We start from the raw sequence: 72,089 nt of genomic DNA, 5'->3' as shown, positions 1-72,089 counted from the left end.
GAAAGAGCCGGTTGTTTGACCCAGCCACTTTTTATACGAATATTTTATGTACATTTCATGATGGCACACTTTCAATAACCGTCGCTCTCTGACGTATTGCCAACACTTTTATATTTAACGTATACGTAATTTACAGAAATGTACATTGCCAACATTATTTTATTGGCGACTGGGTTTGTATTAAAGACGGTGACCATTTTAAAAACGTTAGCATATGGTGTTAACGTGTCATTGCAGGAAATCAAGGCATGAACAGCTGCTGGGACTTGGGACGTGATAGTGAGAACATAATGATGTATTTTTGGAAGATACTTTGATTTGTGTGACTCAGACTCCTGGACACACATATACACTTTACTTGTTTTTGTAAGTATTCTTAATCAAAACAAGTATGGTGGGTGTCGTCACTTTAAAAAGGGCTCTCTTAATGGCTAGTGTGAACACGAGGAATGATTGCATCAAGAAAACTATGTTTCAATGTAAAATATTGTTTTAAAACTGACTTGAATACTGTATGTGTGAACCATCCTTTGAATCTAACTCGTCATATAGCCCCGGAAAGAGTTCAGATTGCATTCCTAATTTTTTTAGAATATGCAAGGAGACAAAATTGCTTCAGGTGGGTTTGAGGACTTCAGATACCAGACACTGCATCGTGGTTTAAAATACTGCGAGTAAGACTCCAACTATACAGTCTGCTCACAGTCCTCTGCTGCTACCATTGGAGCAGCTTCTTTCCCAATTCTTATTCTGGCTGTTATGTCTGCTCGAAAAAACATTGACCGGCTTTGGAAGAGACACGGAATGCCAAGAAATACTCAAAGCTCCCTCTTCTCGACAAACGGACAGCGAGGTGCCAACGCGAGGCTTTCGCAGTCTGTTTTCTTCTCACACTTGTGTGTTCAAAGTAAACTGTTTAGCAGGAACTCCAGAAAGGCTCTCGGTGGTGCCTAGCTCCGAAGGAAATCAACAGAGGGGAGATGCTGCTGCTGGTCGAAGCAAACGCAGGTGGAGGCTGGCTGCCACCCAGTGGCTTCACCACGGCACCACGTTCCCCTCGGCCATCTGTTCCGATGCATCTCAAACACACACACTCAACATCCTGAGCAGTTGATAGCCTCCCACCTTGAATTCATCTACTTCAGTTCTTGTGACACACGGTGTCCATTCCAGAGGCCGCAGACCCTGTTTTAAAGAAATCTTGATGGCGAAACTGTTGTTTTACTACTTTTCCTCAATAATTATGTTTCCTTTACCAACCTGCAATCCGTAGTGAGCTTTAGAGGTGCTGGTAAGTGGATTGTAATACCTATGGACAGAGACTAACTGTTTCCCAAAGTGTTCAGGCTTCCAAGCTCATCGGCTGCTGGATCATTTCTTACCGTATCGACCGACATCAGATCGGTATCGATCTTCTCATCTCTCTCTCTGCAAGAAATCAGTAAAACCTATTTCCCTAATTGACAAATGATGTCGTTAACGGAAAAGCTATGATGTGCTTGCTAGAACACTTTGCCTCTTGTTGTTTCTCGAGATCTCTCCCCAGAGCAGCAAGTAATTACCAAACAAATCATTTTCTGAAAGGTATCATTTTAAAATCAAGTTTGGAACTGAAACAAAGTAGAATAAATAAATAAAAACACAATAAACACAGCCTGCCTTTGGTGAGTAGCCCGCAGTAAATCCATAGATCAATCACTTGAGTTATTGCCCGTCCCAGCTTGAATTAGCTCTGTCAACTCCTCTTCCAAGGGAAGCATGGTGTGTGTAATTTGTATTGCTGATAAACTCACTGGCCACCAGTTGACCTCCACCAAGGACCGGTCCAACAGTGGAGCTCATCACTGCTGACCCTGCATCCGCAGATAAACGGCACTATTTCATTCAAGTGGCCCTGTGGCACTGCCTGTCAAAACTCTGAACTATTACTGGCTTTGTTTGGATTTCGATTTTAACTCCGACGAAACACATTGTGTGGACATAGCCGCTGGCTACATCATTAAAGAGAACATTAAAGTTTTAAATAGTTTCCAAGGCTATTGAAGGTCAATTTAAAATTGCTTGCGGAGCAACAATCCAATACCTGCATATGGTTCAGCCTCCTTTAGCAGTTTAGATGAACATTCGAAAGTTTGTGTGCGCATATAGTGGAATAAACATCTAGAAGTGTAAATCCAGCCAAATATAACAAACATAAGAAAGATGCATCGTGAAGGGACAATGGTAACATTATCTGTGATGAACCAGGAGTCGTTTACAGGGGGATGGGCTCTGAAAAAGGCCGGCAGGAAAATAGGAACCCGACGCTTTAGATTGTTTGTTTGTTACTCTTAATCATCTGAGAAGCATTCAAACTGTTTGGAAAAGAGCAAGCACTTTAAAAAAGAAACATTTGGATGAACCACATGTCAAACAAAGTCTGAAAAAGCTGTTGCCTCTCCGTGTTGCTGCCAGTAGCCCAAGGATGCAGAGTTTTTACCAAGGTCTGCACTGAGGGGGACGCAAGGCAGCTGACAAACAGTAACTTCAACTTTACTTGAAATAAAACTTATGGAAAAATGGAGATGAATATTTACAGAATGTCATGAAGACATTCAGCACAGTTCAGAGGCTGTGGACCAGATACCTAGTCTTAGTAAAATAGTCGATAGTTAAAAAGAAATGTCTCACTGCCTGAATAACGTAAAGCACGTCAGATCATAAGGACGATATGATATTGAATTATCATTAAGGTATGATTTTGTTCTCATATTATACCGTGGTCTTGATTCTGATTGGCCGCAGGGTGCCCACAACTGAGACCTACTAAATAGTTTGGTCTGTTCACCGTTCTAAATGAATGCGCTGGCAAACAGCCAGAAATGCTAACGTATATAAAACGGAGACTACGACATGTTTGCCGCCACTCTTTCCCACAACACCTTTATTGTTGGCCTCAACAAAACAATCTCATGTACCTCCAGAGCCTGCGGCAGAATGCCTCCTCTTTCCCCATTGTATCGCTGATTTATTGTGTCATTTGTTTGTCTCTATGGTCTTTAATAAATAGTCGTTTGTTCAACCTGTTAGCCTGTCTTCCCTCGAGGTGAAGTGAAAGGCGCGGCACGCACCGCGACCACATTGGCACAAACATTCTGAAACCACTTTATTATGTCAGTTTCTTCACTACAACGCGTATTAACTAAGCTTTAAAATGTGCCTTGAAACTTACTGACACATTGTCGCTCACAACATGTTCGCTATTTGATTTGCTACTTCAGGCTGGGGCCAACAATAGACCTCTCATATATATATATATATATATATATATATATATTGATTTGGGGACAATAACATGGCTGGATAGCTAGCTCATCTTGTTAAATTATATTTACTGTTTTGTCTCGCAAAGTTATAGACTTCTATGATCTAAGAGGACCATACATTTCTCCCGTTGCATAAATATATATATATCCACTACCGTTCAAAAGTTTGGGATCACCCAGACAATTTTGTGTCTTCCATGAAAAATCACACTTTTATTTATCAAATGAATATAAAATATAGACAAGGTTAGAAATAATGATTAATATTTGAAATATTAATTTTGTTCTTCAAACTTCAAGCTCAAAGGAAGGCCAGTTGTATAGCTTATATCACCAGCATAACTGTTTTCAGCTGTGCTAACATAATTGCACGGGTTTTCTAATCAGACATTAGTCTTCTAAGGCGATTAGCAAACACAATGTACCATTAGAACACTGGAGTGATAGTTGCTGTAAATGGGCCTCTATACACCTATGGAGATATTTCATTAGAAACCAGACACTTCCACCTAGAATAGTCATTTACCACATTAACAATGTATCGAGTGTATTTCTGATTAATTTAATGTTATCTTTATTGAAAAAACAGTGCTTTTCTTTGAAAAATAAAGTCATTTCTAAGTGATCCCAAACTTTTGAACGGTAGTGTATATATATATATATATATATATATATAAAAGGCATATTTAAGGTCCATCCTATTTTCTGGAGCAGTGAGCACCATGTCCATTTAATAAGAACCGTCTGAGGTATTCATAATTGTTCAACGTAGTAGCATATACTCATGGTTACCATGGAAACTGTATGGAATGGATGGATCATTGTGAATAGATTTTCAAAATGCATAAAAACCAAAATAAAAAAAATGTCTTTGTTTTTTCTTTCTTTTTGAAAGCGACCATGTTATACGCAGAATAATAACCTTGAGAAGCATCTATCAGGGAGTAATGGACTTTGCTGAATTAAACGATACACATTAATTCCTGGTAATGGGTAACCCATCGGGCATATCACTTTTTTACGACTTCTCATAGAACAGATATGGCGGACATGTGCAGAAAGTTTTTAACATGAGTAGAAATGTTGCTGAAACACTTGTGAATAAAATCCAGGGGATGGATTAATGATGATGAAATAATGGGTTATTGATGTGAATGGGGCCACATTTCAAAGACATTCAAGACTCATAATAGGAAGGACGAGTAAATCATTTCCACGAATGTGTTGACACACTAGAGATAACATTAAATAAGAAAACATTAACTCCAGAAGAATACATATTTGAAGGCAACATTTAATTTGTAACAGTCAGCGTGGGCCTACATTTTGTGTTCTCCTGTCCATGAATGAATACAATTGATGTATAAATATTCACCAGAATGCAGGAAACAAACAGTTTGGGGCTCCATATTTCCCGGGGGAGGATCACCCCTGAGCTTAATGTGTGTCCGCCCCCAAAACGAAAGCTACACTCTCGCTTTGAGTTAAGACACAATAAGTTAGCCATTTGTGTGGGTGTGCGTGTGTTAGTAATACTAATGAGTTTAATAGATGCTGACCAAACGCGATGGAATAATCCAACACATAGAGGGATTTAAATAAGCGTGTTAATACATAATCATGAATTAAACGGAGTGGTAGTAGCTGTTGTGTTAGAGCCGGTGCAAACAGGATTAAAGCGAGTGTGATATTCTGAGGGGCCATAAATAAGATAGTTTAAAGTCATAAAATAAATCATTGCGGTGTTTGAGAGCGGACGCTACAGATTGATGGACACGACTGATTTCTATCTATTACTTTTATCCCCAAGGATGAAACATGTGTTAGTCACACATGGCCTCACATGAGTTAAATGGCTTCTCAAATTAAAACTAATTACAGCTATCAATGAGTGGGCCGTAATCCCTAAACACAAGTCATACTACTGCCAATCTATCTCACATTTAATCATCAGCTCCTCATATTTCGTGCGGTTTCCTACAAAAGCCAACTAGGCCATGGCCCTGTTGATGCTCTTCCCACTCCTCCTCTCTACCTCCATCTGCCTGATGGACCATGGAGGTCTGGATCGTGGTCCATGCCTACTACCAACTTTTCATACACTCTGTCATACTCATTGAATGTGTTGTAACTCTGTAATAATTCCTTCTGTACACATGGCATCTATTGCACCTGTCCATCCTGGAGAGGGATCCTCCTCTGTTGCTCTCCTGAAGGTTTCTTCCCTTTTTCCCTGTGAAAGTTTTGTTGGGGAGTTTTTCCTGATCCGATGTGAGGTCCTGGGCAGATTGTAAAGCCCTCTGAGGCAAATTTGTAATTTGTGAGAATGGGCTAAACAAAATAAACTGAATTGAATTGAAATGAAAAGCCAGCAACCCATGTTCATTTTCGCTCGTTACACACGGATATGCCTTTTCAAAATAAACATTTCATCTTCACAATAAACTCAGTCAAATGTAGGCAGCAAAGCTACTTTGTAAGGTTGAGGAATAGATTGTGTTTTGGGCTTGCATAATTGAAGTGCGCAAGTCACAAATACATCAACTTTGACTTTGTTTCGCGCGGGGGAAATGGTTTCTGTTTGTTGTTTTCGTGTTGGCGGACTGGTTATATAAATGGGAGGAGAGGCGTGGCAGGTGGCGTGGCGATGTCGATGAAGCGGCACACTGTAATCTCGGGTGTCAAGAAGTGCGTCTGCACACAGCCGGTTGACAGCTCCTTTTTATTTGGTGAAAACACTCCCACACACGCATCTCTCTGGAATCACAAAAGCCCTGTTATCGATGTTGTTCTTTATGCTTTCCATTTTTTATTCTACGTTTCTTTCCACCGGCTGACACGTGATCACACAGACAAAACATTTTTTACATTTTGATTATGGTATTAGGAACGTTTTGATGAACAAATATATCGTGGGACATCACATGTCCAATAAGAGGAAGACGGATCAAGCAATCACACCGTAGCCGCAGTGCCATTCCAATAATGCATAGCCCTTTGAAGATATGATTGCCTCTCTGGATGTTTCATTAGTGAGTGTGCTGTGGCTGGAGTGTCCACGCTGAATATTAATTATCACCTCTTCACATACGCCTGACATTAAAAGGCCAAGTCCATTATCCCTTTTAATTGCTAATGTCTGAGGTCTCTCTTGCAGCCAGTGCAAAATTCCAAGTCCCATACATATTGGGACTATAATCTAGGGGACTCCAGGAGAGATCCAACGCCGACAGTCACTTCAGTAATCATTTATTTCCATAGTAAGCATTAGGAATACATCAGCTGCTGCTCTGTATTTCAATCGTGTTTCTGGCGAGCAAGATACACACCTTTGTATTCGTGGGTTCGGGGCCTTTCATTATTAATGGGAAATGGATTCTAACAGGATGTCTTTTAAACTGTTTACCAAGATCCAGCGGGGACATGTTCTTACTTTATTGGCTGCAGAAAAGCTCCGGGAAGCTACTCTACCCGGCACGTTGGCAGTGGATTTTGAAGTGAGTCGTTATCCTTGGAGTCTTACCTCTTGTAACATCATTACTGACTTCTTTGTTGTTCTTTGGTTTTTTGATTCTAGAAAACACAAGACCTCTTCGGTTTTACTTTTCAGGGTCATTCTTTTTATTTCTTTATTTCGCATTATAGAAGAAAAACAGTACAAATGTAACATTATTAAAAAACACAGAAATGAGTCCAGGTGAGAAAAGAAACCCAAAGGGCTTATACAAGGTTCTCACCTAAAGTAATAAACAAGAATAAAGTTAAACGGGGTAAATCATACATGAGACACGATAAATAAGTACCTTGTCCTATGGTCCTGTGGTTTCAAACATCAACATATATATCGATAACAAAAGAAGTAATAAACAAATACAAAACACTGTGTACATGATGGCTCAGTCTTGATTCACCAGGCTGGCCCTTAATCTATGTTTGAAGTTACTGAGTGAAGATGAGGAGTTAGCAATAAGAATGTGAGTGTTCCAGAGTAAAGAACCTGTGTTTAATGGAGAACTGGCGAGTGGTACGACTGAAGGGACGATGGAGATTATGAGAGGATGGAGATTATCAGATTGTCTAGTGTTGTAATCATGAACTTGTGAGTTGGTCATACAATATTTTTTGAAAGGTGTAGGGAGCATATTAAAAAGGTAAGTGCATTTATAGATGAAAGAACAGGGATGGACTGTGTTAATGTTATAGATAGAAAATACATTTAAATTATTCAACAGATCTTTTGTCATTCTTGGTTTCAGGGTCATCACAAGAAAGATGACAGTTGCCCTTCCTGCCATGGTTTGACAACCATAGTTCAATAATAGAACCAGATTGTTCTGACCCGGTTGAGGGGCATATCAAAATCAACATCCTTTCAGGCCCTTCTGCTTCGGCTTCACTCAGCAGAACCGAAGGTTTCCGCCTGCTTTTGACTCTTTGCATTGCTGGTTTTGAATCTGAGGTTGGTCATTCCATAAAATTTGGTTAATACCGGCCCAAACAACAACAACGCTGTTCTCCTCCCCTGCCCTGGTGGACAGGACAATGGCATAAAACACTGACACGGTCTCATTCAGAACATCTGTGGTGTAGTTTTCATCTTCCATTTCATTATCCAGTTGTTAGCTCCTCGTGCCAACTCTTTTCTTTTTAATTTAAAAGTAAAGTAATTGAGATTATTATATTTTACTTGACCCTGTGATGTTTTCCACAGAGGTCAATGAAAAGCCGTTCGGGTTAAGGGTAATCGACTCGGTAATCGAATTAAAGAAATGTTGAGGTCACTCATTTTGTCAACCTGTTGCAATAAATTGAAAACGGATGATTTGAACTCGTCCCACGTGTCATGGTTGCTCATTTCAAATACAGTTTCTCTTCAACGGCTTAGTCTGTACACATTTCTAGGAATTAATGTCTGAGTGAGTACAATCAGAGCCAATCAGAATTGAGTACTCACTCAGACCACAGTATAATACACTACTATTTGGTAATACGGTTTATCGTGTAAAAGTAGCCATTTAGAGTCCAAACTCATTTCATTCATTTTTTGGAAACGTGTGGTCAGTTTTAAAATTTGCTGCAACTATTTTGGAGGAGGTTGAGATTTCCTTGAAATGGGCCCAACCGTCGCTTTAGAATGCTGCAGTGTGTGTCCGCTGGTAAAAATCACACACAGATTCATCATGCGGTGCTCAGTAAGTGAGAAGAAGAAGTGTCTTCGGTTTCTCAAGGAAAAAGGCTGACCAGTTATTTTGCCAAATCTGTGTTGTTTAACTGTAAAAAATATCAGGTTTAGAAATGCTGGAGCAATAAACCTCCCTGAACATTTGTACACTGAAACTGTCTTTACTGTCGCTGGACTGAACAGCTCTTGTAAAAGTAAACACTGTCCTCTGCTGGACACCTGGGGGTCATACATAAGGCCTCCTGTTTTACATTCTATTAGAAAGACACCAGCTGCGGTGGAATAGTCAAAGAATTACCCTTAACCCAAACCACTTTTCCTTGACCTCTGTGTAAAACGTCACAGGGTCGAGGAAAGATGGGAAGGAGACATCATGAGGAGTTAGGAAAAGACCACAGCGGTGTTTAGAGAATATGATGCGACGGCAGGCGGATGTTAGTGACGGGGGTCTGCAGCGGTGAAACTACCATGTTCAGAAGATACCTCGTCCTTGGGTTCTTCCAGTGTTGTGTCGTGAAGACAACGTGAACATGCAAAGGTTGGAATATGAACCTGAGACCAAGGGATGGTCCCATTGAGTAGAAAGCTACTAAACGTTGCTCAGTTTCAATCATGCTGAACTAAATTTGATTCTTAGAATGTCTCATCTCATATCCCTTTTTTATTATGGTTTATATGCAGATTATACGGTGATCATAAGAATATGCAGACAATAGTTAATGAATCACCACACAACTGAGTTTGACCTAGAAATGTTGTATTTTATCAAAGCTTCTGTAACTGAGGTCACATAAAAGAAAGAGGGCTCGGTTTACGCTCGTTTTCAGCAACAGGAAATGTAACGTTTCATAGCTTGCCAGCAGGTTTCATAGATTATTGACAAGTTCACAACATGTAAACATTTCCAAGTCATAGCAACGGTGTCTTGTATGATCTGCGTACGTCGCTCATGATTGTTTGTGCTCGTGAACGGCCGAACAGTGCGCCACGAAAATGTTGCCGCCTCACGGAATTATGTTGCGGAATCAACTACTTTCCTTTCGTAAAGGAACATCCGGGTGTTTTCCTTTGCTAAAGAAGCTAATTAAAGAAACATTATTGCCTTATCACTTTGGCCACTTCCTTTTTTCTTAGTGTCTCACCCAGTCCCCAGTTGGTCCTTCAGAAAAAAGCCCCCTGAAGTGGTGTGAACAAAATAATCAGTTGCCTCAAAACACACAAGGTAAATAATTTTAAATACAAAATAATAATTTTACAGGATAATTTAAATACAAAAAACATCATCTACTGCCATCAAAAAGTTATTTCAGGTCCACATGTGGACATCTATTAGCTGTGGTCACTTAATTCACGTCCCGTCCTTGGGAGAAATATTTATTACAGAGCAGTGACACAAGAGTCAATATATCCCAACAGAAGATTACAACTTGTGACTTACTGGTTGTGACGCTCTTGTGGCTCTGTTGCTTTCGTTGGATTCTTCTGTTGTTTGTGTTGATTGCTTTTGATTCTTTATTTATTTATTTTTTTTTCTTTTTTTCTTTTTTTTCGAATTCTTTTTTATCTCAATTTCATATAGGGGACAACAGGTGAAAAGTTTATCCTTTGTCAGAAGAACAATTTATCTGCTGCAGTTTCTGACCATAAATTGCTGACCAATAAGCGGAGATTATCTACATGTCAACACACATTAAACAACAAAGTACATTTGGTCATTTTTGATTCCTTCAGTTTTGGAACCTTGATTTTTTTGGGATCTTCAAAGTTAGAAAGGTCCTTTTAAACTACTACAGTTGGGAGTTAGGGGAAAATGACGAGTGAGTGAGAATAGCGACCAGTCAGGTAGTGTGTTCATTACATCCATGTCTGTCATTGATTTTCGTTAGACATGATTTGAGTAATTAACATTATTAAAAGTGACATTGACAATGGTGATCAACACAAACAATATTAATATACAATATGAACTGATTTTCCGCAATACTTCATAAATCATGTCACACCCACAGCAATTATAACAGCTTGTTGCTGTCAAATTGGTGTCGCATCAGTGTATTGATGAATCTAGCAGAGATGTGATGAGATGAGGATGGTGTGCAGGAAATGAGGGTACAGACCCTCAGGTCCTGTATCCCGACTGAAGTGGTTTTAATCATGTTCTTCAGATGTTAATGCGAAAGCAGCAACCGTGCCTACAGCAGTGAGACGGATACAACCCAGAACCCAATGGGACAAAAGATGGATTGCTCAAGTCTTTGAGCTTTGTTCTGTTTTCAGTTTTTTATTTGTTAACTTTTGATGTTCAAGGACTGTCCGAAAGATGAAAATGACATTTTTTTACGGCTTGTTTGTATTTGTGTTGTTGTTTTTTAAAATGTGTATGAGTGCATGGGTGCTTCGTGTAAATAGATACATAAATGTATAATTTGAAATATTTTTTTATGCTGTACGATCATGTACAATACTTATCATCTTAGAGTTATTTTGGTGATCCTTCTGCTGAGCATCAATGTTAACTAACTCAAACTCTCCCACACACAAATGCAGCAGCTGCACATCCTTGAACCCAGTGGAGAGCGGCCCACGAGACATCCAGAGAACTCTCCTTCACTGGACAGTAGTAATTAGCATCAGCTAGCCTAATTAACGTCAAAGGAGGTAGAGCCCTGAGCAAACCACAGTCTGTTACTCCAGCATCGTCTGGAACACACTCTTGAGCCGAGGAAGCTGGAGTTATTAAATGTTCTGCTGTAACAAAAGAACATGTGTAAAAAAAAAAAAAAAGAAGAGGTACAAATTACTATCAACACCATTCCTGAAGAATTATTACATAACAGCTACCTTTAGCCAGCTTGTGTTTGCAGTGAGAAAGAAAAAAAACTATCTGTTAAGTCTCAAATACAAGGTGTGTCTGATGTTTCTCTATAACGCAGAGGGTCTGACTGATGTAAAGATGAAAAACCTAGTCGCCAATAGGCTCAGAGTAAAGGAGTAAAGGAGAGATTAAGAAAATGAGAGGGTAATGGCAACATTTGTGGATCATTTGACAGACAGAGCTGAACGGGGCTTCCGTGTATCGAGTACCCCCATGTAGAGCAGGTCTGTGCAATCTCCAGCACTGCAGAGAAGTATTGTCTGTGCTTGTGAGTGTGTCTGTGCGGGGCCAAAGATAATGATCTGTTTTTGAGGTGCTTTCTTGACAGTCAGAAGGGAACATTTCTATATTAAACTCACTAGCAACTGTAATTACAGAAGTTGCACTGAGAGAGAAAAGTCCTGTGATTGGTCCTCACCCTGTATCCCCGCGGCCATTCTGGTTGACGACTGTACGGGGGACTCTTCTACGCGTCGACCCATTCTCCCTCCCAACTCATCAAGAACAGACACTAGGTCAGCGGCTCCTGACTGACTCGACAGGCTTTCAACTACCTCCAAAGTAAATCCATCTGTGGTCATTATTGGACACTGAGATAGTCAGCTTTGGTCGGGGTGGATGGTTGGGTCAAACTGAAGCAGAGTTTGGCAAAGCAAGTGTACTTATTTGTACCCAAACCCCACCATCTTTGTAGTCGCAACCTACAAAGTAAATCGCAAAGGGGGCTCGGTACTTTTAGTCCATTAGGTAGCTCGCCATCCAATATCAGTCTGCGTGATCCACGTGATCCCTCGGCTCCGAACGGTATCTAGAATCTAGTGAAAGGCACTCACCTTTACACTGCTGTCCGGTACGGCAATCAAAACAGGAAGGGACCTGCCTTAACCCGGATATTTATTTAAGACGCTGGTCCTGGATTGGCCAATGATGTGTTTTGCTTCAACAAGCCAATATATCAGCGGGTTACACAATGCAACGAGTTAAAACTTACACACCGTGAAACAAATAACTGAGTCATTGTCTGTTTTCCTGGGCCGCCTCATCCCATTATCTCAATCACTGTGTTTACTCGGAGATATTTCATCAATAAACCTGAGCAAAAAACTGCAGGATACCAAGAAAACTATGCTGGAAATCAAGGAATAACATACATATCACACACCGGAAAAATACATCTGGTCATCATTCACTATGTTCTTACAAATATGACCCCACCTATCTTATTGATGAATTAATTAATCTAATCTTTATATTTGTATTTTCCTTTGTATTCTGTTTCTTTGATTTGAAAAAAGGCTCAGACACACACACCCGCCTCCCCCCCCACACACCATTCTTCAATACTCTGACTATATGATGTTTTCTCCACTGTTTTGTCATCACCACTGTTTTGTCGTCCTCTAGATGTTATGTCGATGTATTGTCTTTTGTCTTATGATGATTTTTTATTTTTTTTTAAATAAAAAAGAAACGTACTCTCCAGAACTGCCGCTAGAGGGGAACCTAAAGCGTAAATGTTTGAAGCGTTGGAGCAACACAAATCTATTTAAATTACCACGATCTGTTGACAGGGATTTACGTGTTGGCGGCATGTAATGTGTGAAAAGTTCCGCCACGCAGTCAAATGCCCATGAGAAGACAATAAGAAACTACTAAGGTGGTGGACACACCTACGAGGATGTTAACAGTGAGCAAAACAACGTTGGACAGAGGAGGAGAAGGAATCAAACAAAAGCAAGACTTTCAATCAGAAGACCGATGTTCGTGTCTCAAAGTTTTCTTGAGTTATTGTGAAATTTGTGACTTTTTTCCTCAACCTTATGTTTGTTTTGTTACCTATACTTAACAATGCATTGTTTCTGTGCTGCCGAAATCTCATTTTAACACCAACGCGTTATACGCTGTTCAGAAGTCGCCATCAATTTCTTGTATTACGGATCAAATTGAAACGGCCACTGAGCGAGCATCGGTATTTGACAAGTTGGGTGTGAGAAGGTGTTAGCTGTCTTTCCGGCTGAATTCCCACCTTCTAACCATTTCTCCCCTCTTCATGGAGTGGTCGGATTAAACTCCTTAAATGGAATTTGTTATTTCGTTCTATTTATTTTTCCATTTAGCTTCATTTCGTCTGGTGTGGGGACCACGCTTCAAGAATTCATCAAACTAGGCCTACAAGCAAAACTAGTGGGTGAAGTATATGAATGAATGCCGTGCTGTGTGGCAGTCTTGCCTCCATCTAACCATCTGTCTGTCCGTCTGGAATTCACTGAGGCAGACATTGACGTATGAAAACAGTGTTCAGCAGTGAAAACAAACTACTTCTTTTAGCTAGTTATTCACCACTCTTTTTTCCATCTCTCTTCACAGCCATCTGCCTGAGCCCCAACACTCACGTCTTCTTTCATCTCTGTGTCTTCAAAGCCCAGACTGCATTATTCATTCTGAAAATGTACTTGATATCAACGATGTGGGCTTTCACGCACACACATACGCAAACGGGCCCAATTAGAGAGTGATTAGAAATCCTTTGTTGAAGGAACGAGAGCAACATTTGAAAAAATAATGAGGACGGTGACATTTCGGCCGTACGGGATAATACAGAATCTTGTGTTGATTGAACTGTACGATGACACTGATTACAGCAAAGTGACTAGCAAATACGCACGGTAAATTAACAGCATAAATAACCAATACAAGTCGTCATGTTGGAAAAAAAATTCCATGTTAAAGTATCAGAGAGAAGCATTAACTACTTGCCTTTTCCCTCCCTGAACATCAATTTTCTGATCATAGCAACTGTAACTAGGCACAGATGGCCCGTCGGGCTTTGGGTTTCTCTTCATGCTGACGTTAGTGAGAGTGACTGCATACGCAAACGAACAAGACAAGAGCAAAGTGTAAGAAATGTATTCAAAATTGTATTTGTCCAGCTTGAATGTTTGCCATTAACTTAGGCGTGTACGGCTTTGGCTACAGCAGTATTTCTCACACTGTGGGGCACAACCCTCTAGTGGGGCGCAGTGGTATTACAGGTGGGACGCAGGGGGAAATGCAGAATTATTTCATTTAAAGAACTTTATTGAGAACTGTGTTTCAGTTGTGGCATCTGGTGAATACTATTACTTTAATAGAAATCAAAGTTGATGGCTCAAACATATCTGCACTAATTTTGTTTATTACTCTTTATTGCTAACAATTTGAACTTATTATTAACAATATTTTTTAAATTATTATTCAGTGTAAAAAAGGTTCATTGCAGCCCCAATAATACTTGCCAACTATTAGTTCTTTTTTGCACAGATAGAACTTTATTTACGTTGTTCTAACAAAGTGATTGGACATTTTATTTGTTTTTGTCTGACAGAGCAATCTGCTATTTGAAAGTGATTGCAATTTTCTTTCTTCTATTATTTATAAAAGTACAGTCGGAATCACAACATGTTTGGTATTTCAAAACAAATTCAGCACGGACCATTTTGTCGAGGATTTACAAACTGGGCAATGAGAACCCCTCAGGAGGGTTGTCAGTTTTCAACTTCCAACATTCTTATAAGCCTCGCCTATACCTACATAACATATTGTTCTTTATGTTAATAGCTAACTTATAAATATATTAATAAATATTCACTTTTGTGAGCCAGAGCATAACAATTGCTAGAGCGATCACAAATCAGCCAGTGACATTTGTGGCTTCAGCCAGGAACATGAGGTCCGTGAGGTCAGCCTTGTATACTCTGATTAACGTAACCTTTCCTTTATTCTATCGCATTCTACGAAAGGTCTGCTAATTGGGGCATGTCAAAAAACCTGTTGGCATCCAAGTCTTAGGCAAGAAGCCGCTTGAGACGAATATTCTGAAGTCGCTGTACACATGTCCAAATAAATACAACCTGAATAATATCAACATATCCCACATATCCGAAAATGCTACATTCAGAATAAAGCCGTGTTCGGGAACATCTGATTGGAATATGCTCCAATGACCATTTCAAATTCTAAGTATTATGGATTATAGTGGACTATCAGTCTGCAGGTAAGCATATAGTCATGGTGCCGTGTTGCTCTGATTAATGGCAGCCAAGCAAACGTGCCATGTGATGGATCAATCAATAATTTCCCCCTGCTTAGCTGAATTGTTATCAGTTTAGTTCCTAGAGCATTACACAACGGCAACACTTACTAAACAGGTGGCCCTTTGCTGCTTGATGTAGCGCCACTGATTTCGTTTTCCGTGTAGCTAAATGTTGGTTCTTAAGAATACCGATGTTTTGGACTGAGGTTACGTACAAAACAAAATCTGGATGTATTCACAATTGAAAAGATCCAAGTCCATGTGATGTGGACTGTTGAAAGTCAACCAAACTCGTGCAGACGATTTTATTGCAACTTTCACACCGGTTACACGGGGTGTTTTGGACCGGCAGCAGTGACAACAGGAGATGAATACGCAGCGGGTCAACGGGTAACCCACACATGTGCCACTTTAGTTCATCAGATATCTCGAGCCACACCAAATGCCGGAGACGCATGAAAGAGAGCCGCTGCTACCGATCATATCCCCGCTGGTCTGTATCGGAGGTGGTGCAGCTGTCGAGAGAGTCAAAAGGTCTCAGCAGTGCGGGAGGAGGTGAATGTATCCCTCCTGCTGAGAGGTGAGCTATTCTGCGGCGCCCCACCTCTCGCTGTGCCGCTCGATCCGGAGGGGGGTGGGGAGGGGACTGCACCCCCGTCTGTCTCGCCGCCGGGCAAATCTCATTTGGCTCATCGAGACGGCCTCGGTGATCCAGCGGGCTCCTGTGCGATGGCAGTGGGTGTGTTGTGTGTGCGTGTGCGTGAGTGAGTGTGTGTGAGTGTTTGCTCTCTCCGCAGTCTCACGGAGACGGCTGTGGAAAAAACCCATGAGGGGCACATACTGTGCCCATACAGTCGCCACAGTGTGCTGTTAATTATTGAAAGACATTCTGACAGCTGCTACATTTCTAGTATGTGTGTGTGTGTGTGTGTGTGTTTGTTTGTTTGGTGTCATTAGCAGCTGCCAGTCTTTAAAGGTTAAGGCATAATCCATTTGTTATTGTCAACAGATCCCATTAAAAGACCAAAATCAATGAAAAAAAATAATAATTTGAATCTATAAAGTATTGTCTATGTAACCAAAGTTTGATATAGATTTATTGACCGTCATCGTTTTCAAAAACTATCGTTACACATGAAGCGCCTTGTTCGCCGACTGGTTAAAGCAAATAAAAATAAACTCAAGACATAATTGATCGAAATAAACAAAGCGACGCATAGCTTCACATCCCCGAAACATGGGTGCACGCCCTGGGGGAACTATTTTCTTTCTTAGTAACATGGACTTGGCATTCTTTAATATCTTTCAATTTCTATTGGAGCCATTTGTCTGTTGAGGGGCGATGACCACCTCACCTGCTTATTAGAGACGGAGATTCCATTGATAAGGGCTTTATTCAGAGGTTGAACCTCAGCTCGTCCTAATTAAATGCCAACACCCATATGCGTGCTGCACTTACACAACGTCTTTAATAATATATATATATATATATATATATATATACACACATACTATATATATATATATATACATATATACTGTATACATACACACACACAATAGTGTGTTTTCTTATTTCATATGAATTTCAAATATAAAAAAAAATGTTTGCCTCCCCACCAACATAATTAGGTAAATATCAAGCACAACAGTTACTGCCTGTATAAAATAACTATCGCCTTATGTTAAACCTGAGGCAAATGATTCTTCAATATTAGGATGTTAGTTACTTGCTGTTTCTCGGTGAAAATGTGTAATTTTTAAACACTAATTAGTTGGATCTGTTTAGAGCAGAACAATATTCTGGGCAGTTATGATCAACAGTTTCTGCATTCTGTAAACAATTCCCTGTGATTTCATTTTTTCCGTGTGTGACTGACTCTTTCATTTATCTATAAAGAGACATTGCCATGCATTGAATTTGTTTAGCGTGTGTTCTGTGCAGATGTCTTCGGTCAAAATTGGCATGTATGGTGTAATGTTTGTTCATCGTGTACCTGGAACTATGAGGGTTTATCCAGCTTTGGACAAAAGGAAAACGAATGAGAGAGGTAGAGAGAGGTAGAGAGAGAGAGAGAGTCTAATCACACTGAAGAATGCTCTTAGCCAGGCTGTGCCCTGTTCATGGTTGTGTTGTGTATTAAGTGGTGTTTGTGTGTGTGAATTACTCATTTTTTCGGGTCATAAATCTGTTTAGACTTGGTTTCCAGGGTTTATTCCCCCTTGTTACCGATTTGTAGTTACCTTTATGTTTTTCCTCAATTAGTATTCTTATTAAACTTTATTTTTGTGAGTTCCGTGAGATCATCATGACCACCAGAGTGGAAAATAACTCTTCATGTGTAGTGTTGTGCAGCATGGCTTTATTAGCCCCCCGGTGCGTGTGTGCAGAAAGATGCAATATGACGGGTTTCCCAACATGTCTTCCTCCTGTTACCTTAGAGTCAATTTGACCCCATTCAATGTTTAATGTCGGTGTTCTTTCGGGTCAATTTGACCCCAGGCTGTTTTTCAAATATATAAGAAATATCAACTTTTTTATATATTTAAAGGGCTATTTAGGTAGTCAACAAACAAACATAAAGTACCTGACACTTAAACTTGGAAAACAATATTAATTCTAATAATATTCTGGAGGTTTTAATTGCTGGGGTCAAATTGACCCCAAGGGTAAAATATGTCAGTAAATGTAAAGGTAACAGGAGGGTTAACCATTGAATGGGGTCGAATTGACCCTAAGGCAACAATAGGGTTAAATGTGAGCCTGTGTGACTTCTTGTTTACAAATCGTGACTAGTTTAGTGTCAACAATAGCTAGTTCAACCCCCCCGACCTCCTTACCGCTCGCCTCGAGCCTTGTGTGTCATGGTGACGGCCTTAACATTCTCACCTTGTTAGCTCTCGGTTGCCAGTTCGCCCGGCAATCATCTCCCCGGTATTCAAAGTATTCGTTCCTTTCACAGATCGCCAGCTCTCAACATCCACTTGCACACCTGCTCCCGTTACCCTCATTAACTCTGCCTGCTGTGTTTTTAGTGTGTCGACCCAAGCGGAAACCTCCAGTTCCAGCATGATGTTCATTTAGTAAATGATGGTCCTTTTAGATTCCAGTAGACCATAAAGCGGTGTATGCTTTAGGGCAGAAATGGGCAAACTCAAGGCTTCATAACCATCATATTTGTCTTGGTTGCCTCTGCCGTCTTGTTCTTTCACCAAATAATGTTTGCTTTTCTTTGTTTCGCCTTTAAGTGGAGCACAGTGTGCAGAGCAAAATGGCCGACTAAATGACGGATATTGTATATTACCTCTTCTGAAAAGTGAAAATGTGGAAGTGTCTTAAAACTTGCATTCTCTCTACTGACCAACAGGGGGCGACTCCTTTGGTTGCAAAAAAGAGTCTGTAAGAAACTGACTCTACATCTCCCTTGATTTTTTCCCTAATTAAATATTTTAAACATGAGTTTGATGATCTCAATCTCCTGTTTCCGCTATAATACAGCATGATGTTCATTTAGTAAATTATGGTTATAGAGTAGACCATAAAGCAGAGTACGCTTGAGTGCGTGGCTATTTTGTGATTGACATCAACAGCGCTATCACTCCACAGTCCAAATACAGTCCGTTTACAAGATATCAACAGGCTGAATCTAAGGTGGTGATGGACATGATGAAAAACTCCAGACTAGTCCACAACAACTATTAGTGATGTCACAACGACTATTTCCACTCTTTATATACAGTCTATGGTATATTGCTATCTGGCCATTTAAATATGATATTTTTTACTGGCATTTCCAGCAAAGGGTTAGCATACTGACATGTCGGTCATAAAGAACCATACGCGCCACTATGGAGCCTTGACAATGGCACACTGATTGATTCACACACTTACAGACAAATCAGTGTTAAATTATGGCGCATTGTTGTTTATGTTTTTATATTTGTAATTATGAGTGATTACAAAAAATCATAAACATGTATGTGAGTGCTGACATTTTTTTTTATATTACAATTTTGGTTCTGTTGGAAACCGGACCAATGAATGTTTTACAGATGTTTTTCGGGACTCGGGACTCTCACACTGATTACAGGCTGACAAGTGTAATGATTTATGGTAACAGCAGCTCTGCTGGTGTCACAGCAACACACATCTATCCTTGAGTGAAAAAGACAGTCTCATCTTATTTAGTATCTTACTACAGGCATTTGACAAACAGATCTAAAGGACTAACTAGAAATGTTGTTATTTATTTTTAATGAGTTTGTTTCCTTGTTTGTTTTCTTGTTTGCATTATGAACATGAATTTACAGCACATACTGTATGCACACACCCTCATAAGAAATTTGGATGACCATGAAAACTGCATTACCATAATTTCATGTTGACATAGAAGAAGAGGCGGGAGAAGTGAAACAAGCGTGGGCCGCAGCAAAGAGCGCCAAAGGGATTTCTCTTAATTCTGTGGAACGCCAACTAATCTGTTTAATCTTTATTTCCCCCTTCCTGTTCTCATTCCAGTGTGTATGCATGTGTGTGTGTGTGTGTGTGTGTGTGTGCCCTACAAAACCACAAGAGGGCCTGCCTCCCTGTTTCTGCCCAATAGGTCATATCCTCATGTTTGTACTGCCAGTAATCATCACTTTACTGAACACATGTTCAGCGGCCCGCCACAAATACTCTTCATGGAACCCAATCTATTAGAAATGGACCGTGATATATGTTGACTCACATGCTGCGAGAGGCACTTGAAGATGTTTCCTCTTCCTCTTAACTGCGAGTTGAATCAGTGCAGCCACGATCAACAGAAAACATCTTTGTTATTATTTTTGCAGAAAAATCTCTCCGACAAATTACTAAATAGCGCCGGGCTATATGGTCTCTTCTTTCTGAAAATCTTTGTTCAAAAGAAAAAGGGGTAGTCGTTATCAAATTGTTAAGGACCAAGGTATAAGCAGAAAAACTCCTGACCAATTTTTTTATTGTAGCTATAGGTACAATTTATTATCCCGTCATCAAGGGTGCCTTTTTTTGATTTTCAAGTATGTTTTTTTTTTTTTTTTTTTTTTTTAAACACACTTCCTGACAATAAATCAATATAATACTGAGGTAAGCATAAGATAACTGATAGCTCCCGCTTTATGAAACACCTCGTTTGTTCCATTTGTTTATGGCGACAATCCATCCATTGCAAGTCACTTTTCACGTCTTGGCTCAAAGTGCAGATCCCTCTCTGTCACCTCACGCCAATAAAAGAAAAGAACGGCTCAAATGTGTCAAATTGCAGTGCAAAAAAAATTTCCCTCTTGCTGCAAGGTGGGAATCACACAGTACGTCTGTACCTCCAACAGGGGTGTGACTCACAGGTACAGGATGTAACACTCGGGCCTCAAAACACACATGATAAAAAAAGTGCAGTTGTTGACTTCAACTTATCTGTGTGTATTTCACGCTATCGGCAGCTGCTCTCTTTTGCCTTCTAGCCGTCACACTGTTGTTCCCTCGCTGCTCGTGCTAATGGCATGACCAACAGAGATAAAAAAAAGAAAAAAAAGCTGTTTTGCTGATAAGCAAAAAAACGAAACACAAACTTAACACGTACGCTGGTGTTTTCACACATGCAAGCACAGAAATGGTTCACACATTCATGCACAAAGGAACACACACACACACACATATGTGCATACTTACGCATATACAGTTTACATGGGTTCAGACTACACACACTCACATTAACACTTTTGTAGACATGCTTTCACATACACACGGTTTCGTTGTTCTGGTGCTGCGTGTGTGAGCATCCTTTCAACAGTGGAGGAGGAGAAGGAGGCGGAGGAGGCTTGTGCCATGCCGAGTGGTGATTGGCCGTTGCCATACCAACGAGGGCGGGCCCGGTAGTGGGGAGGAACCGGGGGCTGATTATAAAACACTAGTGAGCAGCAGTTTCTCCTCTTCTGAGCCGTCTCCACTGTACGCCTCTCTCTCTCTCTGTGTGTTTAGTCTCGCCCGTCATCTGGCCGCTGAGGCAGCTCGCGGTGCGTCTGCTGTCGAGGACGGAGGAGGGTGAGCCGTCGCAGGCCGGTGCACTCTTCTGAGCCGTCTGTCCATCACGGTGACAAGAGAGCTGTCTGCAAATCTTGTGGATTTTTACCTCAAACGTGAGTGACACCTGGGAAGGAGAGGGGAAACCTGAGTGGAGAGGCCCCCAGTGCGCACCCTCTCCCCTCCTCCCCGTCCCTCCTGGATGACCTGTGCTCCTCGGTAAGTAGCTCTGCTGCAGCCACATCCACTCACACGTCGTCACGAAGGCCTTCATGGCATGGGATCAGGGGTCAGCAGGACAAGGGGGTTCATTGTGCTAAACTTTATTCATTTTGTTCTCCGTCAATATTTGTCTTTAGCTCAGTGGACATCTCGGGGGGGGGGGAGGTGGGGTGGGGTGGGGTGTGTTATTGCGCTCCATCGGTTATTTTACCCTCTTTTCTTTGGCCTGCAGCGCTACTTTTTTTAAATAAATGGCTTTCGGCAAAATATCAAACAGGTGTAAATTGTATCGCACTATTGACCGATAATGGGAGAAAGCTCATTATTCCAAACCGAACGTTTGGCCACATTTGTTCCATGAATGATGGGAATCACCAATATGAAGGCATGCTGTTACTTAGGATCATGATGTGATAAATTATAAAAATATACAAGTGTCTCATTTCTGTCTTGATTTGAATATGCATATTGCTTCTGTGTCCTCCACTGCTGCCATAAGAACATCTTAGGATATGTGAAAGCAACGCACCCACCGCCCACAGCCCACTCACTCGACCGCCTCTTCCCTCTCAGAGCCTCGTGCATTAGTACTAATGCAGGAAGGGCCACTCGAATACACAGGTCTGTCCATAGCCACTGTGCACACAACACTGTTTACCGATGAGGGCCTGCGGGTGCAGATTTGTATTTCGTGTGTTTGCACGCGCAAAACCGGTTTCCATATTATTGTCGTGCGTTGTTGAATCATGCAGCGTTCAGACTGAAGCCATCACCAAAATAAACCGCATGCCAGTGAGAAGTTGCTCCTGTGTTGAAAAGTATTGCATGTTGAACACGCTAAGAACGATGAAATAACGTGTTAAGTAACAATGCTAACAACGTTAGCCTCGGCATGTATTTTAAAAAAGTCGGTAAAAACAAAGTAAAGATGAATAAGTTCTCGAGCTAGAGTTGATTTCAAACGACCAGCGACAGTGGTCGGCTCGCAAAATGTATGAAACAATTAGTTTTTGTTTCCTCAGTTTATAAAAAGTCGAACATTTTCAGTTTTTTTTACAGGTGTAGTGATAGTGACTGGATATCTTGCTTAAATGTATTAAATGTGGGAAAGTATAATTTGTTGGTAATTCAAATGAAATTAGACGGCCATCATTTTGGAGTGTCAAAAATGAAAGTGGGGGCAGCAGTGTCTGGTATATTTTAAATGATGTACGTCACAAATGAAATACAGAGCTCTGGATTTACTCCCCAACTGCACTCACTTCAGGATTACCACATAATTATCGTAATGCCAAACGTAGCCATCATTTCAATGAACACGCCATTATTTCCGTCCCATTAAGTCTTCCGTCTTTGCCAGCTGTCAGTCTTTATTGTGTTTTTCAAATTAGTCTCATGAATTTTAATTCCATTTATCCTTATGCCATGAGCAGAGCCCGTGTAAACCGGTCTCGCGTGACAACAGCACAATTACCTTTTCTGAACAGCGCTCTGTCTCTGAGATTGTCCGTCGCCCTCACTTTGAGTCCAAAGTCTCAATCTGTTGACTTGACACATTGAAGCACAATAGCAATGTTTACATAAATACAGCCCTGGGCTCACTGGGTCATGATAACGCCAAGATGGATCCCACCGTATTTAACAATGGCCCCTGGCACCAGCGCTGAGCCCTCTCACAGATGAACAAACACTTGCAAACATTTAGTCAAACACAGCAAATGGAAGATTTAGATTGTGCCCGGTCTACCGGCTACTGTGATGAAACCGTGGAAGGTTAAATGCCTCAGTGGGCAAGTGTCTTCTGTGAAAATTATACCATCATTTCACAACCTGAGACTCACTGCATGTCTAAACTGGAACGGGCACTCGGTAGAGCGCATACCTTCGCATATCACAAGATTGGGCATTGAATTATGAACATGTTGGCATTAGTTGCATGCCAATTGGATAGAAATTGACCGTGCATGGTAAAAAATGTTGACCTTTTCATCCCTTGACCTTGACCTTGGACCCGATTGATCCCAAAATCTAATCAAATTGTTCCCGGATAATAACCAATCATCCCACCAAATTTCATGCGATTCAAGAAGATTTTGACCTTTTCATGACCTTGACCTTGACCTTTGATCGATCCCAAAATCTAATCAAATGGTCCCTGGATAATAACCAATCATCTCCAAATTTCAAATTTTTAATTTTTTGAGTTCTACAGTAACACGCATACAAATGAATAAATACGGCGAAAAAAATAAAATCATATTCCGATGAAGGTTCATACAAACACGAGATATCATCAGTGTTTGTGAATCTGCATGACTTTATTGCTCTGATAGACAACAACAGTGGAGCCAACAGACTGAGAGTTCAAGCTGCCCAGCATCCTTCTTCCAGTCTCAAGATGGATGATTATTCCAACGGGACATGACGGAAACATGGCATGCCCAACCGAGTCCTTCGCAGACAGAACGGAAGAGTCTGGTAAATCTAAGGGTGGAGGGTTTGCTATGACAAACAACATGTGGTGTGACCCCAAGAACATTAAGACTCTTTCGTTCCTGCTCGCCGAACCTGGAACATCTGACGATCTCATGCCGTCCATTCTACCTTCCCCGGGAGTTCAGCTCGGTCACCACCACAGCCGTCTACATTCCACCACAAGCGGACACCGACGTAGCACTATCGGACCTACATGATGTGTTATGTCGGCATCAGAACAAGTATCGCTGTGGTGGTGGCTGGGGACTTTAACAAGGCAAACCTAAAAAGTCATGCCGAACTTTCACCAGCACATTACGTGTGCTACCAGAGGAAAGAATGTTGGACCACTGCTATACGCCATTCAAGAGAGGCTACAAGGCTGTCTCTCTCCTCCGTTAGGGAAATCAGACCATGCCGCCATTTTTCTGCTTCCGGAGTATAAACAAAGGATCGTAGTGACGAGGAACGGAAGCGGTGGTCTGACCAATCAGAGGCTGAGCTGGGACATGATCCAATCCAGTTCCAGTAAGTAGCAATGAGCCTCATAGCAACGCTTAACGGACACCATCGCCCCACGGTAAAAGTTAGGGTCTTTCCTAACCAAAAGCCGTGGGTTGATAGATCCATCCGTGAAGCTGTGAACGCGCTGCCTATAACTCCGGTCTTGTATCCGCAACATGGACGAGTACAAGGCAGCGGTCTATGGACTGAGGAGGGCGGTGAAGGACGCCAAAAGGAGGTACCGAGACAGAGTGGAATCACAGATGGAGCAGCGCGACACCAGGCGCCTATGGCAGGGGCTACGGACTATCACAAACTACCAGAGCAGACCCCGCAATGGTGAGTGCCGACGCATCCCTAGCGGACGACCTGAACTCATTTTATGCACGGTTTGAGGCTAGCAACAACAGCGCTAGCTCGCCGCTAACAACAACAGAGGTGAGTTCATGAACACACTCTCTGTGACCGAGCACAGTGTGAGGAGGGCTCTGTTGAGGGTGAACACCAGGAAAGCTGCAGGTCCAGATGGCATATCTGGGCGAGTACTGAAGACCTGTGCTAACCAGCTAGCTCCAGTGTTCACCACAATATTCAACCTCTCCCTGGCTGAGACCGTGGTCCCCGCCTGCTTCAAGAGATCCACTATTGTCCCTGTGCCCAAGAATGCTTCTCCAGCATGTATGAATGACTACCGACCGGTGGCCCTCACCTCGGTGGTCATGAAATGCTTTGAGAGGCTGATAAAGGACTACATCTGCGCCTTCCTCCCTTCCTCCATGGACCCGCTGCAGTTTGCTTATCGCCCAAACAGATCCACGGATGATGCTGTCTCCCAGGTACTGCACACCACACTCTCTCATCTGGACAGCCAGAGGGGGCGCTATGTGAGACTGCTGTTCATTGATTATAGTTCAGCTTTCAACACCATAGTCCCATCCAGACTGGCCGGCAAGCTGATTGAGCTGGGACTGAACACCCCTGTGTGCTTGGATCCTGGACTTCCTGACCGCCAGGCCACAGGTGGTCAGGGTGGGCAGACACACCTCCAAATCCCTCACCCTGAACACAGGATCCCCCCAGGGTTGCGTCCTCAGCCCACTACTGTACTCCCTGTACACACATGACTGTGTGGCCAGGTTCAGCTCCAACACCATCATCAAGTTTGCGGATGACACAGTGGTGGTGGGCCTGATCTCCGACAACGACGAGAAGGCCTACCTGGAGGAAGTTGCTGATCTGTCACTCTGGTGCCAGGACAACAGCCTCATCATGAATGTCACCAAAACTAAGGAGCTGATTGTGGACTTTAGGAGGGTACAACAACAGAGGACGTACTCACCACTGGGGATTAACGGGACTACTGTGGAGAGGGTGTATAAATACCTGGGAGTCCACATCACCGAGGATCTGACATGGTCAACAAACACAGACACTCTGGTGAGAAAGGCAAGGCAGCGCCTACCACCTCAGGCAGCTGAGGAAATTTAAAGTTTCCCAGAGGATCCTTCAGTCCTTCTACTCTGGAGCTGTAGAGAGCGTCCTGACAGGAAGCATCACAGCCTGGTTTGGCAACTGCTCCGCTCAGGACAGGAAGGCTCTGCAGAGAGTAGTGCGTTCGGCTGAGCGCACTATTGGAACTACACTCCCACCCTGCAGGACTTGTACACCAGGAGGTGCAGAACCAGAGCCGCAGGATCATGAAGGATCCTCACCACCCCAACAACAGACTGTTTCAGCTGCTGCGGTCAGGCAGGCGCAGTCACGCTGCAAGAACAGAGAGACTGAGACGGAGTTTCTTTCCTCAGGCCATCAGGATTGTGAACTCCGACCTCACCAGGACCCCCACATAGACCCACACAACTGCCCCTCTTAGGCACACACACACACACACACACACACTTACTGTAAATATTGTGTTGTTTTTTATTTGTAAATAGTGTGTACTTGTTGCCCTTGCACATTCCTGCTGAGCATTGCCACTTTCATTTCACTGCACACCCTGTGTGTGTATGTGACAAATAAAACATCTTGAATCTTGAATCTTGGTGAACAGTTGAATAAACTGGAAAAAATGTGTTTTATATTCGTTGTTCCTCTTTTGGCAGGAGGAACAGCTCATGACTTGTTGGCGAAGAAAAGTTAAGTTGTTGTATATCCAGCATCCGTAAGCAAAAAGTGAACCTTAGTCAAAGTTCTTTTATAGCAGCAATACATCCGCCAAGTGTAAAGAAGATCGGATGAACAGTTCTTGAGATATGTAACGAAAACAAACAGAGATTCCTTGCTGTACAGTTGGATACATATATTTACTAGCTTGCAATCTATAGCTGTCTTTCTTGGCATATTCCTGTACTTATTCGCATATTACAACAACCAATTGTTGATCAGCTAAATAGCATGAGGATCAGACCCAATAACACATGATCACAAGAACTCAACATCGGTACATTTATTATATTGTTCCTACGTTTCAGCTCCCTCCTCCGTAACATGATTGAATGCTGTCTTTGAGCTCCCGGAGTCGCATTGAAGTACTAAAAAAAGATCCAAAGGACCCAAGTGTTGCTGAGCATGCCTTCCAATGCGCTTGAAAAGCTCTTCACAGGTGGGCGGGTGGCGCATTCACAGCCAAGATATCTAGCTCATTTAAAAATGTCCACCCTCTCCAAGGCTGCCAACACTTTAGAAATAACTATGTTGTGTTCAGGGTACACCGGACAAATACAAATCTTGTGCTTAAGCCCTGTCTGCTAGAGAGACGCTGTGCGACGAGTGGTCGGAGGGTAGAGCCAGTGTGTTCTTTGCATAATTGCAAGCTACTCTCTCCCAAGTTGCTAGTGTCGTGCTGCAGCTGAGATGGCTTATTAGAGGTTGTCTCGCACACTGACAGAGCACCTTGGGAAAAAAATAATGTGGTTCGAGTGTCTGTGTGTGTGTGTGTGTGTGTGTGTGAGTGGTGTGAGGTAAGCTGTGAGTCATGGAGCTGCTCCTGTCAGAAGTAAGACCATAAGCCAGAACCCGAGGGAAACATCGCGACAGCCAACAAACAAATCAGAATCATCATATCCACATAATGTGACAAAGCCATCTGACAGGAAAAGGTCTACAACTCTGATGCATGCTTTTGACATTATATTGAAATTTATAATTTTTTTAATCTAAAGTGACATGCAATTTATTAAATGTCTAAAGTAAATACTTAATAATCCCAAATGAATTTAGCAAATACAGATACACAGTCTCTGCTGTCAGCGTTGCCCTCATTACATGCATATGGTGTCTTTTCAAAAAAGACTTTCAACTGCTTCAAATGGGACTTGAACACTGGTCTTCTAAATTTAAATGTATGTCCATTTGGCCGAACCACCAATCTCAACATCATTCCAGGATAGACGTTCTTGTTCTTTATACTCCTTTAAATGCTCTTGTACTTCTAAAAAAAATTGACACGGATGATCCAGGTTAATTGATTAGTTAGTTACAGTGAGTGTCAATATGCATCTCATCAGTGAAATACACATGAATGTCAATGCAGCAATACATACCAGGGAGAGAAGGGAGTCAGTAGAGAGTGATATTACCAAGAGTTGCTAATCCCTTAGTTATGTCTATAAACACAGAAGTCAGTGTTGAATAAGTTGTGGACAAGTCGGGATTCAGAAATCTCCGGCTGAGCTTTAATATTTCTTCCTGTCAGCAGGAAGTTTGCCAAACATAATTTTCCAGTTCGCCCTGCTGACCACGCTGAAGTAATTGCACGCTTTGGGTCACAACAGACGCCTCTTAGACTGAGCCCGTCGGGGGATCATAACTGTTTGCTGTTCCGTTATCTCGTCTTTATCTTTCAATCTCCCTACTCTTCCATTCTTTTTCTTTTTTCTCCTTTAGCCCAGGACCTTTTCCCCTCTCTGTAGTCTTCACCCCCACGGGCATAATTATTTTGTTTTATTTGGTCGCTAAATCATCCGTGGAGACATTTTCCTTTAATTTGAGACGCATCGGGCGGCAGCACATCTCACCGTCTGTATTTCCATCTCGCCTCCTGATGTCAGTGCGACATCGGCAATCTGTGTCCATGTGCAAGTTTTGGAAGGGGTTGGGTTCAGGTGTCGGCAGCACACGGAGGGAGAAGAGACGTTGTCGGAATGAGTGAACCAAAGCCTCGTCAAACAGTTCCAACGCACTGCATGTTCTTTCTCTGTGATGTGGGACTGCGTGAACCCTTGGTACTTGGATCCGCTTTGCCATCATGAAGCTTTGTCCTTCTGCAGGTGCTTTTCTACAAAAATGCTTGAACTGTCACCTGTGCTTTTTTTCCTCATCAAAATGTATATTTAGTGCGATCATGGCTGTGAGTTTCTTACTGCTATTGATGTTGCTTTGTCCGATCATCTTTGTATCTTCTTTGAAATGTCCATTATTCCTGACATTCATAGTAGATCGGAAATTGTTAAAAAACGATATATCAATGAGAATACTTGCGCACTGTTCATGGAAACTATCTCTCTGTCACCAGCTTTCACCTCAACCTCTGTTAATGGTTTTCTAGATAATTTCAATGCTAAGATTGTGAATGTTATAGATACCATTGCACCTGCTAAGGTTAAATTAATTTCTGGTAAGCAAAAAGCACCGTGGAGAAATGCTGCATCTGTAAAAATCCAGAAAAAAGAGTGCCGGAAAGCTGAGCGAAAATGGCGAAAAACTAAACTCCAGATTCACCATGACATCTTAAAAGAGAGACTTAATCTTTACAATCTAGAACTGAGAAGTGCTAGACAATCCTTTTTCTCTGACATCATTAACAAAAACATTAATAATGCACGCACTTTATTTGCCACTGTTGATAGGCTGACTAAACCCCCGGCACCAATAGCCCCTGAACTCCTATCCACTGATAAATGCAATGAGTTCGCTTTCTTTTTTAGGGATACAATTCTAAACATCAGACAAGCCATAAATATTTCCATGTTAAACAAAAAAATGATATCACCACTACAGTCACACAAAAGTAGTTTAATAAACATGACACAGTTTAACGCAATTGACTACAAAACTCTGGAGGAAACTGTGCAACTTCTTAAGCTATCTACCTGTTGTCTTGATCCTTTGCCCACAAGCTTTTTAAAAGGTTTTACCTGCTTAGCAACAGACTTACTGCAAATAGTTAACAGCTCTCTCCAATCTGGCATTTTTCCAAAGGCTTTGAAAACAGCAGTTATTAAGCCTCTACTAAAGAAATGTAACCTAGACGCTACTGTACTTAGCAACTACAGACCTATATCAAATCTACCCTTTATAAGTAAAATAATAGAAAAGGTCGTCTATCAGCAACTTAGCAACTTTTAACCTCAAATGGTATCTTAGACAAATACCAATCCGGATTTCGACCCCATCACAGCACTGAAACTGCTCTCACTAAGGTTCTAAATGATATTCGCATAAACACTGATTCTGGCAAAATTTCTATCCTAGTGTTATTGGATCTTAGCGCTGCATTTGATACTGTCGACCATTCAATACTTCTAGACAGACTAGAAATCTGGGTTGGACTCTCTGGTACGGTCCTAGACTGGTTCAAGTCCTACCTACAAGACAGGGACTATTTTGTCTCCATTGGCAACTATGTATCTGAGCGGACTAATATGACGTGTGGAGTTCCACAAGGTTCAATCCTTGGGCCTCTTCTATTCAACCTCTACATGCTCCCCTTAGGCAGAATTATGCAAAATAACAAAATCGCTACCATAATTATGCGGACGACACTCAACTATACATAGCTCTCTCACCAAGTGACTATGCTCCCATAGACTTACTGCGTCAGTGCACAGACCAAATCAATGATTGGATGTGCCAACATTTCCTCCAACTAAATGAAAATAAAACCGAGATAATTGTGTTTGGTGCTAAAGAAGAAAGGCTGAAAGTTTGTGCTCATCTGGACTCCCTTTCTTTAAAGTCGAAAAATCAAGTCAAAATGTAGGTGTTATAATTGATTCGGATCTGAATTTTAATACCCACATCAAATCAATAACAAAATCAGCCTATTACCATCTAAAAAATATAGCAAGAATTAGAGGATTTATGTCCAAACAAGATTTAGAAAAACTAATTCACGCCTTCATCTCCAGTAGGTTAGACTATTGTAATAGTCTTTTTTCAGGTCTCCCCAAAAGCACTTCGACAGCTACAACTTATTCAGAATGCCGCTGCCAGAGTCCTAACAAAGACTAAGAAAGTTGAACACATTACACCCATTCTCAGGTCTCTGCATTGGCTACCAGTACATTAGAGAATCGACTTCAAAATACTGCTGCTCGTTTATAAATCTCTAAATGGTGTAGGTCCAAAATATATCTCTGACTTGCTTCCACCTTATGAACCCTCTAAGCCTCTTAGGTCATCTGGGGCCGGTCTGCTAACTGTTCCCAGGGTTAAAACAAAACATGGTGAAGCAGCATTCAGTTATTATGCCACACACAGTTGGAACAAACTTCCGGAAGAGCTTAGATCTGCACCAACTCTTACTACTTTCAAAAACAGGCTAAAAACGTTTATGTTCTCCATTGCCTTAAATTGAATCTTGTATTAATCCTGAAATAATAAGACAACGACAGAAGGAATGATTCTTTGCACTTAGATTTTTATCTTTATTTTTTCTTTTATTAATCTTCTTTTATGCTTTTATGCCTTTTTAAATTGTTTCTTTGATGCACTTTGTATTCCTCTTTTTTTTATTTCTTATTCTTGATCTATTTTTTGTAAAGCACTTTGAATTGCATTCATGTATGAAATGTGCTATATAAATAAACTTGCCTTGCCTTGCCTTGCCTTGAGTGTGTGTGTGTGTGTGTGGCTTATTCAGAGACCTGTTTGATTCTTGCTATGCTTCATTCAAGTACTTACGCAAGCTGTTCAAACTCTGCGTAGGAGGATAAATGTGGTCGTACAAACACATGACTTTCGCCCAGGAGACTGCTGTTTGACCGTGTAGAACCAAAAGTGGTATATACTAAAAGCCACGCATGTAAACCTAACAGCGGGGGTTTGGAGAATGACCATTCTGTCGCTGGCCCATTATTCAGAAACAGCGGTAGTAACAATAGAAATGTCCCCAAAAAAAGCCCATTTGCCCTGCAGTACGTCATCCCGAAAAACAATCACCCATGGCTAATCATGATGCTTATTATGATTTGTTACGTATCAAATGTTACAGTCTGACTTTTTATGAAGACTGGACTGCATTGCACCATCTTTTTGGCGTAATATCAGTCATCTGGGTCTTGGGTTTATTCATATTTCGTGTTTTATTTTCATACCCGCCTTCTTTTTTGATGGCGTCTACTTCACTTTCTGCCTTTGTGTGTCTGCCCCGGGCGCTCATTAATTTCCTTCGCATTGAAAATGCGGAAGGTAATGTTTTGATCGCCGTGTATTTATTTATTTATTTGTATGCGTGTTATTCGCATAAGTAAAAAAGTATTAAACCGGATCGCATGAAATTTGGTGGGATGATTGGTTATTATCCGGGGACCATTTGATTAGATTTTGGGATCGATTGGGTCAAGGTCAAGATCATGAAAAGGTCCAAATCTTCTTGAATCGCATGAAATTTGGTGGGATGATTAGTTATTATCCGGGAACCATTTGATTAGATTTTGGGATCGATCGGGTCAAAGGTCATGGTCAAGGTCATGAAAAGGTCAACATCTTTTTACCATAGCGCGGTCAATTTATATCCAATTGGCATGCAAATAATGCCAAAATGTTCATAATTCAATGCCCAATCTTGTGATATGCGAAGGTATGCGCTCTACCGAGTGCCCATTCTAGTTTTACATGTCTTGCTTTGGCTCTGCTGTCACCTGTCTCTTGTTATTACCCTTCTCTCCTTGTGTATTTAGTCGTTATGCTGCTTGTGCTACTTCGTCATTCTCCTTTTCCCCCCCTAGTGTTTAGTACTTCCCAGCGTTTCACGTTCCATGGTTGTTGTTGTTTTTTCTTTTGATTTGCTGCTTGATTTCCTGCGAGTCATCTCCTCAAATGATTGAACCTTCCCACTGCCTCCATCAATCCATCTGTGTTTTTGATCCAACTTTTAGTCACTGTCACACACCGATACCCGTGAATCTGCAGACAAAAGAAACCACCGCGCCACATGTGTCGCCTGCTCTGCAAACCACTCTGGTAGCCTGTGACACAATAGCCCAGTCTGATGTTGACCCCTTAGCACTGTTGTTGTCCACTCTCAGCCACTGGACACAGCGGGCCAATTGTTCACATGGGGAGAGAGAGAGTGGTTGACATGTAGACAGACACGGAGAGGACAAAAGAGGGTGTACTTGTTGTCATTTTCATTTTCTGCTAGCGACCGCTTTATTATGAGCAGCTCTGCACAAGAATGCTGAGCATTAAGCTTGATGAGGATCCAAGGACGGGGAGAGATAAACAAGTGAAGGAAAACGATAACTGTGTCAAGCTGAGAAATGGAGAATTTGTTGTGCGGCTATATAACAGAGCAAATAAGGCTGCGATTGTTGTCTTGTGAGGCACCACTCCACGAAAAGATGGGATGGAAGGAAACAAAAGGTCATCTTTATGACATCTACAGCACCGACACAAAGAACAAGAGGAGAATATGACGTAATTGACCTTGTGATTTACTTGATGTTCATAAAGGTGTCACGAGTATATGCCGAATGTTTCATAATCGAAAAGAAAAATATGGGCTCCTGGTCTAGGCTTAACAGTTTTCTCCACAACACGACACAGAAGGTTTGATTATCACTGTGGGACGAGACGGGAAGAAACCTGTGGGTTTTTCTTCAATCTCTTAAAGCATCACCCTTGTCGCAGACAGGATTAGAGCCAAATATCTGTAACGTGCCAATTTAAGAATAGCGTTTAGGTTGAAAATGGCCTTCACTGCAATCTGTTGGAAGTGAAGGGGAGGAGTGCCAAATGGCTGTAGTCCATCCCAACTTCAGATTGAGTCAGACAGTGTTGTTTAAGGTAATGATCACACTGTTTGGAGTTCATGACAATATAATCTGATGGTGATCTGATCCGGCTACACCAAACTCTTTTTATATGGACCCTACCTCGGCTAAGGCTCAGGCTTTTTTAAGTTTATATGACCTTCTGCACCAAAATTCTGTCCAAGATACCCGCTACTAGTCCCAGCTGTGGAGACACTGGTACAGCTGTTTATTTATAAAGCATGTGTAGTTCTTTGTTTTTTAATTGAGGTTTTGTATGTATTTTAATGTTTTGTACTCTCTGGACTTTTAGTCTGTAATACAAGTTTGATTGATCAAGATGAGGAATGTAGTTTCCTTGAGCTCTACAGATCCTTTTTGCATATTTTTTAAAAGTTATACCAACTGTGGTCTGGTCAACCTAGTTCACAACAGCAGGCAACTATTATCGGGGAGACCAAAACCGAGCTAAAAGTGGTGTGAACCGACACGTTCTCGCTTCAAACTAAACACAGCATTCACTTAGTAAGACACACCCATCTGCATTATTATTAGACAGTCAAAGAATCTGACGTAGCGTATAAAGAGCGAGAAAGTCTGCGTAGGATGAGTGGGTGAAACAAACACAGGACTTTCTCCCAGGCGACCTTTGTCCGTGTGAAATGTTTACTCATTTTACTGTAGCTTCGTTATGTGACTTACAGAATGAAGCCAAGCCAGTTATGTAATAAACATACTTATCTTAACCTGAACCATTCTATTTTCCTAAGTGTAAACTTTAATGAAACACACTGTTGCTCCAAGTTGTGATGTTAGGAAACAGTTTACCGAACCTCTTAATCACAATAATGTTATCGATGGTAAGCTTATGTTGTATTTTCACCTTGTGGCCAAAACGTAAAAAAACGCACAACCAATCAGAGTCGAGGAGTCGGCTGTCAAGCTTACTAATCTACAGGCAGCGCTGATCAAATATGAATCAAGATCCTATTCCATGTTCTCTTAACCCTCCTGTTATGTTGCGGGTCAAATTGACCCGTTTCAAAGTTTGAAAATCTAGGAAAAATACTTCTAAGTACTTTTTCTGTATAAAACTTCTTCTGCTTACCTTATTTAGTGTAATCAACGTAAAAAAAAATACTAAAAAAATATCATGTATTTGCAACCCCCCCCTGCAGGTTTATATAACAGAGATGATGTTCCCGGGTCAATTTGACCCGGCTGTGAAAGTGAAGGCTAAAAGTCACCAAAAGAGTCACGTTTAGACTATTTCTTTCTTTGTAAATGTAGGGCAGTCTTTCTTACTCCCTCCCACCAAGTTTCAACACACACACTCACACCAACACACACACCAACACACACACTAACACACGCGCGCACAGACACCAACACACACACACACTTTACAGACCATGTTTATCATCTCCTAACTTTCCCCCTAAATACACCTTTATTGGACATGGGACACTAATGTGAGGGTTTCTTTCATGTCTCAACTAATAAATATGTAGTATAGTACTTCTAATATACTTTCTGTCTGACTGGGAGAGACACACACCCTGTCTCATCCCAATCTCAGACCCACACACATTCTCTTTCTAACGACCGCACCTGTGCGAGAAATACAGAAACTATTTTGACGGGAACCTTTATTTTCCCTGCGTGAAAACTCCACCCACACGTATCAGGGGAGGGCCAAACATACAAAATGGTTGCTGAGAAGTCCTACAACATTACACTCTGCAGATACATACGACTGCACCAAGAGGATGACTGTGTGCTGGCCTTTGGTCATCTTTTATCATATAATTTATGCATCTTAACACTACAAATAAACATAACTAACGTTTACTTTCAATACAAATCCTTTATGACTCATTTGGCTTGATTTTTAGTGGGCGGGTCATTATGACCCTGAACAGCACAGGTGTCTCATCTCTATTTATCTACATCACCCCATGAAAAAAAAAACTTACAAAATGCAAATAAAATTTAGGAGAAAATACATGTTATGGTAGACTAATGCAATTTAGATTTAGATTTTTTCAATGTACCTAAAAAATAGTTTGAACATGTATTTTTCATTAAAAACGAGTGAGTGATCCTGATTGAACTCTGATCTATGGAGGGGCAAATAACTCAATTCCACTAAAAACTGATTTAATTGTTAGTAATGTTGTTGGTGATGAGGTACAAACTATAGTTTTTAGAATGTTTTGGTTTCTGATCACTTTTGGATGATTCAACATTAACCGGGTCAAATTGACCCGGGAACATCACGGCTGTATGTAAGAAACGAACATAACAGGAGGGTTAACATCATTTAGAGCACCGCTTAGCCGTGAAATGAGAACATTAGCTTGGTTTTGACCATCTTGGTCCGGAAACAGAACCCCCAAACTTAACCTTTTTACTTTACTAAAATAGATTGTATGTAAGACGTTGACGTGGTAACCGCGAGGCCACTCATTAATTTGTCAGGACTACCGTTTTGAAGCCTTTTTGGCCTTTGACATCTTGGTTTCTGGCTGCCGCCATCTTGGTTTGTTGTAACCAGAAGTGTCACGAGAGGAGGGAGCTAAATAGGCCTGCAACCAGGTTCAGGTTGTGTTGATTTAAGTTACTAATACACGGTGGATTTCACCTAACACCTCCCTGCTGCAAAAACACACATCATCTCAATTATCTGTGTGTACTGTAGTACAACGGCTGGATGATGGAACCGCAAATTGAATTAGTTGCATTACAGACGAAACACACCAGCTGTTTATCTGTGATTCTCTCTTACCACTCTGGTTTATGTGAGGCAGCTTTTTTCTTTCTGCCTCATTTAGTCCCCATCTGCGTCTCTGTCGCTGCCCCTCCCCTTTCAACCTCATGACCCTCCCAGAGATCACAGCTTGTGTTGGAAGCGCCGCCGGCTGTCAGGAGCAGGAAGTGGTCGAGCTAATAGTCTGCCCGGACACTGTGCCAGAGCTTTGTTTCTCCGTCCAGCTTGTCGAAACTGAATGAATGAATGAAATGGTGGTAAGGAGAGCGATTCCAAAATATATTTGCTTGAGGTTTTTGAAATAGCCCAGAGTGAGTCACAGTCGTGTGTCTCTGTGCCTTAGATGTAGATAGGTTGTCATATTTTGCTGATGACGGTGTCCACTGACATGCAACAATTAAGCCCATGTAAACATGCCCCACATGTATTCCCATCAGGTGGCCCCATTCTAAATGAGTACACACGAGGGGACTTGTGTGTATTAATTCAGCTGGAGTGGATGGCTCAATGGACCTCTGACGTATGGCTTTTTCAAACCTTACCCCCCCCCCCCCCAGAGTCCAGTGGATTGGATCACTGGTCAAAATGACAATATTTTGAATGCATAAAGCAGGGGTGTCAAACTCATTTTCACCGTGAGCCACATCCGCCTCATGGCTGCCCTCAAAGGGCCGGTTGTTACTAACACGGTATAATTCTAACTACTCCAGAACATATTGTTAAATAACTGTCTTTGAATTTGTATATTTAGGTGTACTTATATAAATGTATAACTATATATGCAAATGTATTTAATATTATAAAATGAATCTATTTAATTTCATTATATTTATTTTAACCCACATTACTTTATCAAAGATCAAACAAACATTATTACATTAACTTTGTTAAAAGCTTTGTCACAGTTGAGTTGGTCTGGGCAGTGGTTCTCCACTGGTCTGGGCAGTGGTTCTCCACTGGTCTGGGCAGTGGTTCTCCACTGGTCTGGCTTTGGGACGCACTATCACCCCTGAATGACAAGCTGAGACCTAGATCGAGGAACATTTGTAACTTCTCAAATGTATTTAATGAAAAGATGGTGCAGTTTGAACCTGAGTTCAGAATATCACAGTATGCACAACAAAACTATTTAGTAATATTCCCTTTTACAGTCAATTATGAACTAACAAGTGAATCTTAAGGACACAAGGTAATACAACATACATTACTACTCAGTAACTTCAGACTTTAAAACATGTCTAAACAGTGCTTTCATGCATATATATGAAATAAAAAAGTCTGGTTTTAAAAAGCCTCAAAAGATGTAATTCATGTCTCACTCACTGAACCTATGACACATAAAGTTGCTCGACAAGTCAGTCTTGAGGAGCAGCTTTTATACACAAACTCTAAATAAATTAAACAAGGGTAATTAAAAAGGATTCACATGTTCAACATTAACTTTTCTTCTGACTATTATAAATACTGAACAACATGAAGCAGCACTCACTTCAACCTTAGTGACCACTGACGTAGACCTGATGGAGGAATTCATAATAGGGGAACTAGGGATGTTTGTTAATACAAAGTCAATGTGGTCACACACGCACGCACGCACGCACGCGCGTCTGGATGTCCGCCGGGCGCGTGAATGACAGGATGCGAAAAATGCGCCTCATTCGGGCTGATTTTTAAAACTCGGGCGGTAAAAGTACGTGAGACTGTTCAAATGCTCCGCCTGACGTCATACCGTTAAATCAGAACCTACGGAGGATATCGATCGTCTGGAAGCGGCCGTCATCCAGACGCAGCTCCTGGAGAAGCTGCGTGCGGCTACGGATAACATAATATGTAATATTTATATTATTAACTCAGACTCGAGGGCTTGATGGTCCGACATGTGTGGGACTTTCTCAACAGAACAAAGAGTGTGTATTTCTTCCGTGGTGGACGGTGGTAACGAGCTGTTATATGCCACGATAAGCCACGCCCCCTCTCCGGCGCTTCTAGCGCGAGTGAAGAAAACGTGACAAATAGTCCGGCGACTGAACTCACACGAGTACATTTAGTAAAGCAACGCAAGGGTTCGCCTCTCGAGCGTGAACAGATCGCAGTCTGCTGCAAAAAAAATTACCTTCAAAATAAAAGTACAATATTTTTTTCCTCCCTTTTTTAAGAAAAGGCATCATATTTATTTCATGCCGTCGCGGGCCACATCAAATGACGTGGCGGGCCACATTTGGCCCGCGGGCCATGAGTTTGACACGTATGGCATAAAGCATCTCATTTGAACAGATTCCTTCCATTGCAACGACTCCTGTTTACTTAAGTTGACAGGAATTTAGGAAATGTATTTGTCTCGTACGTATACTGTCCGCCTACAAGTGTTTTCAGAAATATAATCACTAAGATTGGGATGGACAGTTTATTTTACAAGTCTGCGCACAGTTATCAGGTGTAAAGCATTGCACTGTGAATATTATTCATTTTATTTGTGAAGTTGTGTCAGCCATTTCATCAGGAACATTATTACCAATACAAAATTTTCTGATAATGCATACAGAATAGCTTGCGTTGTTGTTGCACCTTGACAACATATAGTGGTTTCACTGCATGGATGCTGGATTGGGCTGAAGTCAAAACCATTGTTTCCTCTGGTACAGCACACCTGGCAAAAGGCGGGCTTTCACTTTACCACTGACTTCCTGTTCTGATACCATTAGACGTAGTTGTAATGGACACTGATATTAGCGCAGCCCATATGGACACTGATATTAGTTTTGCCCAACTCTCTTCACCAAGTGCCGTTTTTAAAGCCTGTTGCGACGTGTCTCGGTGTGATCGGCACCATCGTCTTTCATAGTGTGACCTATTTCCACAGCGCTGTGTTAACGCTCAAGAAAGGTCTGATTGCACATATTGTCATTTAACCCCAGGAGGGAAATAAACCTTCTGGCTTGTTTGTATTTCTATAAACCAATCACAGTCGTTGAGCGGCGCTAAGCCCTAGATGCAGCGACAGTGCCCTGACAAAATAGACGGCCGTATAGCCACGGTCTACATCCAAGTGAGTCAGACCAGTATAGAGGCACAAGCAACTGCTTGGTTCATGTTCGGAAATGTTAAAGGAAACGTTCTCAGTCGGAAGAATCCAGGACGATAAGCTTTTATTGCATAGTGTAGACATCATACTGCTTCTGCTTCTGGTCATTGGTCAGGAGAGGTTCTTGAAAATCGCTTGTTTCTTTCTTTTTCAAGATTAAATTCTTCTTTTTTTGTGTGTCTGTGGCAATCATGGCTCCTGCCCAGTTGCACTTGTCCATGATGTCATTATTTGGTTCTGGCAGTCTTCAATAATGACAAACGTGTCGAATAACTTCTCCCATCTGTATTGTTACAGACTCTGGCTTATGAATGGCCCATCGTCGACTTGGCTGTACTTTGAAATGGTTGTCATCGGAAAGTTCTGAGAAAAATAATGAAAATAGAGAAAGAAAATATATTGACCCTAATGATAATGCAGGAGCTGGTGTAGTCAGACTGAGCCATGCAATCTCAGGACAACTTCCTCCATCATAATTAACTATCGCTAATATCAGTGTCCATTCAAAACAGGAAGTCAGTAGTAAAGGACCAAGCATCCTGATTCTCATGCCCTTCCCCAAACAGAGGAGTCTGTTGTCTACGAAATAAACGAGGCGCAACCACCAGTTTGACACAGTGTCCATCGTAATCAGGAATTTTCCAAGTCACAACCCCTGTAATTAAGTTGTACGAGAGGGCAAACAAGAGAGCAAAGTGATTGGAGAGGGGCCCCCAATCAGAATGAGGGCAGTCACATTCATCTGTTAGATAAGAAGCCCTTTATAGATTTTATTCGACACACCAGAGCAGAGCAACAAATGAGGAGAGAAAGCGAGTGAGGACATGGCCAGTGTATTAAAGAGAGTTCAATCTCTCTCCTGGGTGAGACTCTGTAAACGTGTTTCATGCCCACTTGTGGCTGTCTAAGCACAAAAGGGTTTGTTTCTTTGAAGATTTTCAGCCTGGGAGTACTGTTGGGCAGAGAAAGAAACAGGTCTCTGTGTGGAGAACATCATTGGCCCTGACTGTAAATAGAAAGGAATGACTACACACTTTTGAATACATTTCCAGTGATGCTTGACAAATAGTTGGGAATGAAGCTATTTTAGAAATGCATGTAGACCCTGGGTTGGTATCGCACACATCAAAGGCTGCAAGAAATGCTTTATTATAATTTTTCACCCATATTTATGGCCCGAGCATGGAACTAAGAGCCCTAGAATGGAACTAAGAGCCCTAGCATGGAACTAAGAGCCCGAGCATGGAACTAAGAGCCCAAGCATGGAACTAAGAGCCCGAGCATGGAACTAAGAGCCCGAGCATGGAACTAAGAGCCCTAGCATGGAACTAAGAGCCCGAGCATGGAACTAAGAGCCCGAGCATGGAACTAAGAGCCCGAGCATGGAACTAAGAGCCCTAGAATGGAACTAAGAGCCCTAGCATGGAACTAAGAGCCCAACGGTCCCCTGGAATTGAAAGTACCAGCAATACATTGTTTTGGAGAGATTATTATTATTATCGTGCATTTCATAACGTTTTGGTTTTCAGTTTTTTGGATTTTCTTTATGCTCCAGATGCAAAAAGGATGTTCTGTGTCGTTGCTGCCCTATCATTGGTTTGCAATATGAAAATAATTATACCACTTACACTTAGATGTGCACTTATGGTTGGCTTAATGTTAGCTATTGATACCAAATAAAGATAAAACCGGTATGTAATATTACTGTTCAAACTGCAAGAGACGGCTTCATATTTTGTTTCCTTTGTGAGTTTCATCAAATATTGTTTTACGGCAAATGACATACACCATCATTTTCAAGTGTATTGTCTTTCGGGGTAAATGAACCATCCAATAATAAGTGGTCGCTGAGTGAACATAATTACATAGTTAAGACGTATTCATTTGGTTCGGGCATCTGATTTGGATGCCTCCTGGATGCCTCCCTTTAGAGGTTTTCCAGGCACGTCCAACTGGGAGGAGACCCCGGGGAAGACTCAGGACACGATGGAGGGATTATATCTCCTGGCTGGCCTGGGAAAGCCTCGGGATCGTCCAGAATGAGCTGGAAAATGTTGCTGGTGGGAGGGAAGTCTGGGTCAGCCTGCTGGGTCTGCTGCCCACGTGACCCGACCCCAGACTAAACGGATGAGAATGGATGGAAGAAATATTCAGAAATGATATCCAATAGCAATAATGACATCATGTAATAGAAGGAAATAGATCCATGACCATTTCGAACAAAGATGTAATAAAATCCACGATGTCATGATGACATAATGACACCTTAAAACTGTTGGGGATCTGTGAATACTCAGATCTGAGTTTGATTCAGACCCACATTTGTGTGACTGGAAGAACAAATCAGGTGTGAGCTGAAGGTCAGTGAGGAAAGTCTTCATAGCAATCCAAGAGGTCTTGCTGGCCAATATTCCTCAACTCCCAAGAATCATGAGCGGGGCAACAGTTGGAGCCGTGAGAAGGATATGATGCTGAGGGAGATATGGAACCGAAAGTCCTGTAACTTGCTCATCTTTTGTTCTGCTTGATGTGAGGTCTTGGGACAGGGCTGTCATATGTGTACAGATTGTAAAGCCCTCTGAGGCAAATTCGTAATTTCTAATATTGGGCTATAGAAAATAAACTGAATGGAATTGCATCATCGTACAGATCTTTCCCATGGAGCTGAAAAGGACTCTGGTACAATGGTTATGGACAACCATTCATATAAGGGTGCAGCTAAAAGACAAAGCAGAGTTTAAGGCTTGTGCATGAACCATTGAGAGAACTCTAAAATTTGAGAGTTCAAGCCCAGAAACTGCAGAATAATCTGAGCAAGATGGTAGAAACCTCTCCAAAAAATAGGAGACTGAGAAGTCCAAGGCTCCCCATCAAGTTTACTTGAGCATGCATGGCATTTGCAATAAACTCATCAAAGTTGGACGAATAAGTATGGAGATTGGATAAAGTGCCCATGGCACCTTCCAACCACCTAGCCGAATCAAACGCCGCCGAAAGCGAGGTTCACCGGAGAAGAAGATATAACCTAAAGCTATTTCATTACCCAATCTCCTCCTGGCTATTTGGTACAAGCTAGCATGGCTAAATAACTCTTGGGGAATACATTCAACAAATGTATTAAGGTTTACTTTGCATAACTGATCTCAGATTCCAGAACAGAAATTGTTACAGCATGATTGTTAATATACTGTACACTGATTGGTCTTCACGTTATTAGCAGCCGATGAGTATATGTATACAATAAACACATTCATTCTCATGTATGCTGCAGGACAATCAACGATAATCTACCTCATTATCGTCCATCGACCCTCTGGAGTCCTACGATGTTTACGCGACGGTGTTCGGTGTCATGTCTCTCCAATTAAACGGCACAGAAACATGGTATGGATGTTGTGGGAGTCTGTAGACGTTCTACTCCCGAGCCCTTTTTCTCACGAGATCATACGTGATTCACACATTGAGCCAAGAGCTTGGCGCCGCCCTTCAATGTCATTTGTGGAATTGTGTGTCCGTCAATATTTGTGTTTGTGAAACTAACTGATGAACACTTAGGAAATCATTAAGAACCTACCCACCTAACTCTTTGAAAAAAGCACTGCCGTTTTCAATTATTAAATAGGTTGTTTTTATAGATAGGATATATTCTGTTCATTTGGAAAACTGTTCTTGACAAACAGACTAAAATATCTAGTCAATATTTTGTATGGGAAAAATATATTCAATCACTTTTTTTCAACCTAAGGCTTTAGTAAACCAATTTCCCGCACCAAAAGAGTTCGTCCACATAAAATATACTTTCACAAGCGATTTGAAGAATTGTAATAAATCGGACAACTTCAACTTCAAGCTTTAGGGCAAAATTACCTCCATACACTTTGCTTTAAGACAATGGTCTTTCATTATACAGATAGCTGAGATTGTGCTGCAATTTTTGATCTACAGCACATGTATCAAATGCAACTGCCTTTTAAGGTGAGTTTAAGATATTATGTAAAATCGATAAAAATACCTTAGAACCCAGGGGGTTAAATAATGTTTTTGGCCGAGAACGTTTAGGCACCTATTTCAGATGCATAACCATACATATATAGCGTTCCACTTTGAATATATATTCAGATGAAAGCTGTGAACCATCCCTATATCCCTGAGAAGAATGACGTGTACAGTACTTAATTATTCCGCTCTATACTGAGCTCATGGAAAAGCTTGAGGAATTATCTCTCAAGATATTGGTATGCATATAGTTTGCGGAGAGGTTAGCTGTTCTCTAGTTTCATATTTTCTTAATTTTCAGGGTGGGTTAATGGATTTAGAGCTAGTCGTGTATGGGACCTTTACGGGAACAGTGATCCTCATTTTGAAGCATGAACAATTATCTTCCGCTTTGTATTTACTGTTTGAGTTGTTTTCTCAAATTAGAATGATTATGAAAGTTATGAAATAGGTTGGAATTGAAACATGAACAAATGTTCGTCCAAATAATAATACGTATTTGACTCAGCACTTAATAGATAATACCATAACACCAGTGAAGAGATGCTGCAGCATAGGAGCAAAGGTCATTTTCATCCACATCATATCAATAAACAGTCCCCCCACTCTTCAGAAAGATCACAACAAACCAAACTAGTATAAATACCCACCACTGTACTCAGCTAGTGATACAAAGAGGTCTTTGTGCTGTTGTTTTTCTATGCAGATGCCTCGAGTGGATTACATCGCTGTTTCAGATCACAGTGGCAACTACAGTGTACTGTGGTTCATGTCAACTCTTGTGTGTGAGGTACCCCCTTCCGACAGCATATACTGTATCTCTACCCTGTTGAGACACGGGGGACATCTTCCTGCATAAAAACGTCAGCCACAACAATTCACATGCTGGCACCAGTACTATTGATTTATGTCTGCACAGAAAGCCTCTTTCCTCATTTCTTATTCTTAACCCCTTAATCTGATTTATGTGATCTCTTTTTATTATACGAGTTTCCTAAACGTATAGGCTACTCTGATGTTGCGTATTTCGTCTGACAGTTAGCTGATTGTCAGGTTTTTTGTGTTCATTCTCAATAATTGGGTCACGTAGTATCACTGTTTGAATTTTCACCGTGAGTTTGAGGACAACTCTTGCCACCATGCAGTAAATTGCTGCTGTCAGGGTCAGTTTGAAATGGGTGTTAATTGCACTTTTACGGTCTTGATTTATGTAATTGCGCGCAACTGGGCCAGAAGCGGTTTCTACGTCTAGAAATATCAAGCTTTGGCTACATCCGCTGCTTATTGAACGTGATTGTGTTTTGATTGCAACAATGCTTTTAGCAACGCTCTGGCAGTAGCTCTGGCATTTTCTTTCTACCAAGAGCGTATTCCCCATCCATCTGAGGAGTTGCATGTGTCCGAATTTGATTGATTGATTTTCTATCATCAACATATCTTCCCTAAATTTGCCCAGAGTTGATTGCAACTTAGTCCTCCTTAAAATAGTCAAGAACTGCAAGACAGAAATGGATACATGTTCTATCATTAACATCTCTCCAAAATTGACTGTGTACTCTGAGCTAACAGACAAGTTTACAATCAATGCAGTTTACGCCATAAAGTCTTCTTTATTCTGGTTAGTCCAATGTATATAATCAAATTTTTCTTGTCATAAAGACCGAATGACACCAATTTCTTCAGCACACAAATGCAGGAGAGAGAAAAAGTGGGCAATGACTAACTGGTTGGGCTGGCCGTGTGTATATAACCTACTGGATGGGCGAGAGTATGTTGATCAGCAGCTTTCCTGTGGTTTTCTGCCTCATTATCAAATAACTAAGGCGATGCTCTGTGGTCGAGCTGCACATAAATGTCCTTCACAGCTGCACAAAGCGCTCTATGTCGTGACGGCAGTGGACAAAGGTCTGTTTAAACATTGTATATTTATTTATGTATGCACTGTATGATGTGTGCATTTGATTGACTCCAAAAGGCTTCTCACTTTCAGAATTAAAAATCCACCTTTCTCTGTACTGATCTGGGGATTATTTTCTTCCACCGTTGGCTTTTTGAGCTGCTTCCTTTACACTCTGTTCAATTTATGGCTGCCGCCCACACTTCTCTGGCTCTGACAATGTCTTTGGTATTTTTTCTAAATCTGAATTCCTTTGTGCAGTTCTTCGTCTCTATAAATACAACCCAGTCGGCAGAATTTGATTTTTTTTCCTTAAAAAAACAGACTACTATTCTGAACCAAAATACTTTTCATAGATACGATTCTTATCAGACTCCTCAGACTCCTATCACGCTTGCAGTAACGCGTAATGTCCTGTGGTTGACGTTGTACAACGATTGGTTTTAGTTTTAGGAAAGACAATTACTATCGTTAGAAAAAAACTCCTGGTTTGGGTACTGTAACACACTCGTGTCAAGAAATGGGCACACTCAGGGTATCGTTTAGAAATATTCTTTATTGACTGTGCCTCAGCACTCCTGTCCGTCTCTCGTGCCTCCATCACTATTGCACCTAATATAGGGGAGAGACACACACACACACACACACATATGCACAACCCCTGATCCCCTGCAGCTGAGGCCAATTAGGCCTCTTCCCAGCACCTGTTCCCTGAGCCACTCCCCAACGCAGCTTAGCCTAACCACACCCCAGCTACCACAGGTACAAATAATAAGGTTCCACAGTAATGTCACACAAGGTAACTAGGGTGAGTAAACAACCACCAGCTTCGGCAGATTTATTTCATAACGTTATGGAACAAGCGCAATAACTTCATGAAACAAGTGTAAACTCCACAAGAGAAAGAATAATAATATAGGGGACATAGAATAAAGAGCAACAAAAGTCTGCTCTAACAAACAGTCGGCTACTTTCACCCAGGAGACCACTGCTCTGTGTCAGTTCAGTATTCAGAAATAAAGCCACTTGATAGAAATAAGTAATCTAATATTTTGAGGAACATTTGTATTACCTATTCCATATCTACCTCATATTTCCAAAACTATTTCAAAACCAGGGATGAGTTCCACAAATATATTTTTCACTGGACTGAAGCCTTATACCAGTCTTTATTTTTCTCTTATTTTGAAATAACATAAAGCAAGTTAAAGAAAAGTAGATAAAAGCCTAAAAAGCTTCTTTTTTTTAAGAAGCCACCCTACCCCCAGGTTACGTCTGAACCAAGAACCATATTTCTAATATAACAATGACTGGCACCTGGTGGGGCACCAAATGACAAAAAGGAAGACATAGCTTGTCATTTTAAATGTTGTGGCTAGATGTTGTATTGGGAGCAATGAGAAGCGAAAGGCTGTTTCAAAGACCATAGTAACCTGTGGAAAATATATTTATATTTGTTTTTCTACCTGTGGTCACAGTGTCACTAACGTGCAAGTTGCGGTTTTGAAACTGTACATGTCGTCATGTCATGGGTTTTCCCTAAGGGCCTGCTAGGGTGGGGCAGGGCAAGAGAGCTGGAAAAACAGGCACAATCAGAAAGTTTAAATGAATCACCTGTGTTGCCTTTGGCAGAGAACTCAGGTGATTCATTTAGAGTTTTTAGACCAACATAAAAAAAGGTCCATCAATTAACATAAAGTGTCCCGGGTGAGAAAGTGGTTCCTTGAACAGATGTCCTGTTTCCATACTGCTTATCCAGCTCCTCCTTCATGTGCACTCCCCTGTCTTTTGTAAAGTATCCCAGCCCTGCCTCAATTAGGTGCCTTAAGCACCTACAGCTGGTGAGTGATGAAGCAGTCTGGGAGATGTAGTGTCGGCAACGGCAGCCATTTTGTAGTGTGGCAATTGATTCTGAATGGGAATATAGCACCCCTCCACTATCCTTTTACTTTGTGATGCCTCAGTGTGTAGTTGAGATACAAATGAAAGAAGAGTTCGAAGATGGGTGTGTTCCGAGTCACGGGGACGTGAAGTGGGGAAGAGCCCATTGGACCCTATCACTTTATGTCCCTTGGCCCATCGCAAGATCTTCTTTGATGCTATCAAATTCTTCCAGAAAGAAAACCTTTTCTGCCGGAGTGAAGAGAGTTTAGTCTTTTGACACAGTGTTTTGTCGTTATAAAAAATACCTAAATTTACCCAGAATTGATTGCAACTTTGTCCTCCTTAAAATAGTCAAGAACTGCAAGACGGCAACGGATAAATGTTCTATCATCAACATCTCTACAAGTTTGACTACTAGTTCAAGCTAAGCTGCGGTCAGAATTTGTTTGTGCCATTAACTATTATTTATTCTGGTAAGTCCAATGTATATAATCAAATTAGAGAGTTATTGTGTTGTATTGAGTCATAAAGACCCCATGACACCATTTTATGCAGCACATAGATTGAGAAAAAAAAAATGCAAACACGAGTCAAGGAAAAATGACTAACTGGTAGGGCTGGCTGTGTCTGTGTAACCGACTAGATGGAAGAGAGTCGATTGATCAGCTGCTTTCCTGCCGTTTCCTGCCTCATTACCAAATGACTAAGACCTCTCTGTGGTGGAAATGCACATAAATGTCCTTCACAGCTGCACGACGCGCCCTGTGTCGTGACGCCAGTGGACAAGGGACCATTTACACATTGTTATTTTTATCTATGTTGTGTGCAGAGTAAATATAAAATAAAATGAAATGCCTGTCCTCTAAGAAAGGTGGAAGAGATCACGTTGATTCATGTACAGTATGGAGTATTGATCTAACTCTCTCTCCGTGTGTCTATTTCTTCTCCCAGAGTCGTGGCCCCCCCAGCACCATGAACAAGATGAAGAACTTTAAGAGGCGGTTTTCCCTTTCTGTTCCTCGCACCGAGACCATCGAGGAGAACGAGTTCACAGAGCAGATAAACCAGCTCAACATCTGCCACACTACGGGTGAGAAAACTCACAATTCCCTGTCTTGTTTCCCCTTCCCTCTCTTTATTGCCTTCGGGAGATTTGGAGACGTCAAGTGGCACATTTAGGCATTTGCAATTGGTGATTGCTTTTCTTCTTCTTTTCACATTAGTGCAATGTCTTTTGTGAAGAGGGGCGGAAAGCGGTTCCAAGATATACAAATTTCATGCTGCTATCAGCGGCCACAATCAATTATTTCTGAATTGGGAAGAGTTGACGTTGGATTTAAATTGTGCCCCGGGACATCGTCCAAGCATAATTGAGGGACCTATGGGCTAATATCCTCTTCAACAAATTTGGGCGGTGCAACTTTACAGGCTTGTTTGTTATTGTTAAGCCAGCCACATCTGTCTACTTTGTACAGGTGTGTTGGTTACAGGTGTCATTTTGTAACTCTGCCCTTATCTGAGGGATTTTAGACACACTGGCAACAGTTGGCCGACAAAATGGTTTTATAACCAATAAACCGTGGCTTAATTAAACACGTTCAAAGTCCTGAAGCCTGAGCTCCTCTATACTTCCTTGTGTCTTTTTGTGCCCGCCTGCGAACGAACAGCTTGAGTCTAATAATAGAACGCATACTGCAATCTCACTCTGGTGTTCAATACCAAATACAAAAGCCTTCACTTCCTCCCCGTGTTTGTAGCGAACCCTCAAAGATTAGAGGGGGGGGGGAGTCGTCTGGTACCACCACCAAAAGCTTAGCTACGGGAGGATCAGCGGGCTTCAAAGGGGAATGAGTGTTGTGGTGTGTGTGTGTGTGTGTTTGTGTGATTGTGTGTGTGTGGGTTACGGGAACCAAATGCTTTCAGAATTTTTATTTTGTTATTGTTGTGTTATTTTTGCAGTGTAGACAGAATGTCAATGAATTGCAGGAATACACAGAGTGACTTGGATGGTTAACACATGTTGCCGAAGTCAAGTGCACAAGCGTAAGAATGTGCACATGATGTTCTGTGATCAAGACCTGATTACTCCCTCTGCACACGCTGCTATTTGGACATCACCTGACAAGGATACACTGAATACAGTGAATATGTATTTCTAGAATTGATAGAAATGGAAACTTAGAATGAAAAAGCAAGTGAGCTAAGAAGCGGTGTCCGTCGCTCTGCTTCAGTGCTGTGGACAGCGCCAACACACACTTACACACACACACACACACACACACACACACACACACACACACACAACAACAAACAGCATTGTTCATTATTCTGTAAACAAAAGCGATATTGGACGATAATTGTGGTTTTTTTAAACTACGTAGAGCTTAAACAGACATCAATGAGCAAAAGAAAAAATACAAAATCGGTTGACGATAGGCAAGACCTGACCAATCAGATGTGATGTATACATTCTTAGATAGGACCACACCTAGTTCACACAAAAGCAGACTTTGCTTTGATAGCCATCTAAGGAGGAAACTTTGTACATAATTAAATATGCGGTTCATGCTCAAGTGATTTCAATTCCTTCCTTCCTTCAGTCTTAGTCATCATTGGATTCTCTCATGCCATTTCTAGTATTTCAAAACGGGAGCGGTTGGATCAAAACTGACAAAGTCAATTAGTGTTAGATCAATGAGCTTGATGAACTGATTAGCATCCTCCTAAGGCTTCACAGACGCATAAGATACGGCACGAAGAAACACAATCATACAAACTTACAATTTCACAACCGTTGATCTCATCAAACATGGTTTATTTTTATTTGTACTCATGCCAAACCAGGTATGCTCATCACAACTTAAAGCATGCATGTGTGTGTCTGTGATCGTCTGTGTCATTAGTGGTACAAAGCACTTACTGCCGGTTCAGTAGTATTTCACATTAGGCAGAATTCCCTTGTTAATCTTCCATCTAATAGTCCATTAAGCTGTTTTGCCAAGCTCCCATGCTAACGTGAGAGCAAACACATAAGCCCCCCCAACACATCAACACTCCAATGTGTCCCTGCAGAGAATGTGCTTCAAGTCAAAAGAGCAAAGACAGAAAGTCCGTTATTAATCATGTTTTTAGTAATACAATGGTGTATGAAGTAAACCTTTTGTAAACACCTTCAGAATATAGATAGGGGGATGTAAACTGAACACATTTTGATGAAAGATATCAAACCCTATTGTACAGAGTCACAATGCCTTTATTGCTAAGCAGGTGAAATGTTCTTATCTCGGTTATGTTTACTGGCTGAGGTCAAAAGCACACTGCCACTGGCTTTTACAGGAAAAGCATTTTAAGCCACAATTCCCATCAATCTACCTTATTTAACCTGCTTGACCACGTTATAGTTTTAGCCTCAGCTGAAGGAACTATGCAGAGTTTATTTGTTGCTTTCTTTATGAATAAACAAAAGTTAACCTCTGTTAAAATAAAGCCATATTTGTCAAATGAGTCCGCCTTCTTTTGCACGTCTGGTTCCATGGCTTTTTTTTTATTGGGCTTGTTTTGGTTAGAAGCCTGAACTTAAGACTTTGGATAATATATTAATATACAGTATATTTTACAATGTTTTGTTTTTGTTACATAAAATACGTCGCTCAGTAAAATGTTTCCTGAATTTTTAAGATCTTTGCATTTCTTCAAGAAGACGATTGCTAACAAGCTGCTAAATGAGACTATCAGCTATTACATTCTTATTTTTTTTAATTTTTATGGGTTGCTTTAACTATGTTTTAATCGGTTTTATTTGTTTTTACTATATGTGTGGCACTCTGAGATTCTTTGAAGGAAGAGTGCGATAAAAATGAAATGCATTATTATTATTATTACTATTAATAAGCGTTATCCCGCTGAACACTAGTCCGCCTTTACAGCCTTGTTGTGTATCCTCATTCTCACGCAACCCGTGGTGTGGTTCGTTAGCTTTTTGCTGGTGGCCATTTCATTCCCCATTAAAATCATGAAAGAGGAGGATTGACTTGCTGAATAAAAACGTGTACGAGTTTTAAACTGTGAGCTTCCTTTCTTCAATAATCCAATGGAAAAATCCTCTTTGCTTTGTGTCAAGGTTAGTGTGACACTTATTTCTGGGGTTGGCCCTATAAAAATAAATCATCCCTGCAGCACCCTATACCCATCAACCTCAGCTGCTCTGTGTATTTACTGCTGATTAGCACATGTTAGCATGCTAACACACTGAACGGCAGTGGTGACCATAGTAAACATTATACCAGTTAAACATCAGCATGTCAGCAATGTTGACATGAAGGTAAGCTGAGTAAAGCACTAGACTAAAAGCCTCAGTACTGCCACACAAAAACTCATTTGCATGCCAGTCGGTTGGGTTGCAAATAAGTGGTTTATTTTTGTGCTTGAAAAAATGAATCTCTTTCCTTGAGGAAGGCATTTAACTTAAAGCTGCATGACGACTGCCGGATTGTAGGTTTGACCTTGAAATTTCTTAAGGCCTTTAAACACCAGGGAGTTTTTTAAGTTTAAATTGTAATGATTCCCACATCAATATTGTCAAACTTAATGCAAATATATTAAATTGCATGTTTTTTTCTTAAGGATGCAGATTTTTTCCGATAATAAGGGCATCAACCAATCGAAGTCGAGAGGAACGGGTTAAGTTCCTACGATAGACTGTATATAGGAATTAGACGTAGTCATCGTGACGTCACCCATTGGTTTGTGGACTACAGTTTTGAAGCCTTGAAGTCAGCGATTTAGCCCTCGCCATCTTGGATTACAGTCGTCGCCAAATTTCCATATTTAGGTAATTTGCTAAATGAACATCATGCTGTATTGAAGACTTGAAAATTGTGATTAAGACTGTTTAGAATGTTAACTGAGGTTATAATTCAAGAGAGAAACAGTCATTTTCTCATAGACTTGAGTACGCTTGGTTACAGCTATATTTATGAACAACAACACAAAGGCACCAAGACAGGAAACTTTATTAGACGACTATTTCACATTTTTGTGTTGTTTATCAGCCACGCTCCCGTTGTGTAAAGGCCTCCACTCCTTTCAATACAAAACATGTTCTCTTCCCTAGCCTTGTGATTAATTCTGCCATTACTTGTGAAGTTTATACCCCCAGCACACATCCATCATTATCCCTATCCTGATCCCCGCTGACTGTATCTGCAGTTTCAGATGGAAACGCCAAAAAAAAATCCTGCTATGTTCCATATTTGGATTGTGTTGTGCCGAAGATGTCTGGGAGGCATCCATCCGTATCTCTCAGCAATCAGGCACAGTGTGTGCGCATTTGTGTGCTCATGTCAGTGTCGCCTTCACTGACTCTAATTAGCACCTGGAGATCAAAGGATTGCTGTAGCTGTGATATTCAAATGAATGGCAAACAGTTTTCATTTCATCCCCCCTGCCCATTTAGACTGTCAATCAATCTGACAAAGATGCAGTCATGTCGTTGATAGAAAAGCAGTTTAATGAGATGTGTGTGTGAGTGGACCTGACAACTGTTGAATTTCCTCTAGTATAAGAGAGTATGTCATGCAGGTTATCTAAATCTATATGTATACGGTAAATATATATCGGTGTGTTGAGTGGGAGGCTTAAAGGAGACTTTCTCTTCAAAATCGTGACCTGCTTTCTCTGTTAGGGTTAGTGCACTATCCCCATGGAAACAAGGGGTTAAAGCACTTTGTGCCCCTCACCCTAGAATAGGGAATGGCTGTACACACAGACACTCACACACATGCCCAGAAGATGTCCAATAAAATGGAGACACGTGTCCGTTTCACAATCCACACCTGTAATACCGGTTAGGCCCGTCCGACGCTCACTATTGAAACAGCAGATCAAACGGCAGCTGGAACCTCCACAGCGGTTAGCATTCAAAAGACACCGACCAGGCATCAAACGCACATACACGGTTGCATGGTGAGGATCAAAAGGCCATTCTTCCCACCACGGCGGCTGGATAGCTGTCACACTGCATTGCTAGTGTGCTCCAGGTATATCGTTCGCTTCAGCTGCCTTTATCTCCTTTGTAGTCTTGATGAGACTCGTCTCTGAAAACAAGATGGTTAGAGTCCACGATTAGCAATTCTCAAGCAGCGTTTTGCGGCCAAAGATGACCAGTCGCAGTTCTCAGCATCTCTAGTTGCATTTTTGAGAAGGGGCTACCCCCCTTAACGCAGAAGTATAAATATTGCTTATGTTAAAGTTGATTGAGAAACCTGTTATACTTCTGCACAGGCCACCAACCAGAGAACACTGACAAGTCACAAGGTCCCACTGCACATTTTTTTTAAATAAAAAAAATATATATAATATTTACTTTCTGGCTAAGAGTCAGATGAAATAATAGCCAGTGGTCAGTTATCTTAACTTATTTTTGAATGAAGGCCAGTAAAAGCTGGCTCTTTGTAAAGGATATATAGTGAAGTTGCTCAAAAAGGTAGTTGACATTATTCACTTTATCTCCACTGGCATAACAGGTTCAGATGTACTGCTTTGATGATATTGGCCAGGGATATTTTAACATCAGTCCTAGTTATCTATAGCAACTAAATAATTCACAAAAGCGTCCACAAGCACACTTTTGCTGCATTTCTTTCGAAGCACCATAGGGGCGGTCACCCACCCTGAAACCACCATTCTGTGGGGTTACTTATCTTTGGGGCCTTAATTAATTCCTCTACTTCATGTAATTTACTTCATAACCGGATTTCCCCACCACTGCGATGGTTTAATGGTGAGATTGGCTGTCGACACAAGTTCCTTAGACCTTAGATTTGAGGTCACCCCGAAATAATAAATCAATCTTTTGCCTTCACATATAACCAGTTTTCAACCCTGATGAATTGTGTGTTTACTTCCAGAGACTTGAAGAATTTACTCCATTGTTTATTGAAGCCGGCAGTGTTCTGACACACCATTGTTTTCCTGTCATATTTCATCCATCTGAACGTCTGAAAGTGTTTATGTCTCTCTTCGTTCAGGCCTGACTCCAGACAGGCTGGGACCTCCATCCCATGATGCCAGTCCTTTGAGTCCCGAACCAACGACACCGGGAGCCGTGTCTTCGTCACACCTCGACTTCCCCGACAAGGCCCAGCACAGACGTTTCTCCATTGAGGTATGGTAGCAGAGGCTCAAAGGGGCCGCTGTGGGAGGACACATGTTAATATGGCGGCTGAGGGGTTAACAGACGAAGTGTTCAGTCCGGTTACTCATTGTGCTTTAGTCGCATGATTCAGGATTCATGTGTTGCTCATTAAACACCAACTGGGAACTGTCAAGGTTCCAGTGCACGTTAGAAGCATTCGAAATCAGTGGCGCATGCAGTTCGTTCTGTTGAAACTCCCCAGGAGTCATTTCTCCATTTTCAGTGCTCAGGAGGGACTTATTACAGACATAAATAAGTTGCTACAGTCAGAGGGGAACTTAAACAATCTAGATGGTTTCCATTAACAAGCATCGGAAATATACATTATATTCCTCTTTCTAAGCAAAGGGTTTACACGTTGTAACTAATGGCTGGTTAATGGTTCATTAATGCTTTCTAGATCAGTAAGGCAATATTAAGTTGAATTTTATGGTTGCCAGGCTTGGAAAAAATCTCTTTAGTTGGTGTGTAACATTGTGTTCTTCGCTAGCGCTTTTGCTAATTGATCAGGATGACCTTTCCAGTGGACAGTTCAACCTCTTACCCTCTGCAAAATTGATTTATTAACACATTTACATTTACAAGCCCAGACTTGCCTTATCGCTGTTGTGAAAGAGCCCCTCATTAATTAATGACGTCTTAACATCTAAAGGCCTCGCAAATCCATGGCTAACAAGTGATATCACCTGTAGGTGAGAACAAACATGCGATTCTCAACACGGCTCTGCTCACCTTCAACCTGAGCAAAGGTCCAATCAAACGACGGAATACAACTGCCTAGTTGTTCTGGGCTTTTATTGGTGCTGCACAGGATGGCTTATCAAATGAGAATTTCATGGCACATTATCACCTTCTAAAAAGCCATCGCATTTGCAGTTATAGGAAGGAGGGTCCGAACCCATCCAGAGACGAGCCAAACCCAAGAACTGCCCACAGGCTGGAGAAAACCATTTGTGTGTATAAAGAGAAGTGGATACAGCATTGGTGATGGGATCAGTTCACTTCCTATAAAAGGAGCACAAAGCCAAATAATCGTTTCTAAGTATACAATCACCCTTCAGTCAATCGTGCACGTCCATGCAGCCCATAGAACAAGCAGTATAGTGTTTCCTCTTAACCTCATCTCCCGGCCCTCGGGCCAGAATTGTTCTCGGGCTCATTCACAGGGAAAGGGGAAGTAAATAAGTTTGGATTCAGCTAGCTTGTATTTTACAAATGTACAGATCTAATCATTTATCAGGACTATTCAAGTGATGCAACCAGAGAATTTGTTTTACAACAAAATAAATGATATGCTTAATTCCAGATTTATTTTCCAATCCCCAGTCTCTTTCAATATAAGTCTTTGGCAAGAACTGATTTTGGGCCCAATGGCATTTCGTGACAAAACCGGAAGTTCTGACTCCACTGCAAACCTGCCCCAATTTGACCATTTCAGGTTCTGCCACGTCTCTCCGTTTGTTTGCCGGATACGTCGTCTCTCCGCCATTGGGGTTTGTTTGGAGGATGACCCAAATGCAGGACACATGCCAGGATGCAGATGAATGTTTCTAGCAATGATTAGGCCTGCTGTTGATGGGGTAGGGTTGAAGAAAGGGAATGTGAGAATGGAGAATTCCAAGACAGGAAGATAAAACACAATGCACCTGAACCATTGATTGAAGCCATTATTTACGATTGAAACACCTTCCGTAAAATTTGCCCAATTTGAACGTGGTACCATGTACACAAAAGGTATTCATGATAAGAGAAGGTCAGCTTCAGCTAGCTCCTGGTCATATGTCACGAGGTCCAACTGTTTGTACTCAAAGATGTATAGTCTAAAAACATCGACTGAACTCTTCCCCCACCATCCCTACAGGACGTCAGTCAACGTATGTCTCTGCCCATGGACATCCGCCTGCCTCCGGAGTTTCTCAAGAAACTGCAGCTGGAGAGTGAGAACCCGCCGCTCTGCAAACCTCTCAGCCGAATGTCTCGACGTGCTTCCCTGGTAAGTGCTTTCCACCACGCCGTATTTATATATCCATCATATATAATCTATATAGATTAACCGTATTCACCTTTGTAATGCTTGTTTGTTTATCTAATCGTACTGAATATAAATGGTGTTGCGACAACCGTTGTTGGCTTCTTGTTTGTTTCACAATCTGTCTGATAGATTACTTTTGAACCCGGTGAATATCCCGGCTCATATTACAGAGCAAATTTCCTCTCCACAAATTACTAGTTATCTTATCTTGCCTTAATGCTATTATGTGTTTTTTCCTTCTGTATTAATATTATAATGAACCATCAATCAGGTTGATTCAGGAAAGGAGGATTTGCTCAGTCAACTCATGTTTGCAAATATGATGCTTTGACTGTTCCCTGGTTTAATCGGAGAAGAGAATCATAACGGATCGAACTGCCTTTTTTCTCCATGTCTCTAGTCCGACATAGGCTTTGGGAAACTGGAGACATACGTGAAGCTCGGCAAACTGGGTGAGGTACGTCTCGACCGATTACTTCACACATTCACCTTTTAACACGTGGTCGATGCCGATGGTAACTTGAACATTTCTTCAGGCACGGCATCTCTGGTGCATAATGCCAACCATATAATGAAGACGTTGTTATACTTATGAGGCTTGTTGTAATTCAAACCCCTGATGGGAGACAAGAGCCTGTTAAAATGATCTGGGTTTGTTTACTTGGCAAAATCAGACTAACTACAGTAGAGCTATCTTGCGTTATTTGGGATGCAACATGATAATAAAACTTGTGTTTTTATATGTTGTACTCTGCTCAAAACAATCGGTCCTTCGAGGGCTTTGACGATTGCACGACACGGCCCATGCACCTAAAAAAAACACAGGTTGTATGTGAGAACAGCTGTTGCCTCAAGGAGTGAGGACGGATTAGTGACAGAAGCTGTGCGCCTTAGTCCCAGTCACAAGGCTCAGCAGCAGATAAGAGCGGCGGCGAGGGGAAAAATAGAGGAAAAAGAGCTGCTTTTGTAGTCGGTTGTCTCGAATGGTTCACAAAGGTGCTGCATGCTGTATACGCAGTTGAAGACAGCGTTTAACACATGGGGCCGTTATAAAAGTAAATAGTTTAATATTGTTTCTGTTTTCAATATCCGGAGGGTTTTCTTCTCTTTTCAGTTTGCAACACCGACAAAGGAACTGCCAGCAATTCTAAAGTAGGATGAAATAAAGAATAATTATGTGCTGTGATAAATCAATAAATCCAAAATAATCCGACGGAGAGAAAACAAATAAGTGTTGAATGGATGGATTCAATCAAAGCCTGGCATTATGTAATGTTTTGAGGCTATTCATGTGGTAGCAGTCAAATTTCGTGGTCTTCAATTAGTCAGCTGGAATAAAATTATCTTTTGGTATTTATGCTTATTTAATTTGGACGAGGAGGGATTCAAGTGAAATTAACTTGATTATTCTGTGGCTACTAACAGCAAAAAAACATACCTTCTGGTATTTGAGTAACAGCTTTTTAGAATATAATATTCTCAGAATGTCACGTGTGCGTGTACGTGTGTGTGTGTGCGTGTACGTGTGTGTGTGTGTGTGTACGTGTGTGTTAATAGGGGACATATGCCACAGTGTTCAAAGGGCGAAGCAAGCTAACAGAGAACCTGGTGGCGTTAAAGGAGATCCGGCTGGAGCACGAGGAGGGAGCACCTTGCACCGCTATCAGAGAGGGTACACACACATCAACAAACACACACTCACACACAAACATACATCATACTGGAAGTGACAAAAATAAAGTATACCCCAGTGTTAAATTTAAAAAAACTCAACAAAATAACAGATTGAGTGTGCAGCTGATGGACACTTTTGTCCCACAAGACAACATCGAACTATTAGATGTTTTGGAAAAAAATTCTCTGTCTATATTAAGTTGTATTTGCAGTTTGATTCATGTCCAGTGGTGCAAGCATTGTATTATTTTATCTTAGCATAAAAATCAAAAGGTTAACCCTATTTTCCCATGTTTTTGTTTTTCTAAAGAACTACAGAGAACAACAATTTTTTTATTTGGTCCATGAAGTGAGAACTCTAAGTACGTCCACTAATGCCTGCTTTTGCCACTTCCTGGCTCTGAGTGTTTTCATTAGTGGGCTGACAACATTTTGGAAGCAACCCCTCAGAGAAAGGAAACCATTTTCTTTAGCTTTTTTTTAATCCGCTCTGTTTGTTGTTTTGTCTAAACGAGTCTCGCTCAAGGAGAAGTTCTCGTTGGGAGAATAGGGTCCACTTAAGTATTATTATTATTATACAGAAGTTACCACTTAAGTATTATAATTGATTAATTATAATACTTATTATAATGGATATATTATAATACTTATTGCAACAAAGGATTTCTGCAGTCGGTTTGAGTTCACCCCCGAATACAATGACTTCTATAGAGGCGTTAAAGTGATTTCCCGAGAACGCAGCAGCCGAGTTTGGACTGATCCACAGAAACAGTTTCAAATGCAACAACTCATCTCTCCTTCTTCTGTCCACCCAGTGTCCCTACTGAAAAACCTGAAACACGCCAACATCGTCACGCTGCATGACATCATCCACACTGACCGCTGCCTCACTCTGGTGTTTGAGTATCTTGTAAGTACACCGGCAGCTCAGAACGCAGGTGTTTAACCCTTGTGTTGCCTTCGGGTCATTTTGACCCGATTCAATATTTAAAAAAAAAAAAGAAGTGGTTGTACACACACAAATGGACTATAGCTAGATTTTCATAGTGGACACTGTGGCTGTTGTGTCTTCTAGGACAGTGACCTGAAACAGTACCTGGACAACTGCGGAAATCTCATGAGCATGCATAATGTCAAGGTGAGCCATATGCATGATTCAGGTGTCAACCACTACTGACTATATACCAGAGAGATGGACGTGTATTGGTTTCCATCACTGCAAATACATCAACCCAACACCTCCTCATACATAATGGACAGAAGAGGTTGTTTGCCAATGACTCTATAACGACGTATAAGACCGCTTTTTTTATTTTTTATTTTTTATTTTTATTTAACCAGGAAATGCCTCATTGAGATTAAAAATCTCCTTTACAAGAGTGTCCTGGCCAAGACAGCAGCAGCAGCACGTCACACACAGTTTATACAATACAACATAAAACATAAAACAGTGACAGACAATATATAAAACGAAAAACTAAATCACAGCATGAATAAAACCAAAACTAAGTCTCAAGCCAACACAACCCAGCTCACACAGGAGCACATACCGCCGTCATATAAAACATCGACAACTAGATGAATTTCCCTCCAATATCTTCAATCTATTTTTAAAAACACCTAAGGAGACCGGCTCCCGGAGACCCAGGTCTGTCTGCAGCAAATTCCAAGCCGCAGGAGCAGCAAACTTAAAACCTCTTTTCCCCATTTCCAAAGGGACTTTAACTCATCTTGTGAAGCGGTCGGCGTTTTAAACACGTGTTTGAAGTTGTTAAACGGAAGTACTCAGTTAAGTCTAGGAAAAAAACGTGGTTTGGGTTCAAATATGCATTTATGTGGTTACGTAGTTATGTTTTTAAGTAACTTTTGGTTTCACACGGGATGGGAAAGCGGTCTGCTGGGTAAAAGTCCTGTCTTCCTTTGATCCGTCCTTCCACTTCAACCTTCTGCGAACCTTGTTGCTCTTCATACTACGGCATCTCACTTCCTCCTTTGGTCCTTTCATAATTACAACTGTGACTAGAGGTCGCAGCCCAGCAACACACATAATATAGGTTGAACTAAGCTGCTTGCAGAGATGACATATACAGTTGTCCTATGGGTGAGATGGGAATGGCTGATTCAGTTTGTCATTAAAAAAGGATTTGTTGTCAAGCATTCCCAAGTTCCCCTGCCACCACGAACACACAGCGTCAGTCTCTGTAGCTGCTAGTTGTCAAGCCCAAACCATAGACTGTAAATAAGAATTTGTGATGGTCACTTCACCCATTGGTTAGTGGGATGTTTAGAGTGTAATAGTCTATTTGACATAATTTACTAAATTAACAACATTCTGTGTTGAAATTAGAGATTGAAACTATAAACTATTTTGTGTACAATGTTTACCAAAGTAATAAATCAAGTGAGAAGTAGGGATATTTTCTCATAGACTTTTATACAATTGGACTTATTTTCTTGTTTCAATCAGACAAGTGGTTGAGAAAATAAAAGTTTGAAGACATATCTGCATTGGCTTCACTTTAACTGCAGCTTGCCGCCTGGCCAACATGCAAATAATCAAGCAGAATTCTTTTAATGGCATTTTGTATGGTAGCCACGGAGGTCTGGTATTGAATTTTAAGAAGACTTATTTTGGGTTTCAGATTCAGTTCCAGGCCTTCACGGGCAGAACAAGACATGTAATTTCTGAATAGATATCCCATTATATTCATGAAGATGTTTAATTTTGTATCCTCATCCTATTCTGTGTTACCTTTCCGGCAGATTTTCATGTTCCAGCTGCTGCGTGGTCTGGCCTACTGTCACAAGAGGAAAATCCTCCACAGAGACCTGAAGCCTCAAAACCTGCTCATCAACGACAAGGGCGAGCTCAAACTGGCCGATTTTGGTAGGACAAACCGAACATTCATTATAATAATAATAATTCGGACTTCTATAGCGCTTTTCTAAATACCCAAAGACGCTTTACAGGGAACAAGAGACAGACAGAACAAAACAAAAAGTTAGCAGACAAGACGAACAAACAGGAACAGTAACGTGAAGAAAGGAAAACAAACGGGGTGACAAACTGGAGAAGCTGTATGAGTCGTATCGGGGTAAGGGATTAGCAGGTGAACGCGATTTGGAAGAGGTGTGTTTTGAGGGCTTGCTTAAATAATGGTAGGGTGGGAGCCTGACGGATGTGGATGGGGAGAGCGTTCCAGAGGGGGGGTGCAGCTGCCGAGAAGTTCATTAACATCAATAAATGCAAAGGTGGCTGTTAAGACTCGGACACTTGGGAATGAAATCGCAGGTTTCATGTAACAATGCCACTCGCCGATCTTCTGTCCCCACTTACTTGCTGTATCCTAGCAACTGTGCCCCTCTGAGTTTTCTCAATTTTGAGCTGAAAGTGGGAAGATAAACTATTTAAGTGATGGTTTTGACTAAACAGCATATGAGCTGATAGAGGGACTAAAACTACTGTTTAAGATGAACACAAGGTGTATATTTTGGGGCTATTGTTATATTAGCTGCTACTGACCACACCCCATGAGTGTTATCGTGGTCTGTTACAGTTTGATTCCACTATATGAGAAACGTGCAGACACAATACTTGTCATTGCAAGGGAATTTTAGTACAATGGTAATATAACAATGGATATTTACACAAAAAACTGGCCGTACGAAAGCCACTCTGCTGTTACTGACTTCTCCCTTAAAGGTGCACTGAAGGTAACTGATCGTCCGTCTACTGCGATATGAGTTGTCTTCATTTGGGATTGAGGACAGACGGGACACAACAGTGACTCGCTGTCGTCTCTCAAGATACAAGTGTTATCACAAGACAGGACGGGCCAGGACTAGCTTCGTAGGCATAGCCATTTCAGTAGCTATCTCCGCAACACAATGTATTAATGTCTATTAATTGCACGGTCACCTCTTTCCATGCAGCTGATAATGTTCATTTTTTGTTTTCAACTCAAATTATGGCCAGATCTTGCACATTGCACCTTCCAATCCTAACCAAGTTGTGTTCTCCAGGTCTGGCGCGGGCCAAATCCGTCCCCACCAAGACCTATTCCAATGAGGTAGTAACTCTATGGTATCGACCCCCTGACGTGTTGTTGGGCTCGACAGAATACTCCACACCCATAGACATGTGGTGAGTTGAACAATGTGGATATATGATTATTAGTCTTACATGGACACTTACCAACAAAGTGCGACCAGCAAATGATAACTGAGGCCTTGTGGATGAATGGATTGATATTGGTTAACATCAGGTATCCAACTCAGTGAGATGGAAAGCATCTTTCTGAGAGTATTATCAAACATTAGATCTATAGCAAACTCTAGCTTTGGACTTCCAAAGTTAAAATGTATAACAAATATAAGTACCCAAACTGACATTGCTTACAAATTTGGAATTGAGCAGTATAATAGCACATTGTGGAAGAATAAAGGTATGCGCACAGTCTGAATATTAACAGCGGTAAACTTGTTTTGCAAATGTACAAATCATGTTAAATGTTGTCATTTCTTGCTCAAATCAGTTGCTGCCCCACCATTTTGTTGAGCTGCATTCTTTTTAGACGTGAGGAAACAATCTTGCCATCTTTGATGTAACATGGTTTACTTTAATGGAAGAGAGCTTTCTTGGTTGAGAGTATAATTTTTAAAGTCTTCTAAGATCTCTAAATTACGGGATGCGTTTTATTTTTTATTTTGCAGACCGGTGACTTGAAGTGTGTAGCCGATTGTTTGCGACGTAGGCTGTATCATGTTTTTATATTATTGGTCATACCGTGTCGTATTGCTTTTTATTCACACGCATGTTCATTTCTAATTCAATAAGAACTAATATCTAAAAATCCATATGAGCAGAAGTTTGATATCTCTAACTAGCCTATTGGTAGTTATCCTCTTATATGAACTAGGGACAGTGAATTCTCCTTACATCGGATGAATATATAACTTGAAGATTGTCCAGGACCTCCATGAATCATTCATGTGAATCTCACAGGTTATTATCAGGGAGATGAGTCACGATAGTCGTACAATAGAGCGCATCTTATTAGCAGTCTGCCCCATCGAGAAAACCCACACGATTAAATGTGCATATCTAGCAGCGTGATGGCCCTTTTATGAGCTCCCCTAGCTACACGTCCTCTTAGCAGGCCACAGGGTGCCTCTTCAACACGCCGCCCTGCATGTAACAAAAGGCTGCGATGTGCCCACTCAGGCCGCAGATGTTTGCGCTTGTGATCAGCGCTCTTTGAAGTGTGTGGGTCTGTTTGTCGAGTGCGGCCCTCACATAGAGTTCTGTTCAGGGGCGTGGGCTGTATCCTGTTCGAGATGGCAACGGGTCGTCCTATGTTTCCTGGTGCCACAGTGAAGGAGGAGCTACACTTAGTTTTTAGGCTTGTGGGTAAGATTGCAGCAGATTATGATAATATGTTCCAGATGAGGCTAAAATCAAGTCATATACGGAGTATAGAATGAGTGGTATGAATGGTGTCCTGACACTTGTGTATTCCTTTGTCTTCCAGGCACTCCAACAGAGGACACCTGTCCTGGTATCAGTAATAATGAGGAGTTTAGGTCTTATCTATTTCCTCAATACAGACCTCAAGCTCTCATCAACCATGTGCCCAGGTAACGCTAACAGGTTTTACTCCATGGTCTGAGTGAATACTTGATTCTGATTGGCTGCAGGGTGTCCATTAATTCATGATAAAGGACAACTACTAAGTAGTTCCGATGAAACAGTATTTTATCTTACAATTTAATGTCTTTTGATTCAGGCTGGTCTCATTTAGCGTTTGTAGTAGATATCCCACATATCTTGACAGAGGAATTATAAAGGCAGTTAAAGCACAAACTGGACAGGCCGGATTGGAGGTGGATGTGTCCAATAAACATTATTTTTTCAGCCAACAGACGCTGTTTATTACCTTCGCATTGAAAATGCGGAAGGTTATGTTTTGATCGCTGTGTATTTATTTATTTATTTGTATGCGTGTTACTCGCATAACTAGAAAAGTATTAAACCGAATCGCATGAAATTTGGTGGGATGGTTGGTTATTATCCGGGGACCATTTGATTAGATTTAGGGATCGATCGGGTCAAAGTCATGAGAAGGTCAAAATCTTCTTTTTACCATAGCGCGGTCAATTTTAATCCAATTGGCATGCAACTAATGCCAAAATGTTCATAATTCAATGCCTAATCTTGTGATATGCGAAGGTATGCGCTCTACCGAGTGCCCGTTCTAGTTCTTTGATGTTTATGTCACGTAGGTTGCATACTTCATTCATGACACTCCTGTGGTTGTGTTAACCAAAACTACGTTTTTTCCCCTTCATCCTAACGAAGTGGGTCAGTTGTCAAAACCTAACTAACAAAACCGTTGTGTTAGGTTTAAGATTAGACCGTGAAAGTACTTTACTAAACTGAGGTCAAAACGCATGAAAAATTAGGAATAACTTTTAAGAATACATCATACGAACTGTTGTATAAAGATACTTTGTGTGCTTTGTTTGGTCGTACTTCTTTTGTATTTTGTACTGGTCTAATTCTATCATTGGTGTTTTATCTCTATAATTGGCACATGTTGTTATGCTGCTTTTACATTTTGGTGATCTGAAGACCCATTTCTACTCTGTTGGATGATTAAGTTGTATTATAGTGAACTGAAAGAACTATACGATTGTTGTTTTGCTCCAATTACCTTCATTGGGAAACTGATGTTGCTTTTAAAATGATAACCCACCTTTCTTCTTTGTCTCCGTCAGGTTGGAGACAGAGGGGATCGACATGCTTTCTGCTCTGCTGCAGGTATGAGAGAAGAGCACAATGTCCCTCACACCCCTGGATACAGGATGGAACTGAACAGTGATGTCAGAGACGGTCTAATCAGCCGCTTTTGTATTGTGATTGCAGTATGACACCAGAAGGAGAATCTCCTCTGAAGATGCTCTACGACACACCTACTTCCTGAGTCTGGGGAATAATATCCACAATTTGGCAGACAGTAAGACAGACAAACACACACACACACACACACACACACAGTGAACAAATCTTTAAAGCCTCTTGGGTGTACTTGAAGTCTAAAAGCTTTTGGCAACTCTGGCTGTGAACAGCGAACTTTCCTTTTACTGTAAATGCGATACTTTTCCATTTCAGCTGTGGTCTTTCTAAAAGCCATATTGAACCATGTTATGTTCAATCAATTTGCACATTTTGACCAAAAGATTGCTAACACAGGAACAAAAAGGTCAATAAAGGTCTGACGGAACACACGGTTTGTTTACAAAGCTGTGGGTTGTATTAGATATCCAAAGATGTCAACCAATTTTCTCCTTGGGTTCCCCGTTATAACACAGGTAAGCCCATACATCAATACAGAGGGCCATGTACACATTTAAAGACAATTATTTTTTGCACATTTTGTTAAACAGTGCTCTTTATTATTCTTACAATATTATATTGTTGTTTTGCCAAATTTCGCAAAACAAATCTTCGCTAAAATGTGCATCACTAAATAAGGGCGAGAATGCAGAAAATAAATAACAAACTAAGAAAAAAGTAACAAATAAGAAAAAACACAGGAGGGAAGGGAATGCGCAAGATGCACTACAATGCCTAAAATAACCACAATAGAGCATGGCATGTAGTTTGGCAAAAATGGAGACGATAAACTAACAATCTGAGCAGGACAGCTTGGACAAAACCAGCAGTTAAACAAATAAAAAGTTGGCAGAACCAAACAAAGGCAAATACATGCAAAACACAACAACAACAAAACTGTTACTAAAATGGCAAGAACATAGGACGTAACTAGAGGCAGGCTTATAAGGCAACATCAATCGAGGCAAGACAAAGGTCTTGGCTGACTTCTTACAACCAGTGAAACAGACAGGAATTTATTTGCACTCAATGGCAATCTCCAAGCTTGATTATTCGACATGTCTGACACGCACATCATATAAAGAAGCTAAAGCATGTGTAGTATGGTTACTTTTTTGGGATCAGTTAAGAGCACAACTGCAAAATTGTTTTCTGAGTTGGAGGCAATGGAGAGACTTTTGGGAGAGGCAGGTGTACAGGGAGGCGTGATGAGATAAACCTGTGAACAAACTTCTCCAAATCAGGGAATGACTCAAACAATTAGATTTTAAACAGGATTGGACAATCTTTTTTTACATCTTTTTTTTCTGTTCCCTCTTTGTTTTAGCTGCTTCAGTGTTCTCCCTCAAAGAGCTCCAGCTCCAGAAGGACCCAGGCCACCGCAGCTCAGTGTTTCAGCCTCTTGGTAAGGTTCCTGCCACGCACTCTCACAACATGTTTTTCCTTATATTCTCTTTTCGTCGATAGTTTCATATTACACATAACAAGCCAGAAAAATTTCAAGTTTTGAGTAATAATAATTATGGGGTACTAACTTCGGAAGTGTACTGAATTGCCAGGAATGTAACAGATTTAAATGCAGCTCTGTTTTGTTGACCACAACTTCTGAAATGTTGACGTGTCTGCAGATGTAGTTTGCTAATTAGCAACACTTTGCAAGAAGCCGGCGTGCTGACTGTGTTTACTGTGATACAATACCACAGATAGGAGTCTCAGAGGAACTGAAAACACAATTAAAACAAACAAGGAGTTGTCTCAATGCAGTTTAGTATCATTACCTTATAAGGTTATGTTTTGATCGCCATTTATTTATTTATTTGTATGCGTGTTACTCGCATAACACAAAAAGTATTAAACCGAATCGCATGAAATTTGGTGGGATGATTGTTTATTATCCGGGGACCATTTGATTAGATTTTGGGATCGATCGGGTCAAAGGTCAAGGTCAATGTCATGAAAAGGTCAACATCTTCTTGAATCGCATGGCATTTGGTGGGATGATTGGTTATTATCCGGGGACCATTTGATTAGATTCTGGGATCAATTGGGTCAAAGGTCAAGGTCATGAAAAGGTCAACATCTTCTTTTTACCATAGCACGGTAAATTTGTATCCAATTGGCATGCAACTAATGCCAAAATGTTCATAATTCAATGCCCAATCTTGTGATATGCGAAGGTATGCGCTCTACCGAGTGCCCGTTCTAGTTGATTTATATATTGTAATCACTTTGTATACTTTACAAATCTAGCTATGGCTCTATTCTCCCCTGGTTAAGCTCATATACACATTTCAGATCTAACTAATACAGATTACATGGGGGAAAGGTATTTTAAGATGAAAGCATGAGTCAGTGTTTCCCAGAACAATACACCATATCATATGTGTTAATTGATGCCTGTTAACACTGAGTAATCATGATTTTGAATCAGTGTTTGAGCTCGAATTTGCCCCTCTGCAGGTCGAGGAAAGAACCGAAGGCAAAGCATCTTCTAGAGGTCACAGGGGAGGATCAGAGCCGCGCAGAGACGGGAAGCTGCCTTTTCAGACCACAGCACAAAGGCCAACACAGCTCGGCACATTCGCAAGCATGCTCACCTGCATGTACACACATGTGCACTCACTCATTTCCAAGCCAGCTCACCATGGAGATACACATGGTTTCTGGAAATATACTTGTACTGCATTTGACTGAGCTGAGATACACTATCCCTCCACACACATAGCCTACAGTACATATTTGCACACATTTGCACATTGGCGACACTGAACACGCTGCCATTACTTAGTTGCACACACCAGAGATGTATTCATCCTGTTGAGACACACACATGCATTTCAGCCCAAAGATCGTAATCGTGAAGGCCCTAAATAAAGTCGCTTTGCATACACATATCCAGGGATCTAGCCAATTAGGGTAGCGACCACATCTGGAAGCATCATCCAGTCTGGGTTGTAGAGACCGAAGGGTTGTGATGTAAGTGGAGGTCAGTTCAGTTCAAAGTAAAGACTAACAGCTTGTTTCCAAAATGTCCGAAATGTTTGTCTTACTAAAGATGAGGCTTGTTTCTCCACAACCCACTAGCCAGAGAAAAATATTGGCACGATACGTTTTTTGCAAACCAGCTTTGAACGTCAACATGTGGACCAAAGATTATTTTCATAAATGTGTTTCGACAGCCTCATTTCATGGTTGCAGAAACACACACTATCAAGTGGTTCACGTTGTATAATGATTGGTTAGGTTCAAGCAACAGAACTACTTGGTTAACCCTCCTGTTACCTTCACATTTACTAACATATTTTACCCTCGGGGTCAATTTGACCCCAGCAATTAAAACCTCCAGAAAATTATTAGAATTTATATTGTTTCCAAGTTTAAGTGTGATTATGTTTGTTTGTTGACTACCTAAATAGCCCTTTAAATATATAAAAAGTTGATATTTCTTATATACAGTGAAACACCGACATTAAACATTGAATGGGGTCAGATTGACCCCAAAGGTAACAGGAGGGTTAAGGGTTAAATGTTTTTAAAAACACATAATGCAAAATATATCTGTGGTTTGCAAACACATTCACACTAAAGTTTGTTCCACCAACATATAGCCTACCTTACACTCTCTTATTTGGTTTTAGCATCCAGTGGCCTTTCCGAATTGTAACATTTCAAATGTACCTATCATAGCCCTCAAAATGAAGATCAGAAACCAGAGAGAAAATTTATATTATTCAATTTATTAACTGTTTTGTAGTACACCATTTATTGCATTTATGTTAATGATATTTCCTAACATGACATTTTGGGGATTAAAAGCTTCATCAGTATTGCCAGGAGTTGAATCCTGACAATACTGCCGACAAGAAGTCACATTTAAACACATGGTTAATAAATGGCCCCAAAGTTACCATCAAGTACAGAAAGAACCTGGTAATAATAGCTAAGGTGTTGCATGCTAACAGACACTTACTTAATAACAAAGAGTGTGTTAACTATAAATGAGCTAACAGGATAACTAAGCAGCAACATGTTACCATTAGACTGCCAGCGTCTGAAACGGTTGAATAGCGTCAATCTCATACAGTATGTTAGCTGATGCATAATATATGGAGCTAATGATTGTTAGCAACCAGGATATGCCGGCTAGCAAAGAAGCTAGTGTAATTTAAACAATTTAAATGATTTATCTGTGATAAAATGATAATTTCCCTGTCAAAGACTATGAAGTCTTGAAGTTGTATATACACAAGACCTACAAACACTGATGTAGTATAACACTGTTCATTTACACTAGTTCTACTAACATGAAAAAAAGGTTTAACCTACAATGAAATCTGACTTCCTCATGGATATAAAACGTTGTTAAATGGATTAATAGGTTATGACAGACTTGCCTTGCTACGCGCCCCTGTGTCTCAACTCAGTGTGGGGTTGTGATCCATACAGTGTTAGCAGCTGACATTCACTCCAGTTTTTGAAGTTGCCTTAGTAAACTGCATGAAATGTTGGCTTTGTGAATAATCTATATTTGATCTCGTGTAGCCAATGAGGCAAATGCTTTGTGTGTAAATTACTCACCATGAGTGTGTGTATTTCTTAGTCTCCTATTTGCACAAACCAGAAGTGTCCTCTGCTCCCTTCCCTTTGTGTCTTACCTTACACGTTTTCAAAATATGATCGTACCAAAACCCCTTTAGAAGCAGTAAACTGGGAAAGTATGTCTTATAAGTACTTTCTAGTAGCACATTTCTTTCAGTAGTACTCACCAGTACCCCTTATATTTTGCACAGCTCTATTGCACATATTGGAAGGGAGCATATGTTAGCTGTAGGACCATAATAAACAGTCTATAACAGTACATACAGACAGTGTAACTTGGGAAATACTAGAAAGTCTACGTATCTGCAGAAGTGAAACCTTCAAATTGTCCTTATATAATGCCCTTTACAGTTCCCATGTGACCACGCCCAGAGGTTATCCATACCGTATGCCAGAGAAGTGTAATTGATCTGCAGACATAAAACAAGTATGGGTCCTCATGGCTAAGCTGCACTCTCCGCTGCCCTTACTCCCTCTCCATCGTGAACATCCCCAGTCAGTCAGTCACATGTTGCCAAATGCTCAACGTGTGAATTTAACCTTCAATGTGTTGAATGCCCCCACAGAGGTCCAATGTCTGGCACTTCCCAACCAGTCAGTCAGAGCTGAGGAAGACTTTCGGATGAGTAGTGAACTGTCTTGAAGTAATCTTCTGCAAGTCTACAGTTGCCTTTTGATTTCTCACTTTTAGATTGATTGGATCCAAAGAATTGAACAGTCCATCAAGCAAGAGCAAACTAATGATGCTCGGAGACTGTTCATGGAAGACAGAGGTAGAGATGCTAACCAGTAACCCAACGTGGCATCCTCTCTACATTATATGTGCTATATAAATAAAGTTATTATTATTGTTATCATCATTATTATTATTATAATATCCTGCTTGGGGCAGAAGCCCCGGAAGCCTTTTCCATTGTATCTTGAAGAAGAAGGATTGGGAAACGTTTTGAAATCTGGTTAACGTAGCAACACGATCACAGTTAGGTTTAGAAAACCAAAATACTCTGTCGAGAAGCGGTTGCGTTGACGTTTTGGCAACACACATACTTCACCTTGTGAAACAGTTACGGAGAGGTTCAGGCAGCAAATACTTTCTGTTGGGAAACCTTTGTGGGTAGGTTAAGACAACAAAAATACATCAAGTTGTGATGAAACTGACTATTTAGGTGTGGTTACATGTAAGCAACAAAACGACCTGGCTAGGGTTAGAAATGTCTGTTACAGAACGAAAGATACAAATGTAATGTCCAGTGCTATAACATTATTAATAAAAATATCTCAACATTTGGTTTCACGCAGGACACCAACACTGGTCCCCTGAGTAAACGTCATGTGTTTGTTTAACCCCTCGACTACCCGTCTTTGACAGCATAGGGGTGTTGGCTCTAGCCTATGGGGATGAATGGTCGTCCCGTAACCACAATGTACCCGGTTCGATCACCCTTCTCTCCACAGTAGACCCTGAACCCCCAGTGTACATTTCTTTTTCTTTCTTTCTTTCTTAATGCGACAGCAGTTAGTCTAATAATCACAAGGATTGGTTTACATTGGAGTTAGTTGAAAGCCTGGAGCCTCTTATAGAGGCGCTAAAGATTGGCTTCATGGTATCAAGTCAACAAGTCCTACTGACTGAGCGACGGTATTTGATGATCTGAGAGTGACCCCAGGCATGCTGAGTAACCAAAGCTGTTGGTTTGACCCGCAGAGTGTGTTTAATACACCCCTCGCTTTGAACCCCTGAAGAACTCCAGAGCCTGTTTGTGCAGGAGAGGATATGTTTGTGTATGAGTGAGGAGACACAATGCTTGAAAGATTTTTCTGCCTCTGAGAGTGATTAATGCTGACAGAAGAATTATGTTGTGGCCATTCAAACGTTTGTAAACCTGCCAGTAAGTGCAAGCAAAGGCAACGGTCAGAGAAATTTAGGACAAACATGCTGGGAACTTAGAGGGATGAATAGCTGTGGACGTTACACTTCCAACCTCCCCCTTCCTTCCCTCTGTGGCAAAAGTATTACTGTCTGTTTAGCTGTGGTAAATTACGCTATTTTAAATACTGTAATGAAAAATAAATAATAGATATATATATATGTATTTTAACAGATGTTTTCATCTTTCTCAGTAAGTTTTATGCCGTAAAAAAAAGAAAACTATTTAATATTAAATAAAGAAGAAAAAAACTACAGATGTCTAAATGTTTTATAAAAGATAAGTTTAGATTTTGTATAAGATGTGATATTTTGTGTGATTGTCAACACTTATGAAATGATAAATTTAATGTATTGTGACTGCCAACATGCATATAATTGATTCATTAATGAATAAATAAACTATTGAAATTATGGCACTCACTTGCCTGGTCTATCTATTTTTTCTTCGGCAGATGTACAAAGTGGCATAGATGGACACAAGA

General features: G+C 41.0%; 1 protein-coding gene across 2 annotated transcripts; it reads left to right on the top strand.

Moving 5' to 3' along the window:
• The first annotated feature begins 21,424 nt into the window (after positions 1-21,424).
• Positions 21,425-68,445, top strand: cdk18 (cyclin dependent kinase 18). 2 transcript variants are annotated; one of them, XM_056438005.1, is made up of 16 exons: positions 21,425-21,693; positions 48,234-48,372; positions 54,311-54,447; positions 56,339-56,470; positions 56,910-56,966; positions 58,067-58,181; positions 58,999-59,093; positions 59,259-59,321; positions 60,947-61,070; positions 62,207-62,327; positions 63,496-63,593; positions 63,715-63,820; positions 64,961-65,003; positions 65,109-65,199; positions 66,406-66,483; positions 67,539-68,445. In XM_056438005.1, the coding sequence occupies exons 2-16, from the start codon at positions 48,255-48,257 to the stop codon at positions 67,571-67,573; spliced, it is 1,413 nt and encodes a 470-aa protein (XP_056293980.1). In that variant the 5' UTR covers positions 21,425-21,693; positions 48,234-48,254; the 3' UTR covers positions 67,574-68,445. The 2 variants fall into 2 exon arrangements, with proteins under 2 accessions (XP_056293980.1, XP_056293981.1); XM_056438006.1 differs by lacking the exon at positions 21,425-21,693 and adding an exon at positions 22,248-22,317.
• Positions 68,446-72,089: the final 3,644 nt, after the last annotated feature.

The sequence above is a fragment of the Pseudoliparis swirei genome, chromosome 18 (assembly GCF_029220125.1).
Source record: "Pseudoliparis swirei isolate HS2019 ecotype Mariana Trench chromosome 18, NWPU_hadal_v1, whole genome shotgun sequence".
NCBI classification, from domain to species: Eukaryota; Metazoa; Chordata; class Actinopteri; order Perciformes; family Liparidae; genus Pseudoliparis; species Pseudoliparis swirei.
The sequence above is the reverse complement of the archived record's forward strand: the minus strand, read 5'-3'. Positions and strand labels throughout refer to the sequence as shown.

Bases quoted from the DNA above. Each gene is read 5' to 3' on its own strand.
- cdk18 (XM_056438005.1), top strand. From the start codon at position 48,255: ATGAACAAGATGAAGAACTTTAAGAGGCGGTTTTCCCTTTCTGTTCCT. The intron at 59,322-60,946 runs GTGAGCCATATG...CCTTTCCGGCAG, and splicing joins TGAGCATGCATAATGTCAAG to ATTTTCATGTTCCAGCTGCT. The intron at 62,328-63,495 runs GTGAGTTGAACA...AGTTCTGTTCAG, and splicing joins TCCACACCCATAGACATGTG to GGGCGTGGGCTGTATCCTGT.